Raw genomic sequence first — 61,316 nt, 5'->3', positions numbered from 1 at the left:
ACAAAATGCACTTATCACTCATCAATAAAAAAGACTTATTATTTCGAATCACAGCCATACATCGTCAAAAAAACTCGGTACACTCGTTCTAAAATTTGTTTTAAGAGATCATTTGAGTTTGACTTCCATCTTGATGTTCAACTTGTGCTAGCATGTATTTGATATTAAGAATGTCTAGTCATTTCTCTTACATCAGTGGTTTTGCGTAAATATTATAAAGGGACGCTTAAATGATTTATGAATATTTCAGTTGGCATGTCAATCTTGACTTTGTGTTGTTTGGTAGTTTGAGATAGTTTGGTCCAATCTTGATAAAGCTTGCTAGTTGCTCAACTTGATTTATTTGTGTTAGTTATAATCTCGCTTTATTTGTTTTTTTTTTAATCAAGTTTAGACTGATTTGCTTGTGCATTACATTCATGTTTTTAAAATCATGAAATGACATTTAGCAAGGGAGAGCAATAAGGAAAATTGAGTTAAACATACTAGATTTATCCCTCTATATTTAGAAACTTCTATTACTTTGAGAGGGGGGGAGGGGGGGGGGGGGGGGTATAGCGCATCGTTTCTCATATTTTTTGAACCTTTTTTTTTTTTCACAAGAAGGGGGAGAATTATGTTGCATAAAAATATTATTTTCATTCTTTGTATTTCTTGAGTTTAATTTTTCATATTTTTATCCAAATTTTGTGATCATAAAAAAAAGGGGAGATTGTTGGATTCGAAAATACAAGTAATCTTGATTTTGATGATAAGGGTGCTTGCAAAACCTATACATCTAACTTCAGCACGGGACCTACAAAGTCACATCATTGCCACCTCAAAATGAAAAAAAAAACTTTTATAAATTTTCTCCACAATCCTAAAACCAAAAAATATCTTTTTTATGGGTCCCAATAATCATTTTTATCCATATTATATAATTTTTATTTATTATTTATTATTTTTTATAATATAATAAAAAAATTATCTTAAATAATGGTAAATACGTAAGCTAAATGTATTAATTAATATTTAATCAAAATTTAAGAACTTAATGTAATATTATTAATTAATTTATATTATTTTTATTTAACTAATTAATATTCAATCAAATATTAATGATTATTATAAAATTCATGTATGTTCAATACACACATTTGAAAGTTTATTTTATCATTAAAAAATAATAATTTATGTTTGGGGCCATATACCAACACCAATTTTTTTTAAAAAAAAATTAATATAAAAATAAATTGTACCCGGCATCCTAAATTGGACGCAGCTACAATAATTAATCATGCAGTTGTGAGCTGCAATGGCAGCAGCCCGACAAAACCCAGTTTTTGGGTTTTGTGAAGTTGTCATTGCAGCCACCCTAAGAAAACATGTATTGAGTTTTTAACAAATTTATTCAAGTGTGTAGTTTTGAGATGATGAATTCGGTTTTATTTCTGACGAGCTGTTTGTTTCAAGCATATCTTATAGCTCGATAAACCAAATGACCAGCCGCCAAAACCATCGCATAGCCAACGCAAAATTCTACAAGTCATATTCCATGCCAGTGGACCAATTCAGATGATATCTAGGTCAAACCATCGTCTCAAGATAGAGTTGGATGAAGTGTAGCAGCAAATAGAATGACAGATCAACTCTGATTTAATGATCATATCTCTCAGCTCTGTTATCCAAATGAAATGATTCAGTATGCGTTGAAATATAAGAATATGATCTAAAAATCATCGACATAATTCAAAGTATGAATCAGAGTCTAATTTGTTAATATATTGAGTGTAAGTTGCTGGTTCTGTACATGTTGATAACAGAACTCATGTCTATACATATTCTGATAGTTTGAGCATATCTTTCTCATATGAACTCCAAATTTAGTGATTCTTAATGCGTTGGAAATTCAAGACTAAGGGCTACAACTTTAATATTCACTACTTTTCCAAGAAATCAACGCATAAAGATCTATAAGCACTCGACCGCTCAACATCTCCTCGACCGCTCAAAGTTTCCTCGACTGTCGTTGAGCAGCTCTGGTATTTTGAGTATAACTTTCACATATGAACTTTGAATTGAGTGATTCTTAGTGCATTGGAAAGCTAAGACGAAGGGCTACAATTTTTATGTTTATTACTTTGCCCAAAAATCAACGCATAAAGAATTACAAGCACCGGATCATGAGTTCAATTTCCATTGCTTGCAGGAGTGCAATTATTATGTAGGACCGAGTGCTTGTCGCTTTACCAAAAACTATAGCTGGTGGTAATAATGCAACCCAAATCTTTTAAACCGTACAACAGCTCAAGCGTCATGGTTCGATCGCTCAACCAAGCAGGGACTATTATTGTACCTTAACATAATAACTTTTTGACAATTTCTATTTTCAAAAATAGCATTGTTTACTAAAAATTTTATAATATGACCTTAATTTATTTAAAAATTCTAAAATACACATATTCCACACTTTTCTCTCCCTTAATTTATTTTTGGGTTTGATGTGTATTTATTTTACCAATCATAAAAATGATAAATTTCCTATAATAATTAAAGTCATAAATATTTTTTATGAGATATTTTTAGATTTCGATTGAATTTGATAAATATATAATTATATTATTGATACTATATTTATAAATTATGAATATTTAGTGTAACGACCCACTGTATCAAGACGGGTCTTTTCAGCGTGCTTATGTCCTCACTCACACGCACCCTGAGAAACTTCCCAGGGGGTCACCCATCCTATAATTGATCCAAGTCAAGCACGCTTAACTTTGGAGTTCTTATGTGATGAGCTTCCGAAAAGAAGATGCACCTTCTTGATATGAGCAGTACATATGAAATATTTTAAGCCCTCCTCAACTATGTAGTCCCATACCTACACAGTCTCAGAATCCCTCTCATTTCGGCACGGGATCGGTTCATTCATGTCTCCCTCCGCCTAGAAGCCTACCAGGAGCCGCTCATTGTCCGTGCAACCTCTTGGCACCGGCGATCACTCCCTGCCTCTTCAGCCCCGAGCGTCACATTTAGTATGAATAGTGTAATATTGATCAAGTTAACATAAAAACAATAAATTCATTATCCCACAACAAAAATAACAACGACAACAATAGCTACCGTGGTACAATAAATTCATTATCCCACAACAAAAATAACAACGACAAAAATTATTATTATTATTATTATCATTATTCTTTATTTTATGTTTAAAATGAAAAAAAAAAAAGCAATCTCCTTTAACCAAAATAAGAAAAATGCTAATTTATCTTTTATTTAACTATTAATTTTGGTTGAAAATTTCTTATTATATTTTTATATTTTTATTTGAAAAAAATTCATATTTTTATTATGAACTTGAACTTTGGAGTTTGGAATTTAATATGTTTTTTTGTGTTAATGAAGAAAGGTTTAAAAGGCGGCTAAATACAAAATTATTTAAAGATTATTTTTTTGGAACTTGGGGCTATTTTCAAAAATGAACTTAAAATTAATTCTATTGCAATTTTTAAAACAGTTCAATATTTCATTTGTAGGACCGAGCTCTTGCCGCTTTACAAAAATCTATAGCTGGTGATAATGCTGCAACTCAAATATTTTTAAACCACACAGCAGCCCAAACGTCATGGTTCGATCGCTCTACCAGCAGGGACAATTATTGCACTCCAACAATCTCTCTTCCAATAATCGCACTTCTTGAAATCAATGAGAATCGAACTCATGACCTTGACTCTGATACCAATTATAGGACCGAGTGTTTGCCGTTTTACCAAAAGCTATAGCTGGTGGTAATGGTGCAACTAAAATATTTTTAAACCGCACAATAGTCCAAGCGTCATAGTTCAAACAATCTACCAGCAGGGAAAATTATTTTACTCCAATACCATTGAAGGGAAAACTGCATTTTGGTTCTTTAATTTTATCACTTTGCAATTTTAGATTTCTATGTTAACATATTGTTAAGTTTTAGTCCTGTAATTTTTTTATTTTTAGCAATTTTAACTCATTTTCATTGAGAGTGCTGATGTGATACTATACATCAACGTTACATTAACACTGCTTTGATTTTATATTAGCACCAAGCCAAAAAAAAAAGCCTAACATTGGATTTAAATAAAACAAAGATAACACACTAAAATAAAATTTAATAACATAAAATACCAAATCATAAATAACACAATTTTCCCTTCCATTTAATTTGGTTGTGGACATATCGCAATCTTGGCGGTTGGGGTTTTCTTCTCCTGCTAATATTCATATGATTGAAAACAACAACTGTCTATTTTTCTCATTTATTACAATAAATTTTTACATATCTACCATGTGAGACCCGAAATTTCAGTAGACTGAAACTTGGTAAACTGAAACGGAGGTCAACTGAAATTTCAATAGACTGAACTCGAGCTTGAAGAAACTGAAATTTAGCAGACTTAATTTGAGGAAGACTGAAATCGAGGTAAACTGAAAATCAAGGTAAACTAAACCGAGGTGAACTGAGTTGACCAATTGACCAAGATCAGTCTAGTAGCTAGACTGAAATCCATCTGCTCCAGGAATCGTAACTGATGCATTAACTCAAAATTATGGTAAATAATGGCAATTAAGGAGGAACCTAACAGTCAGAATCTTCTCAATAAATAACACTCGGATTTCTGTGGTGTGCTACATAAAATTCTGAGCAAAACATCGACAGAGTGAGTGAGAAAATTCAGTTTAGCAGAAGCAATCAGTTGAGAAAACCAGTTTAGCAACCAGTTGAGCAAGACAACCGAAATTTGTTTAGCAAATCTACAGTAAGTGGGATTTTTGTTTTAAAATAATAAAACTCTATTTTGTTTGATTCCATCATGCAAATACACTCAAATATGCACTATGTGATTTGCTGGTGTACCAAAACTTGTGAACTAGTAGTAAGAATATATATTATGTCACTCTGAATCTCTGAATCTCTGGTCTCACCCTTTAGAGCAATACCATATAAGAAATCGATATCAGTTAGCCACAAACTTTGCAAGCAACTTGGTACACTGCCTAAAGTTTATGATTTTTGAATTTTTGGAAGAATAAGTCTCTGTCTCCGTACTCTATTATATTCTGTATATGTATCTGTAAGAAATTCTGTTAAAATGATTTTAAACGAATGCTGGGAATATCTTTAATTTACTGAGTGACACTCATATCACTCATCCACTCAAATCATCTATCTCAGATAAGAAAGTGGAAGAACTCGAAGAAGATGAGTAGAACCAGTTTTGGGACTGGTGAAAGCTGATCAAGATCATGATGTTTAGTTATGTTTAAAAATAAGCCGTTGCATTAGACTTCGATGTTTCAGTTTAGTTTGTTATTTGATCAAGCACTGTAGACGATGTATCTTCATTTTATGAATGAAAAGACTGGTTATTCTTGAAATATGTATTCCAAAGCTTGTTGTTTAATGTGAAAACTTTCAATAATGCCGATATCAACTAGCTAGGCTAAGATCGGGGTGTGAAATACTACCTCATACTCCTATTGCTTCAAGGACTAAATAAATTTTAAAAATTCTTGGTTTATTACACCCATATTATTTTTTAACATGCAATATTTTAGTTTCGTCACTGTTATATATATATATATATATTTCAATCTATTTTCACTATTTTCGTTTTCAGTGTGTTTAATAACTAACGAGTTATTTTTAGAAAAATTGTTATTGCTTCACTATCTCGACATTCATCAAACATACCGTGATGGTAAGAATGAAAATTTTCACCCTTTTCATAACAAGAACGTGTAATAATATATCATCGCTTCCTGATACTTCGACTCGGTTCGACATAATTAATAGATCGGGGTTATGAAGACATGATATCTTGACCAATTTAAGTAGATCCGATCCATATCTATAATAAAAATTAATATTTTTAACATAAAAAATAATATTTTTTCATGGATCAGATCAAATAAGAGATTCGTCTCACAACAAAATTAACTCGTGAAACCGTTTCACATGAGTTTTTGTTTTATTTTTGAAAATAAATCATTAGGACTTTTATTTAAGATATATACCACATTTCAAGATATATAATTAATTTTACTTTCTATGTCCAAATAAAATAACAACTAGTTTCATTGATATATTTAGTAGCAAATATGACAGAAACCTAAATGTTTTTAACGAATACGACAGCGTTTAGTAATTAGTTTGTACCAAATGAATTGGGATATGCCAATTGGGTAGCATTTAAAGTCTCCTCCTATCTTGCAAGTCCACAAAAAGAAAATAAAAATTAAATGCATCCATGTGTGTTGTTATTAGTTTAACGAGTTTCTATATATCGTTAGGCTAGTATCCAAATCATAAAGCCAATGGCTTGTATTTTAATACATAGGTATATTAATGTTATAAAACTGATGTGATAAATCAATTAGCCATTAGATTTATTATTAGGATAATGCATAAAAAATTAATGTGAGACGGTTTAATGGATTAAATTTGTGATACGGATCTTCTATTTGAGTTACCAATGAAAAAGTTATTTTTTATGCTATAAGTATTTTTATTGTAAATATAGCTAGGTATGATTGATTTGTCTCACAAGAGATCTACTCAAGATAATAATTTTTTAAGACAAGTTGAATTCTATAATTATTAAATTTTTATATAATCAAGCCTTTAAGATTTTAAAGGTCGGTAAGTTTTTCATAATCTTACTATTTAATTTAAAAAATATATGCACCCTATAGTAAATCAGTAACTATTTTCAATTAATTTCGTAAAATATAAATTAAAATTACATTTATGCACTCATCTATACAATAATAATAATAATAATAATAATAATAATAATAATAATAATAATAATAATAATAATAATAATAATAATAATAATAATAATAATGTAGAATATAGAGTAATTAACTTATTGTAATGTATCTATAATTATCGTATCAAATATGTTTTTAAATTTTTTTAATTACTAAATATTTTTTTCTCAATATAAACTTTTAAATATTTAACTCCTGTAAAAAATAATATTAAAATTGATGAGAATAAAAAAAATTGATTAGCATAGAAAATTTTATGTAATGAAAATTATTTTATATATTTGCATGATTCGCGTACAATGAACGCTAGTTATGTATAAATCTATTGACCCAGTTAAAGTTAACTCATTGATGGGCAATTAAAATACATTTGGACTTTGATATTAAAGGGCACAATAAGGTGAGGCTCTGAGACGGAGAGCTACCTGCATTCAGCGAGAATCGACTCTGAGACCAATTGGTCTCAATTTCTATTAAAGTGTACTTCTGTCAGATTGAATGGAAAAAGATCGGATGAAATAGTAGAGATCAGATGAGCTCAGTGATCAGATGAGTTCATGGTCAGATCAGATACTGGGATCAGATCGAAGGTGATGGTCAGATGAGTTCTTCGGATGAGTTAAGGCAGATCAATTGCTCGAGTACTCGGACTTGATTAGAAGTCAGATGAATTATCCGTGAAGCTGTAAGTTTGAAGGCAGATTGAAGTACGAGAGCAGATCAGACTGATGTGAGAAGATTTATCGGGTTGGACCATGTTGACTATAGAGAACACACAATAAGACATAATGGCAAAAATCAAACTCATGACAAGAAGAATGAAGTATATTCTGAAACTCTCAGTATTTTTTTATTCCATTACAATCGTTCTAGGTCTACTAATTTAAGCAAAATATTTTTTTCTTAATTCTAGGCACAATCCCGTAACTAAAGAAACTATACAAAATTATCCCTAAGTATTTAGGAAATAAAATTTACAGAATATGAAAATATTTCTTTTTATTTTCTCTACACTCCCTTTCAAGTTGGATCAAAGATATCTATCATGCCCAACTTGCTCGTGAAATCTTCAAATTTTGGCCTGAAGTGTCCTTTTGTCAATGCATCAGCAATCTGTTGTTCAGAGGTGACAAAAGATAACAGATGATTCCATTCTTCATCTTCTCTTTAATGAAATGTCTATCGACTTTGACATGCTTAGTACGATCATGCTGAACAGGATTGTTAACAATACTAATTGCAGACATGTTATCACAGAACAATTTCATGGAAACTTGTGATTCCAGTTTGAGTTCTTCTAGAACCAATTTCAGCCACAATATTTCACAAACTCCATTTGCCATTGCTCTCAATTCTGCTTCAGCACTACTTTGAGCTACAACATTTTGCTTTTTACTCCTCCAAGTGACAAGATTTCCCCATATGAAGGTACATTAATATCCTAAAGTAAATCTTCTATCGGATATGGATCCAGCCCAATCAGCATCTGTGAAAGTTTTTATACTTCTTTGATTGGTTTTTCGAAACAGCAGACCTTTTCCCGGAGAATTATTCAAATATCTTAAAATCTTGTACACTGCCTCCAAATGTTCTTCATATGGTGAATGCATGAACTGACTAACCACACTAACCGCAAAGGCAATATCAGGCCTTGTATGTGAAAGATAAATGAGTTTTTCCACAAGACGCTGATATCTCCCTTTTTCAGTCGGAGTTCCTTTTTGTTCAGCAGCAAACTTCTGATTAGGATCCATTGGAGTATCACTAGGTCTACATCCACTCATCCATGTTTCCTCTAGCAAATGCAAAACATATTTCCTCTGTGATACATAGATACCTTTTCTTGATCTAGCAACTTCCATGCCCAAGAAATAACGTAAAGGACCTAAGTCTTTAATCTCAAATTCGGATGCAAGGCTCTTCTTTAATCTGGATATTTCTTCCTCATCACTCTCTGTAAGTATTATATCATCCACATAAACAATTAAGATGTCCATTTTGTCCTTACTAGTATGCCTTACAAACATTGTATGATCAGAATGTCCTTGTGTGTAACCTTGTTTCTTGATCGATCTAGAGAATCTTTCAAACCATGCTCGTGGTGATTGCTTCAAACCATACAAAGATTTCTTCAATTTGCCTACTTTTTCCCCCAAACTGTTTTTCAAATCCCGGAGGAGCGTCCATAAACACTTCTTCCTCTAACTCACCGTTGAGAAAAGCATTGCTCACGTCCAATTGGTGTAGAGACCAATCTAGATTCGCAGCTAAAGACAACAAAATTCTTATTGTATTCAATTTGGCAACATGAGCAAAGGTTTCCTGGTAATCAATACCATATGTTTGGGTGAACCCCTTAGCCACAAGCCTCGCTTTGTACTGTTCTAGAGATCCATCGGAGTTTAACTTCACTGTACCCATTTGCAACCTACTGTCTGTTTCAATTCAGGAAGATAATCAATTTCCCATGTATTATTCTTCTTTAGCGCATTCATTTCCTCAAGGACAGCCTTCTTACATTCTGGAGTTCTTAGAGCTTTATGTGTAGTCTTAGGAACATCAACAGTACGTAAATGCGAAATAAAATTAGAGTACGGTGTGGATATCTTATTATAGGATACATGGTTAGAAAGTGGATATTTGGTGCATGCTCTTACACCTTTCCTGAATGCAATAGAAAGGTCTAAGAGCTCTGAAGATTCTACTTTGGCAGGAGATGGGTTGGAATCGTTACCTATGCTTGAATGGATTTGTAGGCGGAGATCCAACCTCGGCTCAAACGTTTGGTTGTGCGGAGTTATGGCATCTCGTCTACTTTGAGGTCTTCTTGTGTAGACTTGCCCAAATCTCTTTGTATCCTCATCTCCTGTTCCAGTATCTATATCATGAAGTTGTACCCTATTAGATGTGCTTGTATCCATATTGATCATGCAATCAAGATCTATGTCAAACGAGTCTTCAACTTTATCCTCCCCCTGAAGAGGAGTGCTAAAGTAAGATTGGGTTTCAAAAAAAGTCACATCCATCGTTACAAAAAACCTTTTTGTAAGGGGATCAAAACACTTGTAACCTTTTGTATGGGAGAATATCCCAGAAAAACACACTTTATAAATCTGGGATCCAATTTATCCCGACTATGATGATGCACATGAATAAATGCCACACAACCAAAAATTTTAAGGGGTAAATCAGAGGATAGTCGGGACATGGGAAAGATTTCTTTAAATAATGCCAAGGGTGATTTGAAGTTCAAAACTCTTGATGGCATTCTGTTAATCAAGTAAGTAACAGTCAAAATAGCTTCCCACCATAAGTATTTAGGTACTCCAGTAGTGAACATTATAGACCTAGCTAATTCCAAGAGGTGTCTATTTTTTCTTTCTGCCACTCCATTTTGTTGTGGTGTCTGAATACAAGAGTTGTGATGAACTATACCCATCTGCTGAAAAAATGACCCCAAAATTTGATTAAAGTATTCTTTCACATTGTCACTCCTCAACACTTTAATTTTCTCTAGCACTGCCAATCATCTTCCCCGAGGCCAGATCCTGAAATTCACAAAAATTCGAAGAAAACTTAGCACAATATTTCAAGTCACGGGTTAGTTTGCTGATGAACAGTAGGTTACACGAAAGATTAGGAACATGTAGAACATTATGCAGTGTCAAAGTACTGGAAATAACAATGGATCCTTTTCCAGCAATGGTTGATAAAGAACCATCTGCTATTTTTATTTTCTGATCTCTTGCACAAGGGGAATAAGAACAGAACAATTTGGAAGATCCGGTCATATGGTCAGTAGCACCGGAATCTATTATCCAAGGGTGATAGAATGAGGTGGACACACTAAAAACATATTGTAGATAATTACCTTGTGCCAAGGAACAAGAAGCTGGTGCAGAAGTGGAGTGTGAAAGGTGTGAGGATTGGAACAATTTCTACAGTTGATCTAATTGCTCCTTACTGAAAGTTGGTGCCCCAGAGGAAATTTATGTGCTATTCTGTGCCTCTTTTTCAGTCACATAAGCTTGTGAACCACCCTGTTCCTTCGGTTTAAAATTCTTCGGTTTCCAGTTGGGAGGCTTACCGTGTAAATTCCAACAATTTTCTCAAGTATTCCATGGTTTGTTACAATAGTCGCACCGAAGTTCTGCCTTTTTTTCTTGTTGAAATTGAGTGCTGGGGAAATTATTCTTGCTGATCAATGCTGAGGACTCTGTAGTGGGTGACACGTTATCATTCAACATCATTTTCCTCCTCCCTTCTTCTCGACGTACTTCTGCAAATACTTCACTCAGAGTTGGCAGAGGTGTTTTTCCCAATATACGGCCTCTGACTTCATCCAGCTCACGGTTTAACCCGGCCAAGAACTCGTACACTCTGTCATTCTCCACGCGTTTATAGAATTTGACACTGTCAGGTTTGCATTCCCATGATTCTTCATAGCAGAGGTCTGATTCTTTCCATAGTGTTTTCATATAGTTGTAATATTAAATTACTCTCTTCTCACTTTGTTTAGACTGCCACAGTTTGGTCTTCAATTCAAAAATTTGTGATGAATTTTCCAGATCCAAGTAGGTTTCTTTGACCGTTTCCCACACATTCTTTGTTGTGGGTAGAAACAAATAGGTATTACCAATCGATTGCTCCATAGAGTTTACGAGCCATGCGATGACCAGAGAATTTTTTGATTTCCAATTTACCCATTTTGGATCGTCTTTCTTTGGTTCTTGAACTCCTCCGGTTAAATAGCCCAGTCTTCATTTGCCGTCGATTACTAATTTAATTGACTGAGCCCACTCCATATAGTTTTTTCCATTCAATTTGTTAATGGTGAATTGGATTGGAGAGTTTTCGAGCCCAGTAGAAATCACACCTGGTGCAGACATTGGTTTCACGATCCCACTTTGATCGCCTGAAGATTCAGTCGTTTTTCAGAGTTTTTTTAGGCTTAGGAAGCACTGGGCAGTATTGGGCTTAGGGTTTGGGATAATATTGGACCCAAAAATATTATAATTGGGCTTAAGAGGTACAGTATACACCTCAACTAGAAAACGACAACCCTCAAGCCTACTACCCCACGCTTCAGAATATTGCGTCGCACACCACCACAACAGTGGACGACGCACGACTATGCTGGACCGGAAATACAGGGCCAGTGTTAAGAACTGGCTATGATACCATGTAGAGAACACACAAGAAGACATAATGGCAGAAATCAAATTCATGACAAGAAGAATGAAGTATATTATGAAACTCTCAGTAATTTTTTCTTATGTTACAATCGTTCTAGGTCTACTAATTTATAAAAAGTATTTTTGCTTAATTCTAGGCACAATCCCATGACTAAAGAAACTATACAAAATTATTCCTAAGTATTTAGGAAATAAATATTTACAGAAGATGAAAATATTTCTTTCAATTTTATCTGCATTGACTTTAAGATTGGGCCGAAGACCTAAAAGTCCAAGAAGAAAGTCAGTGTATTTTTTTCTATATAAGCAGATGGAAGCTGACCGTAACCAACATAACAGAAAATCAAATTCTTCAACCTCCAGAAAATATTTGAGAGAGAAGAAAAGAGAGAATTCATAGGAGAGAACTCGGGCGCAGATTGTGACGGGAAGAATTCAAGGGTTTAAAGCTTGAATTGAGTCTATATCTAGCGTTAGAGTTTTTCTGGTCTGGTTCTGTAATAAGCTCTATTTGTGAGTTTGGATTTTTTCTGTTCGTGATTAATAAAAGTGTTGGTGTTGCTCTCCCGTGGACGTAGGCAAATTCCTTGTAGAACCACGTAAATGCTTGTGTTGTTTAATCGATTTCGTGTGAATTGGTGATTGATTAGCGTGTGTTGGGTTTTATCTGTCTTCTGGGATTGTGTTCTTGAGTTGTGTGTGTGTGTTTGTCTGTTAAAGTTCTCGGGATATCAAGTTTGCTCTGATTGATTCCTAACAGTTTCGATTCTCGCTGAATGCGGGTAGCACTCCTAATTTATTTAGATAGATTTAGTAGTTTCTTTGCTCGAGGTAAGCAAGTCTCGAGTCCATATTCAAATCTCGTTAGTTGTGCGGGCAGTTTCGTTACATTATTGTAATTTTGTACTTGCACTCTCAACAAAAAAAAAGGCACAATAAGACCCGTAAGTCAATACCATCTTGCGAGGTTCAAAGTCAAAGTTATGTATATTACACAAAAATACTTTCATATCTCAATAATTGATATTTAAATATAACATAAATTATTTATTGAAAATTTTTATTTACACTCCAAAAAATGTTAATAACACTTCACATTCCTTAATCAGGATATTATTAGACAAAATTATCCTTATAATATATTTCCTTAAATAATAATATCTTGCCCTTAAAATTTTACATACAAAACTTTTGTTTTCTATTTCAATAACTAAACTTTTATTTCTTAAAATTTAATATTCTTAATATCGTGAAAATTACTTATAAATAAATTGTTTTTGAAATAATTATTTATTATATATATATAATAACAAAAAAATTGATCTTCAAATTTAAAATTATATATTTTATCCTCATTATACAAAATATTGATATTTTTCATACTAACATATAAATATTGAGATTTTAAAAAATTTTATTATCAAAAATTTATTGAATTTTAAGATAAAATAAAAATTTCTTAAAATTTAATATTGCAAAATAATTTTTGTTATTTTATATTTTTTGATATATCCTCCTTATTAAAAATAGTTTTTATAATATAAAGATAATAAATATTAAACTTATTTTTGTCAATTTTTTTTTAATTTTGAAAAATGTTAATACAGAGTAGATTAACTATATGAGTTTGATAAAAAATATTTTACTTCAAAATAAAATTTTGTTAGCAGTTAATCTATTTTATAATATATATTATAATTTATTTATAAGGTTATTTTTTAAATTTATAATAAATAAATTAATAAGATATAGAATTAAACAAATTAAATTAATAAATAAATAAATTAATAAGATATAGAATTAAACAAATTAAATTAATAAATACAAAACATAACTTCTTTCAAAAATAATAATAATGTTTTTTTGTCATGGAAAAAAAATAATAATTCAGATAGAAATAAAAGTCACGATTTGTTTTGTGTGTTTTTTAAATTTTAGTATATTAACAAATTTAATGTTTAGATAACTTATTTTTAAAATTGAAACTACCAATGAATAATAATATTTTTTTTTCATGGAAAAAAATAATAATTCAGATAGAAATAAAAGTCAAGATTTGTTTTGTGTGTTTTTTAAATTTTAGTATATTAACAAATTTAATGTTTAGATAACTTATTTTTAAAATTGAAACTACCAATGAATTTACCAAAAATAAAACAATTAATTAAATGAAATCATTGGTAATATTTGTACAAAACTTAAAAATGGAGTGTGTTTAACAAAAAATAAAGTGTGAATAATACTATCCTAAATATGTACATGTAATTTTCATGTACATATATTACTAGTATTAATAATTGGTTGCTTCGCTATGACTTAGATTTTTCCATGTAAACCTTGAATTGAGCCAATTTCTTCAATTTGACAACTTTTTAAAAATGGATCCTATTCGATTAATACCGCAGAAAAGGATGAAATTTTATTTGATTTTTCTTGTTTGATTATTTTTGGCTTGGAAATTGAGCACCTTGACTGGTGAATCATAATATATAATTAATATATGCATTACTCCCAGACAGAGACGGAGCCAAGAGGGAGCCAAGGGGGTCTGCATCCATTCCTCAATTTTGTTTCATCTAAATTTATAATAACAGGTTGTTTTCAAAATTATTTACTCATGTCACTCCTTGTTCGATAAAAAAATCATTTATGTACCTCTTAATCGAATATTCTAACTCCGTTGAGTTTCAAGAACTTGTTTCAATTACATACGAAATGTAAATCGTACCTCGCAACATTTTCAACAATACACATTTAACAAAAAAACATGTTACCACAAGATGATAGATGAATCAAGATACACGTCGAGGGAGTTACATCATCTCCTTTGGTAGTTAAGACATTTGATACCAAAAGCAAATACCAAAACAAAAAGCAGCACAAAAACCAAATGCATCACACCACCAACCGGTAAGAAATCATTATCATAACCTAATCTCTGTTTAAGGTAAGCCTTAACTGTCATAACACCATCTCCAGGAACTTCTATTCCAGAAGTTAAGTCACCAACTTGAGACGTAACGACCCCGTATATCGTCCATGCCATGGGAGAACACCAGTAGTACCATCTCCACCATATGGGAATTTGCTGCATGCATGCATATGCATGTTTTTTAGCGAGTATGATCCACATAAATTAGACTCTAGACATATCTATGGAAGATGGTGGAGTACCAACCGTTCGGCCGGGGAACGAGGAAACCGGAGAACAAGTTCCAAAAACTGACGAAGAATGATGCCACGAGGGCAGCAATCTGGAGACCTGGAGTCAGGGTGATGAGCATCATCCCATATAGGGTGAAGTAGACGAAAAGCACATGAAGATGAAGTAGTAGAACCAGAAGAATTTCCCAAGGGTCCATTCGAATCCGATCATTGAATACAGTAGAACAGCGTAAATTACAGTTTGAATAGCCACATAAATCATCTCTATGGCCACCTACAAAAAAATAAAAAAAAATGTTCAAGTATGTTTCTTGAGGATTCGTATTATTTTCCAAGATTCTAATGAAAAACCACTCATGAATTCATTGTATAACTTCAATCCATGGATTTAAAGTGATTCTTGATACCTGAGAGATTGCATAAGGAAGAGCAGAATACATTCCAGCAGCGACGTTCTAGATAGGAAACCGTTCTCTCCACAGAAACAACACTTAGCACAGAGTTACTATTGCTGGCTCCAAGGAATAGAATAGCCGAATAGTACTCCCAAAAGATTCTGAAGATCTTGTTGTTTTCCCCTGTCAAAACAATTAATCTACTTGGACCGCCCGAAAAAACGCAAGTTATTGCTGATTCATTGAAACATAAAATGGCCAAACTTGCGTTTTTTCCCCTTGTTCCAGAAAATAATACCAAATATGATAGCGATTATAGTAGTCATGAAACCAAAACTGCTTCCAGAAACAGGCTTTGCACTGATTGAAAAATGGTTGTTGTAGGATAAAAAAGATCCTTGGATCCTATGGTGGAGGTGAGCTTAGTTCCTTTATAAGTTGGTGATTCCTCCTAAAAAATTTGCAGTGAAATGAGATTTAGATTAAATTAAAAATCGATAACATTGAAATCAAGATAAAAGTTTTCCTATTTAACTTACTGATAAAGTGATGAATTTGCATAAATATCAGCATAATCGACTCCAAGTTGCCCTTCCATTTATTGAGTGCTGATATCCAACATCCATGTAGCTGGATTGTATCCGTTTTTTATCTTAGGAAGACGGTAACAATTACATGAATGAATGAAATATATGATGTGTGGTACTAACTTTCATGATTTCTTATAGGCTCTACTCACTTCAAAATATTCTATCAGCTTATAGGATTGGTGACCAAGTGATCCGGCGTAAATGACTCGTCCTCCTCTCTTCATCAAAAGTAGCTGTACCAAATACTCTGTTACAAGATGGATAGGTATAGAATGATACAAAAAAAAGAAGCAAGGTATGAAGATTTAAGAATGTGTGCTCTACATCATCAAAAGCTTCGAATATATCAAAAGCTCTACATGACAATTGCGGCAGCTCTAGCATCAAGACCTGATGTCGGTTCGTCCATGAATATGATGGAAGGATTTGCAACCAGCTCTACCGCGATAGTTAACCTCTTTCTTTGTTCTGTCGAAAGACCATCAATGCCAGGTAACCCGACTAGCGAGTTTCTTATGGGGTTAAGCTCCACTAATTCCATTACTTCTTCCACAAACATCTATAGTGATCAACATAGTAAGAATATGTATAATTTTTAAGGTTGTCTTTCCAGCTCCACTAACACCAACTAGTGTTGTTAATATTTCAGGTCGGAAAGCACCACTCACGTTTCGTAGCACTTGGAGACGAACGATGTTCCCCCAAGCCTTGAGCTTTCATTTCCTGGACAAAAAACCACACCTCAATAAGGTATTAGAATACAGAAAGTTTAGATTAATGAAAGAAAACAATCAAGAAAGAATTATGTACATACAGCAGGCATATCCACATAGTAGTTCATATTGTTGAACACACTTTATACAGCGACTTTGATTTTTCCAGACGGTTTGAATGGATCCAATGGGTTGTTTTTTTAAAAATAAAAAATAAAATAAAAAATAAAACAAGCACAATTGCATGAGAGTTGAACAAATTATGAATTGAGTCGATGTTTTCAGTTGGTGGCTTTCAAAAATGGATCCAAATTGATTTAAGGGGTGAATTTGTTTTAATCTCCAAATTCAAATTTAATCTGTGAGGTCTTATTTTAAAATAAATTTTTGGGATGAACTTATTTTAAAAAACTTAAATATGTTGAAGTTTATTATGATAAAGTCTTTTTATTATCAAAATTACTCAAAAGTGTATAATACTATGAAAGTAATGTAAATAATAAAATATATACTAAAATAATTTTAAAATTTAGTATAAATGTTAAATATATATTAAAAAAATAAAACTATTTTTTATTTTAATTAATAAAAAATTTGAAAAATTATGTATAAATAATGGGCTGAGCTATGGTGAAATTTATATGAAGATAATATGGTGAAGTAAAATAATAAAATAAGATTTTTTCTAAAAAAAATAGGGGTGCTCTTACTTTTTTAAAAACAATTTATTTTGACGGCTTATAAGTTGTTTGAAAAAAAAATTTACAAACAAAATTAAAGAACTTATAAACTCTGACAAACACCCTTTAGTCCTCATTGAAAAAATGTGTGTGTGTGTGTTTGTACTTCTTGATCCATGAAAAAATATTTCTACACTCTCTAAGTCCACATGTTTTTTATCGGATGAAAATCAGTACAAAACATTGAAAATGTAGTACTAATATATGATCTTTGAGTACGAGCTATTTCAAATATGCTATTAATATGTGATTTATGAGTACTCAAATATTTATGCAGTTATTGATATCAATGACACATTTGTCTTTTTTTGGATGAAAATCGTTACAAACATTGGAAATTATAATAATATATCATATTTGAGTGTCAACTGTTTTAAATCTTATACAAACATGTGATTTTGAGAACCCAAACATGTGTTGCAAATGTTGATATTAATAAAGTTGTTCAAATTTATATTCAAAATCTTATCTTTTGTGCATGACCTAAACCATTTAGCTCTCAAATATCATATATTAATATCATATTCTCAATGTTTTTAAGGGAAAAGATATTTGGACCCAAAAAGTGCACATAAATTATTTTAATTATTTTGCCAAGAACCGATTGCAAATTTGATTTTAAGCTTGGGGATATAAAGCAAAAGAATGTCATTTTATTTGATTTTTCTCGTTTAATTGCTATAATTTGGCTTGGTGATTCAATTATATACGGAGCCAATGTAAATCATACCTCGCAACATTTTCAACAATACATATTTAAGAGTAAACATGTTACTACAAGATGATAGATGAATCAAGATACACATAGAGAGAGCCTTTTTCTAATAAACATTCCTCTAGAACAGCTCGAACTCTAAATGCTCTCCATCACCACCATAATTTACCAACTTCTGCCCCTGAGATGGGGCCGTCGGCAAATGTCCTGGCTCCTGGAACTCCGGTATCTGAGGAGGCGTGGCACAGCGGATGAGTGCCCAATTCAGGCCTTCGAAAAACGGGTGTCTTTTAATCTCAGCAGCTCCTGTTTCTGTACCCAAACGATACTCCGGGTCCTTCATCAGGAGTCCTCTGATGAGATCCCTGGCCTGAAAACTAACAATAGGGGTGTCTGGAAATTTGAGACTCTGCAACACTACATTTGTCAGCGTCTCGTCGTTTCCAGAGCCTTTAAAGGGCGTCTTCCCATAAAGAAGCTCGTACAGAAACACGCCTAGTGTCCACCAATCAACAGCACTACCATGCCCATCGCCTTTGATGATTTCAGGAGCCAAGTACTCATGCGTGCCAACAAACGAGTTGGATCGTGCATCTGTTGGTTCTGCCACGAGCTGAGGCAATAATCTAGCTTGTGCTGCTGCTGCATCAGGTTTTAGCTTCCTCGTTTTTCCTACTGAATGTAAAAGCCTAGGGCTAAAGCACGACATTTTACAGGACGGGCCGCTGCAAAAAGGGTCTATGCAATTTGACCCTGCACATGGTCCAGAGACCCGAGGTGGCTCGGGTATTGATGAAGATTTAACTAGAGTTGGGTTCACGGAACATCTAAGCGAAAGATCAAAATCTGAAAGCATAATGTGACCATCTTTGCGGACGAGAATGTTTTCCGGTTTAAGATCTCGATACACAATACCTAGCATGTGCAAATATTCCAGAGCAAGAAGTACCTCAGCCACATAGAATCTGCAAGAACCAAATGTAAAAGGAATTAATAAAACCGCCATAAGAAACGATGAATAGGTACATCTTATATTTTTCTTTCATGCACTCCTTTTTTGTTAATGAATCCATGATAATGGACCTTAAATTTCATACCTTGCCTCCTGTTCAGGAAAATATCGCCCAGGCTGCTTCTGCCGGAGGACATGTAGATCTCCACCAGGACAAAACTCCATAACTAAACATGATAAATTGTCTGACGTAAATTGGGCATAAAGCGTGGGGAGAAATGGGTGATCCAGCATCTTGAGAATTTCTCGTTCCGTGTGAGCTCTAGCCATCTTCTTCCTTCTTGCCAAGAATTCGTTATCCATAACCTTTATGGCAAATAGGCTGACTGTTCCTATCAACTCGGCAAGATAAACCGTACCTATATCTCCGGAACCGAGTTTTTTCAACAAATTAAAGTGACTCAGCCCCAAGAAACCATGTTTTGTTATGTGGTTGATTGCTTCCCAACTCACATCCTTAGACATATGAGGTCTGTTTCCAAGAGTTGATCCACTTAGATTGCTCTCTTCACTTAGGCTAGTGGTGCTACTACTAAAATCACAAACACTGCTTTTTGAGCTATGGGAGACATCCCCTTTTGTTTTAACGAGGGTGCCTCTATTTTCCCATTGTGTTTGAACTCCATCTGGTTTGCTTTCATCTTGGCTCTTAATACCTGTAAAAACTTCAGCACCAGTGGTTTCTTGGGGATCCTTGCTCAAATCCTTCAAAGAACATTGACACTTGTGGCAGATCAATTCCCTCGGACCATCGTTCGGACCACAACTTGTTTTGTAAGATATTTTAGAAACTATCTTCTTTGGTCTTTTTATGACAAGATTCTTGCTTATGATGATTGATTTAACGCCACGAGATGTGCTCTTGGGTGCAGTCTGCAACTTTGCTTTCCGTTTCAATTTGGCTGCTGTTTTACTCAATTGTTTCGAGGATGAGGTGGAATCCATACTTGGGACACTCAGCACCTTATTTGATCCCGAAATTTTCTTGCTCGGCTTTGGCAAAACCAAAACCTTGATGTGTGCTTCTTCAACTGTGCTTACAGTTTCCACTATCTGCTTATCAGTTTCTGATGCAGGTGATAAATTATCATGCACAAGAGAGGAATCTGCACCCCTAGAAAGTAAAGTTCGGGTCAAACAAGAAGAATGGGCAACTTGGTTCATGGGCTTTGTCTCAAGCTCATCAATGTGCTGAGGAAGTTTAATGGAAGAACAATTATCAGTTTCTCTTTCCTCATATGAAGCACATTTTGGGTCTTTTACAATTGGTTTGCCGCCTAAACTTGGGCATGAACTTTGGGTTGCTACCTTCACCACAGAATCTTGAATCATACAAGGCACCAAGTTTGAAGAATTTGAGATACTATCTTGAAGCACCAGAGAATTTTTAATTCCCGATTTTTCAGCTTCGTTTATGGAGCAACCAGATTCACCAGCTTCTGCCACAACAGACCTGTACAATTCTGTGATTCTACTGGCTTCCGAGATCCTCGGCGATGCAGTAGTCATCGAAAGCCGTTTCATTGCAGCCACCTCTGCAGCCTGAGAAATACACAGTCCCCTCAGAGCTTGCTTCAATGAGACGGGCTCAGAAAATCCTATCCCCGATGGATGAGAACCAGCAACCCGTATAGGCTTCTTCGAAGCATTTCCATGAAAATCCGATAGATCTACACTCTTGGATGCTCTAAGATTGACAGCTTCAAAAAGCTTGTCAATGTCATCTTTCAATGGTTTGCTTAATCCATTTTTCGTGATTGGCAGCTTCTGTTCTCTATCATGTGCTCTAACATGACGAACTGTTTGATCCTTCAACTCCACTATTTCACATTTCCCACGAATGGAACCCATTACTTGGACCGGCTAATTAAGATTTGTATATCTTGAATTTAGAAAATAAAGCTCTCCGATTTCTCAAAAATGCTACAGTTGGACTTCATGGAAAAGGGAGCCAGCATATATATCATGAAATTGCGAATAGAGCAAACGTTCCCAAGATTCATTTTCCAGCTCTTCACCACACATACCTGCGGGCACAATTGGGAACAATTCAAGTAACCCGGTTGTTCAGTATAGATTCTTCCCGTCCAAGATCCACTAAATCAATATATATGCGAAAAATTTTAAGCCATTTCATAACACATTGCATCATTCCGCACACGTAACTTGTATTTCTAGAAACATTACAAGTTAAATTTAAATTTTTTTCCCTTGATTCCCCTGTCCAAATCACAATCACAAAATCGAAAAATTTCAAGCCAGCACAAGCAGAATGTTCGGAAAACACAGTAAAAATCATCACCCTTTTTTAGTTTATTCATCACTAAATTATTAGATCACAAGATTTCACCGAGTCAGGTGTAAGAATTTAAAAGAAACTGTAAAGCAAACAGAAAAAACTAAGAAAAAGAAAGCGTTTATCATGAATCAAACAAATCACAAACAATGTAAAACAAAATGAAATGAGAAGGCAAAAACAACCCAATAATTCAAAAAAAAACATGAAAAAGCCAGTATCTTTCATCAATGTTACCCAGAAACAAGAATCCCAAGCTCCACAAACAATGTACAAGAAACCAGAGATAAATGTAGATAACAGAAAACATAAACCCACACAATCTTCACCTGGATAAATAAAACCAGCACAAAGATCTCAAAAAAAGTTGCATTTTTTAAAGAAAATAAGCACATCCATAAGAAAAGTTCAAAACTTTAACAAAACCAAGAGCTCAGCAACAAAGAGAAGTGCAAGAATCAGTGCACCTGAAGCCTTGAGAGATCCCCCTGAGTGTACCCTTGAATCAACACAAAATTAAAAAAGAACCCTAAAGAGAAAGAGAGGGGTATTTTATGATTCTGAGAAGGGCTAATCAGTGGACAAAGAAAGGTGGATAGAGACGACAAAACCTCTGCTGTCTCTCTCACGTCATTTTTCCTCTCTCTTTCTCTGTAAAGACTATTTATGTTTCTCGCCTTTCTATATTCCAAGAAAATAATGTCGTAACAGTCGAATAATAATAATGTCCATATTTACTTTATTTTTAAAAAAATTTAAGTTGAAAAAATATATTTTTCAAAAAAAAAAAAATAATAAAATTTATAAATTTATACGAGTTTATATGTTATATCTATATTGTTAGTAAAGTAAGATCTAATATAACTAATTTTTAGTTAAGTTTTTTTCATTATTCTCAAATTACCCTTATAATTTGATTTTTGCACACTTAATTTTATTTTTGTGAGTAGATTTTTTTCTTAGCCGATGCACAAAATCATCTAAAATCAAGCCGATTAATGTATCTCCGTTGCCTCGACTCGCAATCCATTATTTTATGTTTTTAATGGATGTCACATGGTTTTTCAGTATAATTAGATTTACAATATGACATGTATCCTAAAATATTGTTTACAATAAAGTATCTCTAGTGTAGAGTCCGTTTGGAATTTGTTTGGTGGCTATACATAGGGATGGATACCGAATCAAAATATCGATTTTTCGAGATATTGTACCGAAATTTTTTTTATATATAAACATTTTTTTAGTATATCGATTTTTTCGTATTTTAACGGTATCAATATGGATTTTTTTCATACCAAAATTTTGAAATTTCGATATCGGTACCGGTATGAATTTTTTTCATACCAATATTTTGGATACGGTATACCGAAAACCCACCCCCAGCTATATATCGAACGCGAAGGGTTTTTTTTTTCCTCAATAGCGTCGCCGAAATGTAAGATACACGAGTTTTAAATTTAAAGTTGACTTGATATATAAATAAATCTTTTTTTATAATATACTAGTAAAAGACAAGTGCGATGCACGTAGAAACATCTTTTTATTGTCGATAAACGTTGTTAAATAAATGAGTTGAGATGAGAAAAATATTAACGTGCAGTTAATTAATGATTTTCATGGTATTTTAATCAATAGTAAAATTTAATATAATATGTACAAAATATAGTATAAAATGAGTGCGAACAATCTTTGTTCAAAAATTTTATGTGTTACAAATCTAATTGAATATATATTTGTTGAAAATCATAGTTGTTAAATATTATAATTTTGTATAAATTAGACATTGAGAAAAATCTAGAATTTGATGTCATGACATATTCAATAAAATAAAATTTAATAAAAAATATAATAATACATAGTGTTGAAAAATCATTTGACCAATATTGATTATGAGGAAAAAAAAAACAATGCATTCTAAAACTTAAATTAAATTATTGCATCTTTTCTTTCTTTATATAACCACTTTTTCACGATTTTTTCGTTTGTCATTCGTTCTTTATTCTTTATAAAAAAATAATTTTTTCATCATCTTCAATAAAAATTCTTGTGATGTTGTCTTTATCAATTATTTCTATTTTTATATGTTTATTCTTTTGTTGGACGGTATAGAAGCGAACGTTTGCCGTTTTACCAAAAGTTATAGTTTGTGATAATTGTGCAACTCAAATATTTTAACTCGCACAGCAACTCAAACGACATGGTTCGATCACTTCACCCAGAAGAGACAATTATTGCACTCCAACAATCTATTTCCCAATAATTACAGTCATTACAATCAATGGGAAATCGAACTCATGACCTTGGCTCTGATACTAATTGTAGGACTGAACGTTTGCCGCTTTACCAAAAGTTATAGCTGATGGTAATAGTGCAACTTAAATCTTTTAAACCGCACATGAGCCCAAGTGTCATGGTTCGATCGCTCTACCCAGCAGTAACAATTATTGCACTCCAAAAATCTACCCGACTCCTTGTAATAAATGAGAATCAAACTCATGACCTTGGCTCTGATACTAATTATAGGACCGAGCGCTTGCCATTTTACCAAAAGTTATAGCTGGTGGTAGTAGTGCAACTCAAATATTTTAAACCGCACATCAGTCTTGCATCATGGTTCGATCTCTCTAGCTATCCAGCATGGACAATTATTGCACTCCAAAAATCTCCTTCTCAATAATTGCACTCCTTGCAAACAATAGAAATAGAACCCATGACCTTGGCTCTGATACTAATTGTAAGACCGAGTGCTTGCTGTTTTACCAAAAATCTTTTAATTTCATGTTAATTTGTTCGAAATATACTATTGCAATGATTTTGTTGCTAAAATTTTTGCTTGAATTTTGCATGCTTTCGATTATATTAAAATGCTACCATTCTTTCTTTTATTTCAACTGTCTTGTCCATTATGAGAAGAAATGTATATTCTTCTTTATTTGATGTCTCTAAAATCTTGTAGTATATTGAAGTATTGTTGGCTTATAAAAAAATTTAAGAATAATTGATAATGAAATATATTATTTGAAAGATAAAACTATTTACATCTCCTAATGCTAAAATCAATATAATTTTCAACGTTGTAATTAAGAAAAATATTTGCAATATTTTCGAACACTGTAACCCTTATAGTTTCAATGTTAATAATATACGATCATCATCATCAATCATTTGCAATTTCGTATCTTTATTCTTTGATTATTTTATTGGATGATTTTTTTTTAATGATGAAAATCTTTCTTTGTAATAAGAGCAATAATTTCACTATACCCAATCTCCACTTTTTTGTTGTTATCGTCTTTTATTACTTGAATGTCAATATCTTAATGATTGATGTGTTGTTGGACTTACAAAAATTTTGCAAACGTCGTTTGTTTTTAGTTGAACCGTTCCTATTATTAGTTATTAGGAGAAGTAGTTAGCAATGCTAATGAATAATTTTTGTAAAGATTTATTTATAAAAAATTTACTTTTAAACACATGTACTTTTAAGTTACAGAAAAATATAACCGATTTATCCATCCTCAACTCTTCTAAGAATATTCTTTCGCTAATTGCAAAATTATCTCATAAAATAATTGTTATAGTTTTTAGTTTTTATGAGAATGAAAAATAGTTAAATTTTTTAATTTCAACTTTTACATATATGTTATGTGTGTGTTGGTGTGTTTTTTATTTATTATTTTGGATAAATTTGACTCCACTTGAATTGATTTATTTCAATACCGGTGTGTAATTTAATTAGTATATATATATTTTTAATAACAATTACAAATCTGATATTTTTATATATTTATGAACTCATGATATAATATCTTAAAGATTGATACATTGTTGGACTTACACAAATTTTGCACGTCGTTGTTTTTAGCTGAACCTTTCTATTATTAGTTATAAGGAGAAGTAGTAAGCAATGCTAATGAATATTTTTTGTAAAGATTTATTTATAAAAAATTTACTTTCAAAACATGTACTTTTAAGTTACAGAAAACTATAACCGATTTATCCATCTCCAACTCTTCTAAAAATTTTCTTTCACTAATTGCAAAATTATCTCATAAAATAATTGTTATAGTTTTTAGCTTTTATGAGGATGAAAAATAGTTAAATTTTTTAATTTCAACTTTTACATATATGATATGTGTGTGTCGGTGTGTTTTTTATTTATTATTTTGGATAAATTTGACTACACTTGAATTGATTTATTTCAATACCGGTGTATAATTTAATTAGTATATATATATATATTTAATAACATTTAAAAATATGATATTTTTATATATTTATGAACTCATGATATAATTATTTATCTCAATAGATCCTTACTCAAATTAAAATACGTAATATTTTTTGTTGAAAAAATATGTTCATTCCATCTACAAATAAATAACAACCAAAGTATTTTGGTGTTTCAATATTTTAGAAAACTGGATTATTATTTTAATTAAAATTTTTGTGAAATTGTTTTTTAAAAATTTTTGTAGAAAAAATCTGTTAACTTTATCTACAAGAAAATTAAAATCAAAAGTATTTTGGTATTTCAATTTTTTTGGAAACTTGATTCTTATATAATATGCACATACTTTGTCATTAATTTTGACATTATCATGATAATTGATTTTACAAAAATATCCTCACAGATTTTATCAAATGTGTACAAACCAAGGACAAAGTTGAAATTAAACAATGAAAATGTAGTGACCCTGCATGGAATCACCTACTAATTGGCAACTAATAGCATGCATTAAACTTAATACAGAAAATACTTAACAGAGTAAAAACGTGCGGAAACATAATCCATAAATTACATATCAGCTTAGTAACATAATCCAGACTTAAATCTGTAGTGATACAACCAAATCGAAATACTTAAACAGAGCTAAAACAAATCCTGCTTTATAATAAAATCTTCAAGGCTCCTTGATAAGTGCATTTTGTATGCATTATTTCATGTTATTTTTATGTCTATTTTATGTGCATTCATATTATTTTTTATGTGTTTTTATGTGTTTTAGTGCATGTGTGTGTATTTCACTCCTTGGGTTAATTTTGTAGGAAAATGGATTTTTGAAGAGTGAATTACGGAGCAGCCTTGATCGAAAAATCATATTTAATTTTAGAAACATTGAAATCCAATCTTCACAGTTCAGATTAAAGTTAAAGATGTTTTGAAGCTGCTGTCCAAATTTCAGCTCAATCCGACAGCTAGATCACGAGATATGAATTTTTGAAAATTGTCGCTCGGCGCAGATTTTTTGTACTGCGCGCGCGCGAGAATCAAGCTCGCGCGCGCGCGAGTCCGACGTACAGGCCTCTGTTTTTATGTGCTGCGCATGCGCGAGGCCTATGCCGCGCGCGCGCGTGTTCGGGGGTCATATGTGTTCCGAAAAATCCTTGTTTTGAGAGGAAATTAACTGATAGGCGTTCCGGACCATATATATACAAGATATAACATATTTTTGAGGGTTTCGGAAGCTCCAGAGCGCAGACAACGCAAGAAGAGGCGGCTACAAGGCTTGGGAGAGAAGATTTCTCTTTTCTTTTCTTCTTTTTATTTTTATTTTTAATTATTATTTTTAATTATTGAGTAGTTTATTTTCAACCAAGACGGCGTGATTGGGCCGAACAAATTCATGTAGAAAACTTGGATGTTTGTTTGGATTTTTTTTAAAGTTGATTTTATTTTATTGATTGTCATATTTATATTTGTCTTGTGAATAGTTTGATCAACTGTTTGCTTGCATGTTAATCAATTCCAAATCGACAGAGGAGGTTTTGATTTTGATCACTCTGATAATTAACATATTGTAAAACTGACTAGAAATAGAATTCGGTTTCATTATGCGGTTTGGGTGTAAACTGAATTTTCATAAATATTTAATGCATTCAAATTTGATTAGAATTACGAAAGATTAGTTCATCAATATTTGAATAGGTTTGATTGTTCTAGAAATAGACCTTTGAACAAATTAGGAGAATTCCCGTGAATTAAGATTAAATCTGAGTCCTGAATCGACTACATGTTACGTGATTTGTTCAGTACCTACGTGTGTCTTGGTTGTCTTTGTCTTAATTATTTTTATCTTCAGTTATTTTTATTCTTATTTTTTAATCAGTTTTTGTTTTATATTCTTATTTTATTTAATTTAAAATTCTTCTATTATTTTGTCTAGATTAAGTAAAATAATTAATTCTTGAGAATTGACTGCAGTCCCTGTGGGATCGATACTTGGACTCTCAGTCCACTTTACTATTACTTGACCTGGTGCGCTTGCCAGTAGATTTTTATCAAATCGATTTAGCCGGTCAAGTTTTTGGCGCCGTTGCCGGGGACTGTTTAGTTGATATTAGGATAGATTATTTGCTTGAGGCTAGACATTTTTTTTTTATTTCTATCTTTTCGTTCTTTTCGTTTTTTTTTATTTTATTTTAATTTTGATTTTTTTTCTTTTCTTTTGCTTGTGAGGTACTTGGAGATGGATCATCATCAGGTGTTCACAAGATTTGACCAGCAATACTTGGAGCCATTCTATGTTGTTTGGGGGAGATTCAATGATTTGGCGAACAGATTTCGATGCCATAAATTTTCGAGCTACACCCTCACTCAATTTTTTTATGGTGGTTTGGATGAGATTACAAGAAGTTGGGTGGATTATGGAGCGTTGGCCACTGGCAGTCAATTGTTTAGAAGAGATAAAGACAGTGCGATGCACTTGTTAAATGATATGGCAGATTTTGACTACCATTGGCATTGTGATCCTTCACTGCAGGGTTGGAGTCACCAATATCCTCCAGATATCAACTCTAAAAATTTTGCGAACCAGCCACCGGAGCATCAAGAAGAGTGCATAGGGTGTTCCGAAGATTATGTGGCTCAGTTGGAAAATCTTGTGCGACAGCAGACAGAGTCAAATAAATTCTTAGAAAGCCGCATGAGTCTTTTGGATGAACAGATTGCGCTTCTTAGAGAACCAATTTTTGAGATCTGTCAAGAGAGTGAAGTAACTGAGCCAGAGCATGAAAAAATCATTTTTGAGGAATCTTCTTGTGAAGAAGAGCCAAACGTAATAGTGGAGGAGGAAGAACTATACAAGGAGAGAGATTTTACCTCGTCAGTGGTCGTTTTATGTACACCGTTAGAAGATACTTTTTTGCCATTGACGCCACCTCCACAGTATTACATCCTCTTTGAGCTTCAGCCTAGAATCAGAGTCTCTTTCCAAAGGAAAAATTTCATGACGAGTACTGTTGGACCGACAAGCTTAAACTGCAAATATCACGCCAAGCTTGAGGGCGAAGAAATTCAAAACCCATACGTAGAATCGTATGATTCTTACTATGGGCGGCAACCGCTCTTTGATGGTGGCTTCTGCATAGTCGGGCTATAGACTATAATTTTAGCGCTGACTGGGAGGCAACCCAGTGTTTTTGCTTTTGTTTTTATTTTGTTTTTTTTTTATTTTGTTTTTATTTGATTTTGTTTTCTTTCCCATGCCAGTTGGTCATGCCTGCCGATATATCTAGACTGATGCTACTGTCCCGGCTGATGCCGTCAAGAAGGAAGAGAATGAAACGAAAACCAGGGGAGTGTTATTTCTGTTTTCATTGTGTTTTTGTTCGTTTTGAATTCTGTTCATTGTCTGAAGCATTGAGGGCAATGCTTTGGATAAGTATGGGGGGTAGACTAGGTTATTTCATTATGTTTTGTGTTTGTGTTGCATAAAGTTTGTTTCATGTCTGTTTGCATATAGTGTGTTTTTGTTGTTGTTTGTGTTGTCCTGCATGGGTAGGATGAGTCATGATAGCCAATGATGATGAAGTTTATTTGAAAAAAATGGATTTTTGAAAAATGAATGCTCTTGACTGGACATGAGAAACTGTAGGTTAAACCGTGAATATTTTTAAGCACTAATGTTAGACCAGTGAATTGTAGCGAAAGATTTGATGAAGTTTCTATCTGTTTGACCATTGCACGACAATAGATGGTTTGTGGATCTTGATTGTGTTCTATGAATTTTGATGAGGCTCTAGTTTACACTTATGATCTTGGGCGCACCTAGAAAAAATTTATATACAATTCCATCCGGGCCTTGAAAGGATTAAAATCCTAAAAAAAAAAAAAAAAAAATTAAATTTAAGGCTAAGTATGCGGATTCAATGGGATTGATGCTCCATCCGGGCTATAGACGAGGGGATTAGAAAGAAAAAATAGAATGATTTTTCGTATCCTAGCCAGTTATAGCTAAGTCAGCGGGTAATTATTGGGGCTAGTGCAATACCGGGTGCAAAATCCGAAGGTGTGTAATTCATTATCTCAAGGGAGGTGGGTTTAGTCTAGAGGTCGTTGGAAGGAATGGGCACTTGAAGAGTGAAACTTGCACTGATTTGTCATAGGTCGCTAAGCAGATTTGAGACGAATTCGGTCTAAGTTGTATGAAACTGGAATGACATTTCACACACACACGTTCACGTTCAACCGAAAGTGTATTATGAAAAGTTGAGAGCATTTCTGTGTTTTATGTTTTGTGATTAAACTTCTCGGAGGCTGTGCACTCTCATGAATCATCCTTACTTATGTTTTTGTTTGCATTTTGTTTTTTCATGTCTTGCTCGAGGGCGAGCAAGGTTTAAGTATGGGGGTGCTGATAAGTGCATTTTGTATGCATTATTTTATGTTATTTTTATGTCTATTTTGTGTGCATTCATATTATTTTTTTATGTGTTTTAGTGCATGTGTGTGTATTTCACTCCTTGGGTTAATTTTGTAGGAAGATGGATTTTTGAAGAGTGAATTACGGAGCAGCCTTGATCGAAAAATCATATTTAATTTTAAAAACATTGAAATCCAATCTTCACCGTTCAGATTAAAGTTAAAGATGTTTTGAAGCTTCTGTCCAAATTTCAGCTCAATCCGACGGCTAGATCTCGATATATGAATTTTTGAAAATTGTCGCTCGGCGCAGATTTTTTGTACTGCGCGCGCGCGAGAATCAAGCTCGCGCGCGCGCGAGTCCGACGTACAGGCCTCTGTTTTTATGTGCTGCGCGTGCGCGAGGCCTATGCCGCGCGCGCGCGTGTTCGGGGGTCATATGTATTCCGAAAAATCCTTGTTTTGAGAGGAAATTAACTGATAGGCGTTCCGGACCATATATATACAAGATATAACATATTTTTGAGGGTTTCGGAAGCTCCAGAGCGCAGACAACGCAAGAAGAGGCGGCTCCAAGGCTTGGGAGAGAAAATTTCTCTTTTCTTTTCTTCTTTTTATTTTTATTTTTGAATTATTATTTTTAATTATTGAGTAGTTTATTTTCAACCAAGACGGCGTGATTGGGCCGAACAAATTCATGTAGAAAACTTGGATGTTTGTTTGGATTTTTTTTAGAGTTGATTTTATTTTATTGGTTGTCATATTTATATTTGTCTTGTGAATAGTTTGATCAACTATTTGCTTGCATGTTAATCAATTCCAAATCGACAGAGGAGGTTTTGATTTTGATCACTCTGATAATTAACATATTGTAAAACCGACTAGAAATAGAATTCGGTTTCATTATGCGGTTTGGGTGTAAACTGAATTTTCATAAATATTTAATGCATTCAAATTTGATTAGAATTACGAAAGATTAGTTCATCAATATTTGAATAGGTTTGATTGTTCTAGAAATAGACCTTTGAACAAATTAGGAGAATTCCCGTGAATTAAGATTAAATCTGAGTCCTGAATCGACTACATGTTACGTGATTTGTTCAGTACCTACGTGTGTCTTGGTTGTCTTTGTCTTAATTATTTTTATCTTCAGTTATTTTTATTCTTATTTTTTAATCAGTTTTTGTTTTATATTCTTATTTTATTTAATTTAAAATTCTTCTATTATTTTGCCTAGATTAAGTAAAATAATTAATTCTTGAGAATTGACTGCAGTCCCTGTGAGATCGATACTTGGACTCTCAGTCCACTTTACTATTACTTGACCTGGTGCGCTTGCCAGTAGATTTTTATCAAACCGATTTAGCCGGTCAAGTTTTTGGCGCCGTTGCCGGGGACTGTTTAGTTGATATTAGGATAGATTATTTGCTTGAGGCTAGACATTTTTTTTTATTTCTATCTTTTCGTTCTTTTCGTTTTTTTTATTTTATTTTAATTTTGATTTTTTTCTTTTCTTTTGCTTGTGAGGTACTTGGAGATGGATCATCATCAGGTTTTCACAAGATTTGGCCAGCAATACTTGGAGCCATTCTATGTTGTTTGGGGGAGATTCAATGATTTGGCGAACAGATTTCGATGCCATAAATTTTCGAGCTACACCCTCACTCAATTTTTTTATGGTGGTTTGGATGAGATTACAAGAAGTTGGGTGGATTATGGAGCGTTGGCCACTGGCAGTCAATTGTTTAGAAGAGATAAAGACAGTGCGATGCACTTGTTAAATGATATGGCAGATTTTGACTACCATTGGCATTGTGATCCTTCACTGTAGGGTTGGAGTCACCAATATCCTCTAGATATCAACTCTAAAAATTTTGCGAACCAGCCACCGGAGCATCAAGAAGAGTGCATAGGGCGTTCCGAAGATTATGTGGCTCAGTTGGAAAATCTTGTGCGACAGCAGACAGAGTCAAATAAATTCTTAGAAAGCCGCATGAGTCTTTTAGATGAACAGATTGCGCTTCTTAGAGAACCAATTTTTGAGATCTGTCAAGAGAGTGAAGTAACTGAGCCAGAGCATGAAGAAATCATTTTTGAGGAATCTTCTTGTGAAGAAGAGCCAAACGTAATAGTGGAGGAGGAAGAACTATACAAGGAGAGAGATTTTACCTCGTCAGTGGTCGTTTTATGTACACCGTTAGAAGATACTTTTTTGCCATTGACGCCACCTCCACAGTATTACATCCTCTTTGAGCTTCAGCCTAGAATCAGAGTCTCTTTCCAAAGGAAAAATTTCATGACGAGTACTGTTGGACCGACAAGCTTAAACTGCAAATATCACGCCAAGCTTGAGGGCGAAGAAATTCAAAACCCATACGTAGAATCGTATGATTCTTACTATGGGCGGCAACCGCTCTTTGATGGTGGCTTCTGCATAGTCGGGCTATAGACTATAATTTTAGCGCTGACTGGGAGGCAACCCAGTGTTTTTGCTTTTGTTTTTATTTTGTTTTTTTTTATTTTGTTTTTATTTGATTTTGTTTTCTTTCCCATGCCAGTTGGTCATGCCTGCCGATATATCTAGACTGATGCTACTGTCCCAGCTGATGCCGTCAAGAAGGAAGAGAATGAAACGAAAACCAGGGGAGTGTTATTTCTGTTTTCATTGTGTTTTTGTTCGTTTTGAATTCTGTTCATTGTCTAAAGCATTGAGGGCAATGCTTTGGATAAGTATGGGGGGGTAGACTAGTTTATTTCATTATGTTTTGTGTTTGTGTTGCATAAAGTTCGTTTCATGTCTGTTTGCATATAGTGTGTTTTTGTTGTTGTTTGTGTTGTCCTGCATGGGTAGGATGAGTCATGATAGCCAATGATGATGAAGTTTATTTGAAAAAAATGGATTTTTGAAAAATGAATGCTCTTGACTGGACATGAGAAACTGTAGGTTAAACCGTGAATATTTTTAAGCACTAATGTTAGACCAGTGAATTGTAGCGAAAGATTTGATGAAGTTTCTATCTGTTTGACCATTGCACGACAATAGATGGTTTGCGGATCTTGATTGTGTTCTATGAATTTTTATGAGGCTCTAGTTTACACTTATGATCTTGGGCGCACCTAGAAAAAATTTATATACAATTCCATTCGGGCCTTGAAAGGATTAAAATCCTAAAAAAAAAAAAAAAAAATTAAATTTAAGGCTAAGTATGCGGATTCAATGGGATTGATGCTCCATCCGGGCTATAGACGAGGGGATTAGAAAGAAAAAATAGAATGATTTTTCGTATCCTAGCCAGTTATAGCTAAGTCAGCGGGTAATTATTGGGGCTAATGCAATACCGGGTGCAAAATCCGAAGGTGTGTAATTCATTATCTCAAGGGAGGTGGGTTTAGTCTAGAGGTCATTGGAAGGAATGGGCACTTGAAGAGTGAAACTTGCACTGATTTGTCATAGGTCGCTAAGCAGATTTGAGACGAATTCGGTCTAAGTTGTATGAAACTGGAATGACATTTCACACACACACGTTCACGTTCAACCGAAAGTGTATTATGAAAAATTGAGAGCATGTCTGTGTTTTATGTTTTGTGATTAAACTTCTCGGAGGCTGTGCACTCTCATGAATCATCCTTACTTATGTTTTTGTTTGCATTTTGTTTTTTCATGTCTTGCTCGCAAGGTTTAAGTATGGGGGTGCTGATAAGTGCATTTTGTATGCATTATTTCATGTTATTTTTATGTCTATTTTGTGTGCATTCATATTATTTTTATGTGTTTTAGTGCATGTGTGTGTATTTCACTCCTTGGGTTAATTTTGTAGGAAAATGGATTTTTGAAGAGTGAATTACGGAGCAGCCTTGATCGAAAAATAATATTTAATTTTAGATACATTGAAATCCAATCTTCACCGTTCAGATTAAAGTTAAAGATGTTTTGAAGGTGCTGTCCAAATTTCAGCTCAATCCGACGGCTAGATCTCGATATATGAATTTTTGAAAATTGTCGCTCGGCGCAGATTTTTTGTACTGCGCGCGCGAGAATCAAGCTCGCGCGCGCGCGAGTCCGATGTACAGGCCTCTGTTTTTATGTGCTGCGCGTGCGCGAGGCCTATGCCGCGCGCGCGCGTGTTCGGGGGTCATATGTGTTCCGAAAAATCCTTGTTTTAAGAGGAAATTAACTGATAGGCGTTCCGGACCATATATATACAAGATATAACATATTTTTGAGGGTTTCGGAAGCTCCAGAGCGCAGACAACGCAAGAAGAGGCGGCTACAAGGCTTGGGAGAGAAGATTTCTCTTTTCTTTTCTTCTTTTTATTTTTATTTTTGAATTATTATTTTTAATTATTGAGTAGTTTATTTTCAACCAAGACGGCGTGATTGGGCCGAACAAATTCATGTAGAAAACTTGGATGTTTGTTTGGATTTTTTTTAGAGTTGATTTTATTTTATTGATTGTCATATTTATATTTGTCTTGTGAATAGTTTGATCAACTATTTGCTTGCATGTTAATCAATTCCAAATCGACAGAGGAGGTTTTGATTTTGATCACTCTGATAATTAACATATTGTAAAACTGACTAGAAATAGAATTCGGTTTCATTATGCGGTTTGGGTGTAAACTGAATTTTCATAAATATTTAATGCATTCAAATTTGATTAGAATTACGAAAGATTAGTTCATCAATATTTGAATAGGTTTGATTGTTCTAGAAATAGACCTTTGAACAAATTAGGAGAATTCTCGTGAATTAAGATTAAATCTGAGTCCTGAATCGACTACATGTTACGTGATTTGTTCAGTACCTACGTGTGTCTTGGTTGTCTTTGTCTTAATTATTTTTATCTTCAGTTATTTTTATTCTTATTTTTTAATCAGTTTTTGTTTTATATTCTTATTTTATTTAATTTAAAATTCTTCTATTATTTTGTCTAGATTAAGTAAAATAATTAATTCTTGAGAATTGACTGCAGTCCCTGTGGGATCGATATTTGGACTCTCAGTCCACTTTACTATTACTTGACCTGGTGCGCTTGCCAGTAGATTTTTATCAAACCGATTTATCCGGTCACTCCTGCTCTCTAGTCCTACCTTGAACTACCAGCTCCATCCATCCTGCGACCTGCCTCATGGAATAGGGTGTCCAAGATAACAACTAGGACGTGAGCGCTAACGCCTAGTACATAGATGAGTACACGTAAATATATGATGCATGCAACATGATGACTGGTAACGGGTCATCTGAAAATCATGCTCAGTACCGGCGCCACATGAGTGCTGCCACCGCACGGATCAACCTCTGGGTGCAACCACACTCGTCTAGTACACCAGAGTAGACAGACATAAATGCCCCCGCCGTCGCGGTACTCTCAGTGACAGACTATCGAGTATAGAGCTGAGCGGCTCTATAGTCAGGTATAACAAGGTATAGGCTCAACGTGTATATGCACATGACATATGAGTATAGAAAACGGTAAAGCATACATCATGCCATATAATAATGCCAAATAAATGCAACATATAAACATGTATACTCGCTGGCAATCTCAGTCAATGTGTACGTACCTCTAGGCTAGTTCAAGTATAGTAAGATCCTAGGTTCCAAGCCCATATTCAAAAGATCACCGTATCACTACATAAATTCTATAAGCCTTAACTAAGCTAATAAGTACTCCCAAAACTTAAATAGATTCCCGGACCATACCTTCGTCCGTAGTTAGCCCTTTGAAGTCGCTAGTCCCGGATGACTATAACCACACCTTGGTTATTCCAGAACCTCTATTATAACTGATAGGGCCCTCAAGTGTCTATCTCACACTATATAACTGAAGAAAGAAACTCGGGAATTCGTATTTCAAAATGAAATCGAACGAGCCCTATTTATAGGCAAAATATCCGGCCAGGATCGGAACTTCCGATTTCGGGATCGGAGCTTCCGATCCAGCTCATTGCGTGCATGCAAGACACGCCAGGATCGGAACTTCTGATCGGGCGATCAGAGCTTCCGATCTGCTCTACATTCAACACTTGTCAAAACTCGCGGCTGAGTCATCGAACATTGCTGGCAGCTGGAGATCGGAACTTCCGTTCCAGGATCGGAGCTTCCGATCTCTGTGCTTCCGATGAGCTTCCGAAGTGGCTAGGATCGGAACTTCCGATCTGGGTTCGGAGCTTCCGATCCGGCCCAAAGTCAAAAGCCCATATTCTCATTCGAAGTCCAATAACACTCCGAAATTGATTAATTACCAACCCTTAATCATGTTTAACATATTATTATCTTAAAATGGAATCTGGGTTACTACATTCTCCCCACCTTTAGATATTTCGTCCGCGAAATAACATCTAAAGACAAAATCAAGATAATAATATGAAACATCAAACCATGTTTTATTACAACAACTGTAATTACATCTTACATGGTAAATCAAAAGTACAAAGTAAACAACTCAGGATATTCTGCTTGCATACGACTTTCAGTTTCCCAAGTTGCTTCTTCAACGCCTCGGCGCTGCCACTGTACCATCACCAGTGGTATAGTCTTGTTCCGAATAACTTTCTCCTTCCTGTCTAGGATACGGATTGGCCGTTCAACAAAAGACAGATCTGGCTCTAGCTGAATATCAGTGGACTGAATCACATGAGATTCATCAGCTATATACTGTCGAAGTAACGACACATGAAAAACATTATGTATACTGGAAAGATTTGGCGGTAAAGCCAAACGATATGCAACATCTCCGATCTTCTCCGGTATCTGGAAAGGCCCAATAAAACGAGGAGACAACTTGCCTTTCACGCCGAATCTCATCACCTTCCTGAAAGGTGATACTCGGAGAAACACATATTCATCAGGCTCAAACTGAAGTGGCCTGCGGCGAATATTAGCATAACTGTCTTGTCTATCTTGAGCAACTTTGATCCTATGCTTGATCAAATTTACCTTGTCTACAATCTGCTGCACCAATTCAGGACCCTCGACTTGTCGTTTCCCGACTTCATCCTAGAATAACGGAGTACGACACCGTCGACCGTACAATGCCTCGAAAGGTGTCATATCAATACTACGATGATAACTGTTATTGTAGGCAAATTCGATCAAAGGTAACTGATCCTGCCAAGATAAGCCAAAATCCATGACATAAGAACGTAGCATATCCTCCAGCGTGCGAATCGTCCGCTCTGACCGCCCGTCAGTCTCCGGATGATATGCAGTGCTCAAACTCAGAGTGGTACCTAACACCTCCTGAAAACTACCCCAAAAATGTGAGGTAAATCGCGGGTCTCTATCACTGACTATGCTCACTGGAATCCCATGTAATCGCACTATCTCCTGGATGTATAAACGTGCCATGCGATCATAAGAATACTCCCGGTTGTAAGGAATAAAGTGTGTTGATTTCGTCAAACGGTCAACGACAACCCAGATAGCATTACACTGACGTAATGTCATAGGCAAGTAGGTGACAAAATCCATAGTTACGTGCTCCCACTTCCATTCGGGAATCTCAAGATTCTGCAGTAATCCACCTGGTCGTCGATGTTCAGCCTTGACCTATTGACAAACTAAACATCTTGAAACAAATTGATACACACTTCGCTTCATCCCTTTCCACCAGAATCTAGTTCGCAAGTCCTTATACATTTTCATGCTACTAGGATGAACAGATAATCGACTCCTGTGAGCTTGAGAAAGAATATTATTCCTGAGCTCCGCATCATTAGGTACAACCACTCGATTAGATAAGCACAATAAACCATCTGCCTAAAAATGGAATCCAGATGTATTAACTCCATTGGATAAACGTGCCAAACGCTGAGTCTTAACATCAGATATCTGAGCATCTCTGATCCGAGAATACAATGCTGGCTCAGATAGAATAGTATACAATCGAATCTCATTTCTCCCTTTCTTGTGCTTGAGCATAAAACTCAATGAACAACACTCTTGAATCATATGAGATACTTCACTAGTCTGAAGTGCAGAAAGTCTCACCTGCCGACTCAAGACATCAGCAATAAGATTAACAGAACCTGGATGATATTTGATTTCACAATCATAATCCTTCAGAAGATCCATCCAGCGTCTCTGTCGCATATTCAACTCCTCCTGAGTGAATAAATATTTCAGACTCTTGTGATCCGTGAATATCTCAAATTTCTCACCAAAAAGATAATGTCTCCAAATCTTGAGCGCAAATACAATGACGGCTAACTCGAGATCATGTACTGGATAATTACTCTCATGCGTCTTCAACTGTCGAGAAGCATAGGCAATAACATGTCCATGCTATGTCAAAACACATCCTAACCCCTGAACAGAGGCATCAGTATAGACAACATAACCTCCTGATCCAGAAGGTAGAGCTAGCATAGGTGCAGTAGTAAGACGTCTACGCAGCTCATGAAATGACTCCTCACAATCCGAGGACCATATGAAGGCAACATCTTTCCGTGTAAGCTGTGTCAAAGGCCTTGCCAACTGTGCAAAATTCTCGATGAACCGACGGTAATATCCAGCTAGACCCAAGAAACTACGAATCTCAGCAACCGTCGTCGGACGAGACCAGTTCAGTACTGCCTCTATCTTACTAGGATCAACAGATATCCCTTCATTAGAAATCACATGACCGAGAAACACTACCCGATCAAGCCAGAATTCACACTTGCTCAATTTCGCATACAGCTGCTTATCTCGTAACGTCTGTAAAACAATCCTTAGATGTTGTGCATGCTCATCCTTGTCATGAGAATAGACAAGAATATCATCAATGAAGACGATGACAAATCTATCCAGATACTCTCGAAATATCTGATTCATCAGATTCATGAAGACTGCCGGTGCATTCGTCAAACCGAATGGCATCACCAAAAATTCATAATGCCCATATCTGGTCCTGAAAGCCGTCGTAGATATATCTGAGTCTCGTACCCGCATCTGATGGTAACCAGATCTCATATCTATCTTCGAGTAAACAGAAGTACCCTGTAATTGATCGAACAGATCATCAATCCGCGGCAAAGGATACTTATTCTTGATGGTGACACGATTCAACTGCCTGTAATCAATACATAATCGCATCGATCCATCCTTCTTCTTGACAAACAAAACAGGTGCTCCCCACGGAGAAACACTCGGACGAATATATCCCTTATCAAGCAGATCCTGTAACTGCTGTTTCAATTCCCTCATCTCTGATGGTGCCAGAAGATAAGGTGCTTGGGATATAGGCGTAGTTCCTGGTACTAAATCAATACCAAATTCAACCTCCCGCACCGGAGAAAAACCAGGAATCTCATTAGGGAATACATCAGGAAACTCGCTGACAACCGATAACTGATCAATAACCGTACTACTCGTGGACATATCAACGGCATAGATGAGGTAGCCCTCCCCACTTGACTCCAAGACATGACATGCCTTCAGAGCCGAAACAAGTGGCATTGGAGGTCGCGCACCCTCACAATAAAAATACCAGCTATCACCCTCATCCGGATGAAACTGTACCAGACGCTGATAACAATCCACAGTAGCGTGATACAAAGTCAGCATATCTATTTCCAAGATACAGTCAAAATCTGCCATCGCTAATATCATCAAATTAGCTATTAACACATTACCCTCAAACTCCAGAAGGCAACCCATCACTAGACTCTTAGTTACTATCTCTTGCTCCAACGGAGTAGATACAACTAAATCCATATCTAATGATACATAAGGTAATCTATGTCTCTTAACAAAGCGACTAGAAATAAAGGAATGCGATGCTCCAGTATCAATTAATATAAGTGCAGGAATACCACATAACAGAAAGGTACCTGCCAACATGCGATCGCTTCCCTCTGTAGCCTGCTCCTGAGACAGAGCAAACACCTGCCCTTGAGTTTGGGGACGATAACCAGAAGAACTCTGTGGTGCTGGCTGCTGACGTGGAACAATAGAAGCCTGAGATCCAACCTGTGATCCCGATCCACTAGCAGAACCCATGCGCTGAGGACAATCTCTCCGCAGATGTCCCTGCTGACCACAAATATAACAAGCACCAGTAGCTCTCCGACATGAAGCTGCAGGATGCTTCCCTCCACAATGGCTACAAAACTCCTCCTTCTTCTTCTTCTTCTTCTTCCCAAAACGGAACATACCTCGTGAACCACGAGATCCAGATGAAGTAATAGGAGTAGAAGAAGACGTAGGTCCAGATTGCACAACAGATTGAGCTCGAGGCTCAAAAGATCCACTAGGCTGTCCTGACATCATCAACTGTGCCCGCCTGTTGCTAGTCTCCATAAGACGGCAACGGTTCACCAAAGTCTCAAAAGATACCGGGTCATCACAGACGACAACCTGAGAGTAGATATCTTGGTTCAAACCTTGTAGAAAGATATCATACTTCGATGCATCACTCTCATTAATATGAGGACTGAAAGGTAGCAGATCAAGAAATCGTTACTGATATTGATCAATAGTCATTGATCCTTGCCTCAGAGTAAGCAACTCCATTGATCGTGCTTGGCGAACAGCCGGAGGAAAATACAATTTCTGGAACTCCCGACAGAAATCCCCCCAAGTCACCTGTCCTCTCTCAGTACGTGCCTGAGCAGCTTTGGCATCCCACCAAAAACGTGCTCGATCCTCTAGAACAAATTCTAGAACTTTCAATTTCTGATCCTCAGTACAATCGAAAGCACAAAAAGTACTCTCGAGTTTAGACATCCAACTCCTCGCCTGTTCAGGATTCTCGCCTCCCACCAAAGGTTTCGGTCCTACTTGCATGAACTTATTGATAGAGTAGCGACGTCTACCCTCATGATGATGATGATGGCGACGATGATGATGACCACCTCCCTGGCCAACACTACCGTGACTCTCGTCAGCCATATCCTGAAAAGAATTGCACATTAAAATCCCAAATGCGCAAGAATTACTCAAGACTAAACTAAATCCCAAGTACTAATCCCAAAATCTAAGCATGCTCTGATACCAAAAATGTAGTGACCCTGCATGGAATCACCTACTAACTGGCAACTAATAGCATGCATTAAACTTAATACATAAAATACTTAACAAAGTAAAAACAAATCCTGCTGTATAATAAAATCTTCAAGGCTCCTGCTTTGTAGTCCTGCCTTGAACTACCAGCTCCGTCCATCTTGCGACCTGCCCCATGGAATAGGGTGTCCAAGATAACAACTAGGACGTGAGCGCTAACGCCCAGTACATAGACATGAGTACACTTAAATATATGATGCATGCAACATGATGACTGGTAACGGGTCATCCGAAAATCATGCTCAGCACCGACGCCACATGAGTGCTGCCACCGCACGGATCAACCTCTGGGTGCAACCACACTCGTCTAGTACACCAGAGTAGACAGACATAAATGCCCCCGCCGTCGCGGTACTCTCAGTGACAGACTATCGAGTATAGAGTTGAGCGGCTCTATAGTACGGTATAACAAGGTATAGGCTCAACGTGTATATGCACATGACATATGAGTATAGAAAACGGTAAAACATACATCATGCCATATAATAATGCCAAATAAATGCAACATATAAACATTATACTCGCTGACAATCTCAGTCAATGTGTATGTACCTCTAGGCTAGTTCAACTATAGTAAGATCCTAGGTTTCAAGCCTATATTCAAAAGTTCACCGTATCACTACATAAATTCTATAAGCCTTAACTAAGCTAATAAGTACTCCCAAAACTTAAATAGATTTCCGGACCATACCTTCGTCCGTAGTTAGCCCTTTGAAGTCGCTAGTCCCGGATGACTATAACCACACATTGGTTATTCCAGAACCTCTATTATAACCGATAGGGCCCTCAAGTGTCTATCTCACACTATATAACTGAAGAAAGAAACTCGGGAATTCGTATTTCAAAATGAAATCGAACGAGCCCTATTTATAGGCAAAATTCCCGGCCAGGATCGGAACTTCCGATTTTGGGATCGGAGCTTCCGATCCAGCTCATTGCGTTCATGCAAGACACGCCAGGATCGGAACTTCCGATCGGGCGATCGGAGCTTCCGATCTGCTCTACATTCAACACTTGTCAAAACTCGCGGCTGAGTCATCGAACATTGCTGGCAGCTGGAGATCGGAACTTCCGTTCCAGGATCGGAGCTTCCGATTTTTGTGCTTCCGATGAGCTTCCGAAGTGGCTAGGATCGGAACTTCCGATCTGGGTTCGGAGCTTCCGATCCGGCCCAAAGTCAAAAGCCCATATTCTCTTCCGAAGTCCAATAACACTCCGAAATTGATTAATTACCAACCCTTAATCATGTTTAACATATTATTATCTTAAAATAGAATCTGGGTTACTACAGAAAAATTTTGACTTTGGTTCACACTTTTATAATTTTTTTTGACAGTAAAACTTGTAATATTATTAAGAAAAGTTTAAATCTTCTAATACAAGATCTACTAACCAAAACGGTAACATCCCTGCCTCCTAAACAAACGAGGAGGGGGAAGAAATTGTAAAAGAAGCTAGCCTATGGGCTATGATATTAGCCGATCGACGACAATGGTTTAACTTAATAATATGACGAGAAGTCAATAGATCTTTCACATACTTTGCAAGAGCGCCGATATAACTATAATTCTCTTCTGGTTTAGTGACTGTTTGCACCGTCAAAAGAGAATTCGAATAGATATCATGAATTTACAATCATTTTCCTTGCACCAATCGCAAGCCCTCCATAATCGCTATGAGCTCTTCATAAACAACCGAGTGAGGCTTTGATATCTTATTTCCAAACGCCAATAGAACCTTGCCCTCATGGTCTTTCAATACTCCTCCCACTGCAAAGCTATTTAACGGTTCCTGAAATGCAGCATCTACATCCATCCTCAAGTGGTTAAGCCTCGGTTTTGTCCATCTAACCTGTGAAAATAAGCTTCTATCTACACACGAGATATTCAATAATTCCCGAGCTTGCTGAAACTCTATTAGCATCGAATCACACCATTCAAAATCCCTTCTGGCCGTAAACCTATTACTATTATGGCCTATGCGCATACGATCCTGCCAAATAGCCCATGTCCTCATCGCAAAAGATTCAAAATCCTTAGTACACAACACCTTCAACATCCAAATGAATACATCCATAATACCAAGATTTTTTACTTTTTTAAGAAAAGGTTTGAACACATTACCTTTTCAACATGGCTGCGTGAAAGGGCACCAAAAGAGTGCATGACATGTAGAATCATAAGCATTTTGACAAAAACTACAATCTCTAGAAACTAGAACATGATGTCCATGTAGATTTGCCCCTGTTGGGATGATCTCATGTAATACTCTCCACCAAAATATTCGGACCTTAGGGGGGATTGAGAGAGACCATAAATATTTTCACCATTTTTTTGCATGAAACTCGGAACAATTGGTCGGCGTATCATAGAACCCGATATCCACCTTGTACCCATCTCTAACTGAATATTTGCCTTTTGAGTCAAAAAACCAGAATCTTGAATCTTCCCTCCTGGAGTTCGAAATTGGGGTTGCCAATATTTTCTGCGATGAGATTGGAGTAAATAAATTTCGCACCAAAGAAGCATTCCAAGTTCCATTATACATGAGATCACCAACAGTCTCAAAGCCATTCAAAACACCCATACGACAGATCGGATTTCGACCTCCTGGCAGCCAAGGCTCCTCAGTTATTGCAAGTTTGGATCCAGAGCATACTCTCCACCCAATCCCGCGTCTCAATAGATTACGGCTCCACAATATTGATATCCATACATAAGAGGATTATTACCCAGAGAAGCATTCATAATGTCTTGATGTTTAAATATCTCGCTTTAAGAACACGAGCAACAACAGACTCTGGCTGATCTATAATTCTCCAAATCTGTTTTGCCAAAAGTGCTTTATTGATAGATTCAAGAGCTCGGAAACCCATACCTCCTATACATTTAGGCCGCCATAGAAAACACCAAGATTTCCAATGCATTCGATTTCGCCCCTCATTAGATCCCCACCAGAAGTTCGCACACTCCCTCTCAATAGCCTGGATAACTGATTTTGGCAATCGAAAACAAGACATTGTATAAGTAGGTATGGATTGAATAACAGATTTAATCGGAATTTCTTTTCCTCCGACCGAAAAAATTTTGGATCCCCAACCTTGCATTCTCTTAACCACTCTCTCAATAAGATATCGAAAATGTAACTTCTTACTACTTTGAAAGAAAGTAGGAAGCCCCAGATAGACTTCATGCCCCTGAGAATTAGACGTCGCTGTCATTCTATGTACATTGAGTTAACACTTGGTACGTCTAATGTACTAGTTTGCAAATCACACTAATTAGGTAAACAAATGGACAAGCTATGAGAGACAGACTCGTCCAAAAAGGCATTTGTAGGAGAATTGAACTTCTGATCATTAACTAAACACTCACTTATTTCAACAACTCGAAGATCACCTAGACTCATATATATGTGTGTAGATCTACTCTGTGTTATTAAGTGTAGGCCTACTAAAGCCAAGAGTGGTGTCTGATATTTTGTTCCTGTCCTTTTTTTTTTATCATTTGTTTTCTTTTTCTTTTTTTTTTTGGGTCAAGTTCTCAAATTACAGTATGATTTTTCATTATTTTTTTTCAATTATTATATTGCTCATATTTGAGTCTTTGTTTTGTATGTATTTTGTTTCTTTCCTTTTTTTTTTTCGAGTTCCCAAATTGGACTATGACCTTTCGTTATTTTGTTCCGATCATGGTTTTGATTTTATTTAAATATAAATTAAATTAATTACTAAAATATTATATAAATACATAACGTGTACATTAGTACACTAGTTTTATGTGTGTGGGTGTGTGTGAGTTCTTGTTCTATGTATCGGCCTATCTACGCACATTCAGCGATGCAGATACATTAAATATATTTGAATTATTTTTAAAATATTAGGTTATTATTATAGTGAGGAATCTTAAAATCGACCACATTTCTATGAATATACAAATGATATACGTAAGTTATCGATTTGTGTGATATCACTACCAAATTTTACATATACGAGTCAACAGATATTTTGATCTCTTTTTTTATAAAAAAAAAAAAAAAAAAAAGAAGAAGAAGAAGAAGAAGAAGAAGAAGAAGAAGAAGAAGAAGAAGACTACATATATCAATATGAGTCAAAATTAGATATATCAATTGAAATTATAATGAGTTATAATTAACTTATATAAGATTATAATCAACTTATTACTTATATATCAACTCAAGTTAATCCACAAAACAACAATGGATATCCTTGCTAATTTATATATAATGAGCTATAAGCCTATAATTGCATGACTTACCCTTGCTAGATATATTAATTGAGTAATAATTGACTTATACAATAACTCGAGTTAATCTACGAAACAGCAATCATAGGAGTTAATTGTATAATCGCACTTTCATGAGCCTAAACCCGATCGAGGTTTAATAAAAGGTACTCGAATGTGATCAGTAGTAGTGATATTTAAAGATTATAAATTCTAGGTGGAACCAAAGTGATGCATGTTTGAGAGTCATTAATTCTCGAATATATAATTTGCATGACAAAAAATACTATATACACGGGACGGGACTCGGGAGTCGGGAGCCATATCTTGGATCTCTACAACAATATAACTTCTCGAATTCATGAGTTTGTGGATTAATGGGATAGACAACAACGAAAACAATTAAAAATAAATATAATTAATAAAACACACAAGTGTTTGTTAGCTCGTGCCTGATCATTTTATGCAAATTGTGAATTATATTTTTATGAAATTATATTTAATTTAATCAGTTGTGATAAAAATAAACCAAGAGAAGTTAGAATATTGAAGTAAATTATATATTTTTTTATTGCAGTAATTTACATTAGCTCGATATTTTTTTATTCTGCATGAACCATATATTTCATAATTCAGGTATGATATTTTGGTAAACATATATTCGGTATATGAAAAATAGTTAATTTTATAATCTGAGTTTAATATGCAGTAAAAGTATTTGAAAGTGGTCTCCTTGATGGCAAAGAACACGGATATACTAGATAATAAAATAAGAATGGATAATGATATATATTTTAATTTGAAATAAAATTATGAATATTTTGTGGAAACGAAAAAAACCAGTCGATTTGACTTTATAGAGGTGCATCTCATTGGAGAAGCCTTAATGAAGAGAGAGCATCACTCGTGGATTGATATTTTTTAAGTAAAAATTGTTGGATTGAGAATTTTCTATGCTCCATCGATGAAGTACAGAAATGGTAGATTTTAGATGATTTCTGTAACTATATTAATTATTCTGTCTCGATTATATTAGTAATTTTTTTGTATCCATATTCAGCCGTATTTTATTTGAACAATCCAAAAATACATCGATAAGAGAATATTTTATTTTCAGCAGTATTTTGTTTGAACAATCCAAACATCTCAAAGATATATAAAGAGATAGGAACTTCTCAAAGCTATGAAATTTAAAAATACATCGATAAGAGAGGGTTATGACTTAGAAAAAAGCCTCCGCACGAGCCACGGTCGAGCGAGAATGTCAGCACGAGTAACGCAAACATTGATAAAAATTCAATGCCCCAAAAACCTAAGAGTTTCTACGTAAGGTTAATTTGTCAATGGAGGGTGGGTCAAGGTCTAAGAACCGGCCGAAAGCGTAGTCAATGGACAACAAATATTTTTTAGTATATTCTAGATTCTCTATTCTTTTCCTCATATGCCATTATTTAATTTAGGGTTTTGTAATTATCCGACTATTTGAAAGAAAACAAATCATTTATATAAGCAGTTATTAAATATGAGGCAAAACTGAAATTAATTTGTTTGTAATTGATTGATATTTCCCATGAATTTCTTAATCTATGTGGAAAAATAGGTATGTATAGTTGGAACGGAGATAGTATTTTTAACATTTACTTATTTTTTTTAATTACAGTTTTGACTAAAAATTATATTTTTAATTTTTTGAATTTGTAGTGGGTTTTTTATATTTAATTTTTAAAAAAATTAATTGCAAAAATAAGTTGAATAAAGGATAATTACAAATATACTGCAAAACACTCCAGACAGACGTCCGCTCCTATGTGAAGTGGATGCTGCCATTCGCTGCCATGTGCAATCTTATATTATTTTTTGGTTTGTTTTATTTTGTTTTTTTAATTAATTATATAATTAATAATATTTTGTAATATTATTATTTATTTAGTATTAGTATGATAATGTTTTCTCAAAAATCTAAATTTTAATTCTAATTTTTGAATTTGATGATCGGGTTGAAAATATTTTAAGAAAACTAAACAAAAAATTTGATGTTAAAAAATTAGATTGATTAGATAAATTTATTTTGATCAGACATATTTATAAAAATATTAGTTAACCTAAATAACATATTTTTATTAAATTTATTTTATAGTATATTTTTAAATATAAATTCTTTTTTTAAGTCATCGGTTCTGTGGATAAACCTAAAATAGTTAATTCAGATCTATTCGAGTCGAATTGATGCAAAAATGCTATTAGAAAATTTATCAACCGAACTCGAGCCGAAACGAAATCATCTCGAAAATTATGAATTCAAACCGACCCGAATATATCCGAATAGATTAAGTCAAATAAGAACCCTTGTGCTATCAAGAGCAAGTGGTAGCGATGTACTTGTTTCAGTGATATATTCGAATTGATAACACTAATCATGGATAGCACAAGGGTTCTTATTTGACTTCTCATGTTAATAGAAACTTAGACATTAAAATTGGCAAATTTATCGAATGAAAGAAAGAATATATTATAAATTGAAACCATTATTTAATTTATTTTATGTAACGCCCCGTTTTTATCTTAATTGACTTTAATTGAGATAATCAGTGATTTCAGAATTCGAGAGCCAACTTTTTATTGATCAGGGACTATTTTGAAATTTTCGAAAATTTTAGGGACTAAAATGCAAAAAGTGGATTTGTTATATAATTTAGGACTTTGACTAAGTCTTCTTATCTTCAACCTTTCCTCTCCAAGTCTATTTCGGATTTCCTCCATGGAAGACGCCTCATCCTTCCCTCAAGCTTTGTGATTTCGATTTTAGCTCGATCCGTCCGTTGGAATTAAATTCTGAAGTGATATTTGCAGTCACGGCATTGAGAGCTTCGTTCTATCGTAAGTTTCTCTCCGATCAGATATGTTTTATTTTTTGGATGTAGTTGGAATTTGATTATTTTCGGGTAATGATGTTCTTGAGATTATTCTTATCGTTTATTCTCAGACGGAATTGAAATAGAGCGTCATTCGGAATTGTTATGATTTTTAGAAGCATATTTCGAAATGTTGGGTTTTGAGATGTGTTGGTTTTGAGTTTGAATGTTTGAATGATGATTGCTATGAGTTGTTTGGATTGATATTATGATGTCTGCGTTACCGGTTTATCAGATTATAGCCGTTATGCCGTCAGTTTGAGTTTCGAGATATCGTTTCTATTGATTTGATTATACCGAGTTGATGAGGTTTTGATATCGATAGGGGTGATCACATTTTTTGAAAAACCACCCGAACCAACCACCCCGCACCGCCCCGCACCGTCGTATTTTATTTTTTGAAATAACCGCGGTTTTAAAAAAAAATTAAAAACCACCCCGCATCCATGGTTCGGTTATAATTTTTGGCCCAAACCGCCTCGCACCGCACCGCCGTGTATATTGGTATTTAACTAGGGTTATATTTATAGAACATTGTATATACATTATACACAATGCATTCGATCATATGCCGCCTCCACTCTCTTCTCTCCCAACTCTTCTTCAAAAAATTTTCCCCTCTTTCTCTCTTCATAATCTATTTACTATTTCTATATACAAATATTAATCATCAACTTGCCTAAACATATTATATTTGATTAACTTTATTTTGTCGCTTGATTGTTATTTTATTTAGTTTTATTTTGTTTATTATAGTTTTCATTCATTATTCTAATAATTTGAATAGCTTTATTTTTTTTTTCATTTTATCTATCATTAAAAAAACCGCGAACCGACCGCAACCGCTTAAAACCGCCGAAAACCGCAAAAACGATTTTACATATAAAACCGCAACAAAAAAATATATAATATAACCGAACCGCAATTGGCAATTCGGTTTGAATTTCTTATGAAAAACCGCCAAACCGCACTGTGATCACCCCTAGATATCGATATTGATCTTGTGACTTCTTCTGTTAGATTGGTTCGAAGTCCTTGGAGTTGCGAGATTGCAGCTTCGATCAGTTTGGAAGATTTGAGCCGGTATAGTATCGATTTCTTACTTATCGATCAAAGATCTTGAATGGAGTATTGCTGTTTTACAGATTGAAGATTGTGAAACGACGAGAAGGTATAAGACGACTTTGGAATGGAATAAGGACGATTAACTCGAATCCGGATTGATTCGATTGTCCTAGAGGAAATCACATACTTACATGTTTATATGCTTATTTGAACTTGATTGAATTGATATTTGAATGCATGAGATTTCATATGCATTCATATTGAGCCGATTGATTATTCATTTTGAATTAGACGATCTGGAGATTATAGTTGAGTGGCGATTTACTACGAGCGTCGATTAACTCACTATAATGCTCTGGAGTCTAAAGGACTAAAATATACTTCGTCCACCTCAAAAGGGGAGTTCGGTGTGATTGTTGGATATTTTAACCTCGGGATCCCAAACCGAAGAAAAAAAGAAAGAAGAATTCCTTTTTATTATCTGAGTCTGATAATCCAGAAGTTTTAAAGCCATGCATATCATTTTATTCCGTAGTGAAATGAATTACTTGAAGAATATGTGGAAATTGATTATATATCATGTTTTGATATATTATGTGATATTGTATGCTAGTTTCTTTTACTGGTAATATTATTCTCACCGCATTATCCGGCTGTTATCTTGTCTTTGTTTGTGTGCTTGGCAACAGGTGGGGCAGGATCGAGTCAGAGGCAGCATGGCTAAGGGTTGAGTTGATTAGAAGTGAGACTTGGTGTTTTGGAAGTCGAATTGTAATCGAACTTAGATTGTATTCGAACTCTTGTTGTTGTATTATTTGAATAAGTTAGATTGAAGCATGTTCTACTAGTTGAGATTGTTTAAATTTAGAACTACCTTGTAATGGATTTATGCATGTTGTATCCTTGGATTTGTAGTGCATGATGTTGATTTGGAAATGCTGGGATGAGCCTTGTTGAATTCTGCTGTTTCTTTGTTCTGCAGCAGGGGGCGCTCGGTCGGCACATTTTAGCAGACCGAGCGCACACCCCATCGAGGAAAACATCAGGTTGCTGTGTTGGAGGCGCACGGTCTGCATTTTTTAGCAGACCGAGCGCACCCCCTTTTAAAAAAAATTATTTCAGTTTTCTTTTAGTCTTGGATCTTGCATGCTTTAGTGCAGTTAATCCAAGATTAGTCGTTTAGCACCGAGGTCTCACATTAAGTGGTATCAGAGAGTTAAGATCTTGGATTGAATTTAGAAGAAAGCGGGGTAGATCGAGTCCGATTGAATTGGCTTCTCGCATGTGTTTGAATTATTTAATTAATTTATTAAATACGATGCGAGCATGCTTTATTGATTGAGATTTACTTGAAGTACATGATTATGTGATTTAAATTTTTAAGTATGAAATTACTTGAGATATCAATTGTTGGTTTCTGGACCGAATGCGAATATTCTCGAAGTGGTGCTATTTTCAGAGAAGGTTTTGGACCTTATGGAACTATGAGAATTGGATTATCTGTGTCCTAACATTTGATTATCAGATTATGGGTCCTCGAAGAGTGTTGAATAGGAACCCACCGCCACTTGTTCCTCCGAATGAGAATCCACCTGTGAACACTCCTCCGAACGAACAGGACAGTACAGTAACAGATCAGATGGATGCAACTGCTATGCCTACGGAGACCTTACTGAAGAGGTTCCAATCTTTCCGACCCCCGATTTTGAAGGGTACAAAAAATCCAGTTGACTGCGAGAGTTGGTTGGACGACATAGACCAGCTTTTGATTCTCTCGACTATTCTGACGACCGCAGAATCAGGTTAGTCATCCATCAATTGAGAGGAGTTGCGAAGAACTGGTGGATTGCGACAAAGAGGGCTTTTGAGAATCGAGGTACAACTATTGACTGGAATCTTTTTAAATCTGAGTTCTATAAGCGGTTCTTTCCAGTTTCGTACCGAAAGGATAAAGGTGCCGTGTTCGCAAATCTGAAGCAAGGAAACTTGAATATCGAGGACTATGTTGCCAAATTTGACAGCTTGTTGAGGTTCGCACCTCACATTGCCGACAACGAAGAAGTTAAATCTGATCAATTCATCAATGGCTTGAATCATGATATCTTCACTCTGGTGAATATTGGAAGGCCCAATAACTTTGCTGATGAAATGGATCGGGCCAAGGGTGCTGAGGCAGGGCTGATGAGGCAGAGAGGGAATCAGGTTGCACCTCAGCAGCAACAGAGGCAGTTTCAGAACCAACCGCCTCAATATCAGAATCAGCCTCAGAGATCCGAGGGTGGTAGCAGTGGAGGCAACAAAAAGGATTACTACCGACCGAAGGGAAAGCAGTTTAAGAAATCAGGAAGCAGTTCTTCGAGCTCTGGTGGCTCGAATCAGTTCAGTTCTGGACAGGGTTCAGGTTCCTCTCGAGCTTCTTGCAACAAGTGTGGAGGTCGTCACTCCAGCGACCAGTGTAGAGGGATTTTTGGGAATTGCTACATCTGTCAGCAGACGGGAAATTATGCTAGACTTTGTCCCCAGAGAGGCTCGGAGCAAGCACAGAGTGGTAATGCTTCTAGACAATCCGCATCACCTCAGATGCAAGCGAATGCAATTCACTCCTTCCAGCCCCAATAACAGAATCATCAAGGAGATAACCAGAACTTGAACCAACCTACTCGACAGCGGGCGATGGTTTTTGCTCTGAATGAGGATCAGGCTCAGGCAGCACCTGATGATGTGATTGCAGGTAACTGTACAATCTTTGGTTATCCTTCTTATATTTTGATAGATACGGGTGCGTCTCACTCTTTCTTATCTGAGAAATTTGTATTGAGGCATGCCTTAACTTTTGAGCCATTACCTGCTGTGGTTTCCGTTAATTCACCTTTGGGTGGAGGAATAGTTTCGAGGAATTTTGTTAGGAATTGTGAATTGAGTAGTGAAGGGAATTTGATTAAGTTTGACTGTGTTATACTTGGTTTGTCTGATTTTGACTGCATAGTTGGTGTAGATGTTTTGACTGAGTACAGGGCTATAGTGGATTGTTTTCAGAAGGTAGTCCGTTTCAGACCAGAGATGACAGATGAGTGGAGATTCTTTGGTAAGGGTTCTCGATCTAGAATTCCTTTGATTTTTGTTTTGTCTATGACTAGACTGTTGCAGAAAGGAGCAGAGGGTTTTCTGATCTATGCAGTGGATGTTTTGAAGTCTAGCCCGGTTTTGATTGACATACCAGTGGTTAGAGAGTTTACTGATGTGTTCTCGGATGAGATTCCGGGATTACCGCCTATTCGTGAGGTTGAATTTGGCATCGAACTGACGTCAGGTACTCAGCCGATTTCTAAAGCTCCATATAGAATGGCCCCAATTGAATTGAAGGAATTGAAGGAGCAGTTGGAGGAATTGATTGCCAAGGGATACATTCGACCTAGTGTATCACCTTGGGGTGCTCCTGTTCTGTTTGTTAGAAAGAAAGATGGCTCTATGAGACTTTGCATCGACTACCGCCAACTGAACCAGACGACGGTTAAGAACAGGTATCCTTTACCTCGTATAGATGATCTTTTTGATTAACTGCAGGGTTCGTGTATTTATTCGAAGATAGATTTGAGGTCTGGGTATCATCAGCTGAGAGTGCGAGAAGAGGATGTTCCTAAGACTGCGTTTAGGACGAGGTATGGTCATTTCGAATTTTTTGTCATGCCGTTCGGTTTGACTAATGCCCCAGCAGTCTTTATGGGGTTGATGAACCGAATCTTTCAGCGCTTTCTAGATGAGTTTGTTATTATTTTCATTGACGATATCCTGATCTATTCAAAGAGGCGTGCTGATCATGTAGAGCATCTGAAGATTGTTTTGCAGATTTTGAGAACTGAACAGTTGTTTGCCAAACTGTCGAAGTGCGAGTTTTGGTTGGACCGAGTCGTTTTTCTTGGTCACATTATCTCTGGAGATGGGATTTCTGTCGATCCCAGCAAGATCGAGGCAGTTATGAACTGGCGAAGGCCAACTTCTGTACCTGAAATTCGGAGTTTTATGGGTTTAGCGGGTTACTATCGCAGATTTATTCAGGGTTTCTCTTCTATTGAGAAGCCAATTACCCAGCTGACTCAAAAAAACACGCCTTTTGTTTGGACTGAAGAGTGTGAGACCAGTTTCATTGAGTTGAAGAAGAGATTGACTAGCGCTCCGATACTTTCTATTCCATCAGGTTCTGGAGGTTTTTCGGTGTATAGTGATGCTTCTCATTCAGGTCTTGGTTGCGTACTTATGCAAAGGAAGCACGTGATAGCGTATGCGTCGAGGCAGTTGAAACCGCATGAGACTCGCTATCCAGTTCATGATCTTGAACTCGCTGCTATTGTTTTTGCCTTGAAGATTTGGCGTCACTATCTGTACGGTGAGTCTTTTGAGATCTTTTCTGATCATAAAAGCCTGAAGTATTTGTTTTCACAGTCCGAGTTTAATATGAGACAGAGAAGATGGTTAGATTTGCTTAAGGATTTTGACTGTGAGATTAAGTACTATCCGGGGAAGTCGAATGCAGTTGCGGATGCTTTGAGTCGTAAGCTTTGTTCCTTATCTCTTTCGACCATCGGTGTGTCTCGTTTGGTTGACAATTGTTGCAATTCTGGATTGGAGTTTGAATCAGATAGGAATTCTATCAGAGTTTGTGTTATCCAGGCCGAGCCAGAGTTGTTTGTGTCGATCAGAGAAACACAGAAATTTGATGAGAGTATTCAGCAATCGATAGAGAAGGTGAGATCTGGACACCAATCTGAATTTTAGGTCAGGGATGATGTTTTATTTGTGAATAACCGTATTGTTGTGCCTGATATTTCTGGGATGAGACAACGTATCCTGCGAGAGGCACATTGCAGTCGGTTCAGTGTTCATCCTGGAGGCCGAAAGATGTATAACGACCTGAAGAGTCAGTTTTGGTAGAAGAAGATGAAGAGTGATGTTGCGAGGTTTGTATCCCGTTATTTGAACTGCCAGCAGGTGAAGGCTGAGAGAAAGAGGCCGGGTGGTCTTCTGCACAGTTTATCTGTTTCGAAATGGAAGTGGGATCATATCTCGATGAATTTCGTCACGAAGCTACCCCGATCTGTTCGAGGATGCGATGCCATTTGGGTAGTGATTGAACGTTTGACGAAGTCTGCTTGTTTTATTCCGTATCGGATGACATATCGTCATGATCAGATGGCCGAGTTGTATGTCAGAGAGATTGTCAGATTGCACGGTGTGCCCAGATTGATTGTTTCAGACCGAGATCCTCGGTTTACTTCTCATTTCTGGCATAGTCTACAGGAGGCTCTTGGTACTCGTTTGCACTTGAGTACAACATACCATCCTCAGACCGACGGTCAATCAGAGCAGACGATTCAGACTCTGGAGGATATGCTTCGAGCAGTAGTGCTTGATTTTGGCACTAGTTGGCAGGATTCGTTGCCTCTTGTGGAGTTTTCGTACAACAACAGCTTCCAGTCGAGTATAGGAATGGCACCATTCGAAGCGTTGTACGGAAAAAAGTGCAGATCTCCTCTGTACTGGGATGAATTGTCTGAGTCCCCAAGCTTGGGACCAGATATGATTCGTGATATGGCTGAGCAGATGAAGATTATTCGATTGAGAATGAAGACTGCTCAGGACCGACAAGCGAAGTATGCGAATATCCATCGCAGACCTCTATCTTTCGATCAGGGAGACCGTGTATTCTTGAAGATTTCTCCGTTTAGAGGTACTGTTAGATTTGGGAAGAGAGGGAAGTTGTCACCGAGATTCATCGGTCCGTATGAGATTTTGCAGAAGATAGGTGATCTAGCCTACGAATTAGCACTTCCTCCTTATTTATCTGGTATTCACGACGTATTTCACGTCTCGATGTTGAGGAAATATCATCCAGATCCTTCTCATGTTCTTCAACCTGACGAAGCTGAACTCAATGAAACTCTGAGTTATTTCGAGAGACCGATTCAGATCCTTGACAGAAAGGAGAAACAGCTCAGAACCAAATCGATTCCTTTGGTGAAAGTTCAGTGGAGTCGTCACGGAGTCGAAGAAGCGACTTGGGAGAAGAATCTGATATGAGACAGAGATTCCCTGACTTATTTATCTGACGTGAGTCCTTAATTCTGTTCTTGAATTCTTATTTATTTCTTATGATTTGATATTACTGATTTCGAGGACGAAATCTATTCTTAGAGGGGGAGAATTGTAACGCTCCGTTTTTATCTTAATTGACTTTAATTGAGATAATCAGTGATTTCAAAATTCGATATCCGACTTTTTATTGATCAAGAACTATTTTGCAATTTTTGGAAATTTCAGGGACTAAAACGCAAAAAGTGGATTTGTTATATAATCTAGGACTTTGACTAAGTCTTATTATCTTCAACCTTTCCCCTCCAAGTCGATTTCCTCCATGGAAGACGCCCCATCCTTCCCTCAAGCTTTGTGATTTCGATTTTAGCTCGATCCGTCCGTTGGAATTAAATTCTGAAGTGATATTTGCAGTCAAACCATTGAGAGCTTCGTTCTATCGTAAGTTTCTCTCCGATCAGATATGTTTTATTTTTTTGATGTAGTTGGAATTTGATTCTTTTCGGGTATGATGTTCTTGAGATTATTCTTATCGTTTATTCTCAGACGAAATTGAAATAGAGTGTCGTTCGGAATTGTTATGATTTTTAGAAGCATATTTCGAAATGTTGGGTTTTGAGATGTGTTGGTTTTGAGTTTGAATGTTTGAATGATGATTGCTATGAGTTGTTTGGATTGATATTATGTTGTCTGCGTTACCGGTTATCAGAATATAGTCGTTATGCCGTTAGTTTGAGTTTCGAGATATCGTTTCTATTGATTTGATTATACCGAGTTGATGAGGTTTTGATATCGATATTGATCTTGTGACTTCTTCTGTTAGATTGGTTCGAAGTCCTTGGAGTTGCGAGATTGCATCTTCGATCAGTTTGGAAGATTTGAGCCGGCATAGTATCGATTTCTTACTTATCGATCAAAGATCTTGAATAGATATTAAATGGAGTATTGCTGTTTTACGGATTGAAGATTGTGAAACGACGAGAAGGTATAAGACGACTTTGGAATGGAATAAGGACGATTAACTCGAATCCGGATTGATTCGATTGTCCTAGAGGAAATCACATACTTACATGTTTATATGCTTATTTGAACTTGATTGAATTGATATTTGAATGCATGAGATTTCATATGCATTCATATTGAGCCGATTGATTATTCATTTTGAATTAGACGATCTGGAGATTATAGTTGAGTGGCCTTGGTAGGCGATTTACTACGAGCGTCGATTAACTCACTATAATGCTCTGGAGTCTAGAGGACTAAAATATACCTCGTCCACCTCGAAAGGGGAGTTCGGTGTGATTGTTGGATATTTTAACCTCGGGATCCCAAACCGAAGAAAGAAAGAAAGAAGAATTTTTTTTTATTATCTGAGTCTGATAATCCAGAAGTTTTAAAGCCATGCATATCATTTTATTCTGTAGTGAAATGAATTACTTGAAGAATATGTGGAAATTGATTATATATCATGTTTTGATATATTATGTGATATTGTATGCTAGTCTCTTTTACTGAGAATATTATTTTCACCGGATTATCCGGCTGTTGTCTTGTCTTTGTTTGTGTGCTTGGCAACAGGTGGGGCAGGATCGAGTCAGAGGCAGCATGGCTAAGGGTTGAGTTGATTAGAAGTGAAACTTGGTGTTTTGGGAGTCGAATTGTAATCGAACTTAGATTGTATTCGAACTCTTGTTGTTGTATTATTTGAATAAGTTAGATTGAAGCGTGTTCTACTAGTTGAGATAATTTAACTTTAGAACTACCTTGTAATGGATTTATATATGCATGTTGTATCCTTGGATTTGTAGTACATGATGTTGATTTGGAAATGCTGGGATGAGCCTTATTGAATTCTGCTGTTTCTTTGTTCTACAGCAGGGGGCGCTCGGTCGGCACTTTTTAGCAGATCGAGCGCACACCCCATCGAGGAAAACAACATGTTGCTGTGTTGGAGGCGCACGGTCTGCACATTTTAGCAGACCGAGCGCACCCCCTTTTAAAAAATATATATATTTCAGTTTTCTTTTAGTCTCTGATCTTGCATGCTTTAGTGTAGTTAATCCAAGATTAGTCGTTTAGCACTGAGGTCTCACATTTTATAAAGAGTGATATATTTTAATTCGGATATTAAATAAATTCATTTCAGATCGAGTTCGGTTGAGAAATTTTCTAATAGCATTTTTGCATCAATTCGGCCCAAATAGATCTGAATTAATTCTTTTAGGTTTATCCACAGAACCGAGGGACCTCCACAAATCCAAACGAATTAAAATAAATATATGACTTTGCTAACTAAAATTTAAGTTAAAAATAGAATTTATATTTAAAAAATATAATATAAAATAATTTAATAAAAATATGTTATTTAGGTTAACTAATATTTTTTTAAATATATTTGATCAAAATAAATTTATTTAATCAATCTAGTTTTTTTAACATTAATTTTTTTGTTTTGTTTACTTAAAAAATTTTCAACACCGCATCAAATTAGAATTAAAATTCAGATTTTTAAGAAAAAATTATCATACTAATACTAAATAAATAATAATTTTGCAAAATTTTATTAATTATATAATTAATTTAAAAAACAAATAAAAAAACAAATAAAAAAAAGATAGCACAAGCAGCTCCCGCTGCTCAAAGCAGCGGACGCTCCAGCGTGGACAAAATCCCGGTTTAGTCCTAAATGAGCAGCGGACGCTCCAGCGTGGGCAAAATCCCGGTTTAGTCCTAAATGTTTGGACACATTCCCGGTTCAGTCCTAAATATTTCTCAAAAGTTCCCGGTTTGGTCCTAAATGTTTCCTAAAAGTTCCCGGTTCAGTCCTAAATATTTTTACATTGCCGATTTTGTGCCAAATATTTCTCAAAATTTCCCGGTTTGATCCTTCCATCTACTCGTGTTTAAAACTAACATCGCGTAGTGTTATATCATTTATGATTGAGTTTTATATTATTTATTATATATTTAACATTAAACAAATTGTAAATAAAACACAAATTTATTAGAGTTTTTATCCAAATTTAAATCAATTTTACACCATGTTCAAAATGAAAATATTAAATTCACGATGCTACAAAATAAAAACTTAAATAAAATAAACAAAACTTGAGGAATTAAAATTTAATGATGTTATTTCACATTTCTATTAATTTTGTTATATTCTCATTCATGATACTTGCAAATTTAAGAAAAAATTTGGAGGTTGGAAAAAGATATATATCTTTTTAAAACTCTTTTTATAATTTAAATAATTAGTATTTGAGAAAAATTTACTATTAAATAAAACTTAATTTCATATCACTACTTTAACGGTGGTCAAATAATTCATTATATTTTCTCAATTGTTAACCATAAGTATTCTTCTCTTGAAAAATTTATTGAAAATTTCAAATATTTTGTGAAATAAGTAATACTAGTTATTTGCTAAAACATTTGTTTATTTGTTTGTGATTGATTTTAACTATAAGATTGCACGGTTTAATTATTTTTTTATTCTATAATTTTATTTTGCATAATTTATATTATATTTTCATTTGAAAGAAATTATTGTTCATTTATTATTATAATTATTATTATTATTATTATTATTATTATTATTATTATCTTCTATTTTATTTAACTTTTTCTTTTGTTTGTAAGTTTTTTTTTATCACACTTTGTTTGTAGATGGAAGGACCAAACCGAAAAATTTTGAAAAATATTTAGGACGAAATCTGAAACATAAAACATTTAGGACTAAACTGAAAACTTTTTAAAACATTTGGGACCAAACCGAAAACATAAAAACATTTAGGACTGAACCGGGAATTTTTGAAAAATATTTGGGACCAAATCGGGAACGTTCAAACATTTAGAACTGAACCGAGAATATGTTCAAACATTTAGAACTGAACATGGATTTTTCCCCTCCAGCGTCCAATCTTGCTGGGAGAGTTTTTCAGTATATTTTCAATTGCTCCTGGCTCAACTTATTTTTTCAATTAAATTTCTTTTTAAAACTAAATATAAAAAAACCCTGCAGGTGCAATAAATTGGCCTCAGCAATGAAAGAGTGACATGGCGATTAATTGATAAAATAAAGAGAAAAATATACTTTAAATTTTAAGTAATGTTTAATTGAAATTAACTGCGGTTCGAAAATTATAAGTGAGTGTTTTTTTATTTTCAGCAGTCTCAATATAAAAGTACATGGACATTTATTGGATCTCCAAAATCTCAATACGTTGTTACCGAGTCTACCGACGATGCATCGTTTACTTGTGATTAATCAGTCTAAATTTAATATTTAATAATAATATTATTTTTTTATTTTATTAACTTTTGGATATTTTCGTGGACGTGTACACTTATGAATGTGATATTTTTGGACTACACTTATATATTATAGTATATTTATATGAACATAAGATAACATGTCGGCAAATGAAGCCAAGGGCCACTGAGTAGTGAGCCTACTTGTACTGTTTGTACAATTTCAAGTTGTGATATGAACAATCATCTCCAGATATTTTCAATCATTATTTGATCTATCTATTGCATATAAGTTATATAAAATTATATTATATATGTAGATAAATAAATAAAAATATTCAAAGAATAAAATGGACTTTTTATCACTTTTCCTCATTCTTCAATCTTCCCGAATTTGTTAACTACAAGTTATTTAATTCCCACGTTCTCTTATCTGTTGTCACTTGCAATTAATTGGAAATCAAGCATCTTGATTATTTCCCAATTTACTTTATCCATGTTCAATATCCCTGGATAATTGACTTTTTGTTTTCATTTATCTATATATCAACATTACACGTATATCATATACGCTGACTCACTAATACACGTACACATTTGGCTAGAGTAGGTATTTAGCTAGTGAGACTATTTCACGGATTTATATTTGTGGGATGGATTGAGCGAGTTCATATTTATGGTGAAAAACAATATTTTTCGGATAAAAAATAAAATTTTTAGGGTCTGATCGGACTGGTGATTTGTCTCACAAAATTGATATGTGAAATACAAATGATCAATGTTGTTGGTTGACGCACAAACGTAACATGATATATGTTTATTATGACATGAACGTAATATATTTTTAAATATTTTCTTATAAAGTATATTTAGGAAAAATTGCAAATTTAGTTCTATATGTTTTTTACTTTGCGATTTTGGTCCTTTATGTTTTTACATTTCAGTTTTAGTCCTGTATGTTTTGATTTTTGGTAATTTCGGTTTTTTTTATTCGAAAATGCTTACACGGAACTGTACACGTCGGCTTCACATCAGTACTGAATTGGTGCCACGTCGGAAAAATGACTAAAATTAAATAAAAAAAAATATAGCGGACTAAAACTGAAATTTAAAAATATAAAGGACTGAAATCGCAAAATGACAAACATACATGACCAAAAAAACAATTTTTTCGTATATTTAATATTAAAGATCCTAAAATATTATTTTTTGTGGCATTCCTTAGAGATGATATCACAATTCATAATAGAAAAATTTTGAAAATAGTACTATATAATATTTTCACAAAAATTCATATAAGACAGTTTCACTAATCATTTTTTTTATAACAGTTTCTTATTTGATCTGAAATATTTTTATGCTAAAAATATTACTTTTCATTATATAGATATAATTCGGATAGTCGGGTTGACCATTCTCACAGATATAAATCTGTGATACT

General features: G+C 35.0%; 1 protein-coding gene and 1 pseudogene across 1 annotated transcript; both read right to left on the bottom strand.

Moving 5' to 3' along the window:
- Window positions 1-14,811: 14,811 nt before the first annotated feature.
- Window positions 14,812-16,702, bottom strand: LOC140888152 (ABC transporter G family member 34-like; annotated as a pseudogene).
- A 1,618-nt stretch (window positions 16,703-18,320) lies between these two features.
- On the bottom strand, window positions 18,321-22,247 carry LOC140886899 (serine/threonine-protein kinase D6PKL1). The gene is made up of 3 exons (XM_073293808.1): window positions 22,087-22,247; window positions 19,409-21,350; window positions 18,321-19,276 (listed from the first exon to the last, which is right to left on the bottom strand). Exons 2-3 carry the CDS (start codon window positions 21,172-21,174, stop codon window positions 18,433-18,435), a joined length of 2,610 nt encoding a protein of 869 aa, XP_073149909.1. The 5' UTR covers window positions 21,175-21,350; window positions 22,087-22,247; the 3' UTR covers window positions 18,321-18,432.
- Window positions 22,248-61,316: the final 39,069 nt, after the last annotated feature.

The sequence above is a fragment of the Henckelia pumila genome, chromosome 3 (assembly GCF_033568475.1).
Source record: "Henckelia pumila isolate YLH828 chromosome 3, ASM3356847v2, whole genome shotgun sequence".
NCBI lineage: Eukaryota > Viridiplantae > Streptophyta > Magnoliopsida > Lamiales > Gesneriaceae > Henckelia > Henckelia pumila.
This window is presented reverse-complemented; position numbering and strand designations above follow the sequence as displayed.

Excerpts from the sequence above, each read along its gene's own strand:
- LOC140886899 (XM_073293808.1), bottom strand. The coding sequence starts at position 21,174 with ATGGGTTCCATTCGTGGGAAATGTGAAATAGTGGAGTTGAAGGATCAA. Across the intron at positions 19,277-19,408 it reads TTTCCTGAACAGGAGGCAAG|ATTCTATGTGGCTGAGGTAC; the intron begins GTATGAAATTTA and ends TGGTTCTTGCAG.